The following is a 71,614-nucleotide window of genomic DNA, read 5'->3' as shown; positions in this document are numbered from 1 at the left end:
GATTCTATAAAGGTCATAAAATTAGGCATGATTTATTTAACAATCACCAGAATTTCTGGTCCCAACTGCGGTCGTAATTATCTATACTTTACTGAAAATTCTGTAGCAAGTAGCACAATCTATCAGATCAGCCGGTGAAAGTGCCACCTACCTATAATGGGGGTGTTTATTTCATCTATGGGCAATTCCGATGCACAAACTTTTATCAGCATTATTACAGCACTGTGCAATTTGTGTGCTAGCCAGACAATCCCCCCCCCACCCCCACATACCATTTGTGGTTCCTTGTTTGGGAGCCATGTCTAAAAAACACCGTGTGATTTGTGAAAAGCCATCCTCTATGTGGGTTTGCCAAGTAAATGTTTTTTTCAGGCATAAAATATTCCTTGTTTTTAATTGAGAAGGGGACTTCTGAATTATATAAGCAGCTTACCATGTCTGTGTAGATCTCAATAGCTCTAAGGAGACAATTAATGGCCTCTATTAAAAATCAAACAAACAAACAAAGTAAGCCATTTTAAATACAGTAACACAAAGAAACAAAGGCATTCATTCATCAACGCAGCTCCAGCTAAACCTCCCTGAAAGGAACAGAAGGCAGGAATATTTATAGCATATTTCTTTTCCTGGATGAGATCAGCAAGTACTTAAGGAAAAACCACCAGGTCCTTCTTGGAACCAGGACAGACTATCTCAAGAACGGATGGGACTTTTCTACATGGTTTGGCATTCTTCCAAAAGTGAGAATAGGGCAAACAAATGGGCACCATACTGGAGTTAGTTAGTGACAGACCTAACTGCCAAGGATAAGCAACCTTTGGAAGGGTTCCAATGCTGCCATCATGTGGCTGCTTGAAGAACTGCAACACTTAACAACTCTAAAAAGACCTCGACTTACAACAGTTCATTTAGTGACCGTTCAAAGTTACAACGGCACTGGAAAAAGCGACTTATGACCGTTTTTCACAGTTACAACCTCTGCAGCATCCCCACGATCATGGGATCAAAATTTAGATGCTTGGCAACTGACTCGTACTTATGACCGTTGCTGTCTCCCGGGGTCACGCGATCCCCTTTTGCGAACTTCTGACAAGCAAAGTCAATGGGGAAGCCAGATCCACTTAACAACCGGGTTACTAACTTATCAACGGCAGTGAATCCCTTAATATCTGCGGCAAGGAAGCGTGTAAAATGGGGCAAAACTCACTTAACAACAGAAATTTGGAGCTCAATTGTGGTTGTAAGTCAAAGACTATCAAACTTATCGTTATTTATTTCCAGGGTTAGCAGTGAAGCAAGGAGTCAGGCCCCACGTGAATTATACATATATTTCATTCCGTCATAGAGGAGCACCTTGTAACTGGGAAGAGGAAAAACAGCCTGGAAAAATAAAAGTGTTGCGCCTAGTGCTAAAAAATCAAAGCGAGCAGCACCACAGAAGGAATACTTCTAATAGACCCCCACTGCTCCTCTTGGGGAACACCGGGAGAGCTTCAAAAGACTTAATTTCCTGTTATAGAGACTGGCTGTCATGGTTCCGACCGATGAAACTCTTCAAAGAACTTCGAGGCATTGTTTACCTTAAAGAATCTTGATGGGAGTAGCATAGCTTCGGCACTAACATAGTTGAAGCCCAAAACTGGATTCCCCTCCCCTGAGCACATAGCATCAAAGCACAATTCCCTCCTTCAATTAACAGTCATAAATCACATTCCCCAATTAGTTTGAAATGCAGGCTTTCCTTCCTGTTCTGCTACCCGCCAATCCTTATCATCTCTTATTTCACACAGCTACTACAATATTGTTATGTCTAACTAACTCCCACCACATTCCACTTCCTCCCCCAGCATCATCTAATTCTAAGAATAAAGCATAAGAAAGAAAAAGGCTGCATCTTCATATGTTGTCAAAGCAAGAACATCCAATGTTAGCACCGTTGACATCGGAATAATAATAATAATAATAATAATAATAATAGTAGTAGTAGTAGTAGTAGTAGTAGTAGTAGTAGTAGTAATAATAATAATAATAATGATGATGATGTTGGAAGGGACCTTGGAGGTCATCTAGTCCAACCCCCTGCTGAGGCAGGAAACCCTATACCATTTTGGACAAATGGCTGTCCAGTCTCTTCTTAAAAACTTCCAGTGTTGGAGCATTCATCGCTTCTGGAGGCAGGTTGTTCCAGTCGCTAATTGTTCTAACTGTCAAGAAGTTTCTCCTTAGTTCTAGGTTGCTTCTCTCCTTGATGAGTTTCCATCCATTGCTTTTTGTCCTGCCTTCAGGCGGAGAATAGCTTGACTCCCTCTTCTTTGTGGCAGCCCCTGAGATATTGGAAGACTGCTATCATGTCCCCCCTGGTCCTTCTCTTCATTAAACTAGACAGACCCAATTCCAGCAACCGTTCCTTATATGTTTTAGCCTCCAGTCTCCTAATCCTCTTTGTTGCTCTTCTCTGTACTCTTTCTAGAGTCTCAACATTATTCCGAGTATTTTTTTTTATCAAGCTAGAAGCAGCAGCAGGTCTCCATGTCCGACCATCTCCTGCGCAAGAGGGAGATTTTTCAATGCCTCAAGGGAGTCCTCAAGCCCCTCCTGGCCTGTGCCTAACTTCAATGCACTGTTTTAACAAGAGAAAGAACTGACTGCTAAAGGCTTCCCGTAACCAGATTTCCCCTTCAAGATCAGAGCTCTGTCCCATCTCCAAGACAACACGACTCCCTCCGAATTTGTTTTTCTTTGGAACCCCTGTTCTGGGTGGACAAGGACCATCCCTCCAGGGGTACAGATTTGTAACCGACTGTTTGGCTCCAAAGCAGCAGAATGCTTTCCTTTTCCAAGCCCCAATCCCAGGAAAAGCCTTGCTTACTATTTAAAAAAAAAAAAAAAAAAAGGCAACCCAACAGCGTCAAGCATCACATTAAAATCCTTGGGGAAACTCGGTACACAGCCTGGATCATCTCTTATTTCATCTCCCTCTTAGGGCCGGTAATCAGCTTCCAAGTCTCCAAAAGATTAAACAAATCCCTGGCGAGGATTAGATGCGTTTTCTCCTCAAGTAACATTTTCATCTTTCTGAACTGTGGTTTGAGCTACCGAAGGCAGCGCTCTTGATTCGATTGCCCACCATTTTCTCGTCATCAAGTACGAGCAACAAGGGGCAAAAAGGATTCCTCCTCTTCCCAGAAATAAGACTCAAAAGGAAGAAGCCCGGCCTAGACAAATTGTGGGTCAGTTGGTAGATCTTGCCGGGTGTTGAACTCAAGAGAGACAAAGAAAAAATAAAAAAAGAGAGAGGTAAAATCTTCCTTATAATCCTCTCCTAATCACAAAGACCCTGGAGAGGAAGAGCAAATTCATAATGCAAAGCTCAGATTTACGCTAAGGTAGACAAAAAGCTGGCTTCTCGGCCACCCAAGCTTTCCTAAGCTTAACCAGTAAGGCATTAAAATGAAGTGTGCACTCATGGATTAGAACTAGGCCTTCTGCAACAAGCGGAGAGTGGTTAAACTGCAACACTGCACCCTAAAGGGCGATATCTCTGTGTATCCTGTTAGGAGGTGAGCTGGCGAGATTTTGCTCTTCGACATTCTAGCAACACGCAGCTTTATGGCCCGTTTAAAGGCAGAACAAGTTGGTTAAGCATTAAGAGGCAAACTGCAGTCCACTAATGACATTGGATTAATAAAGCAGATACTCAGAAGGAGAGAATATTTGTAACTTAGGGCTGAACTGTGGGGTCCTTGGTGCTCTCTGAGCTTGGTGGCTTTCTTGCAGATGTTTCATGACCCAAATAGGTAACGTCTTCAGTGATAGAAGGTTTGTGGGGAGGAGGAGGGGGAAGGGAAGAGGGAAGGGGAGGTGGAGGAGGATTATGGGGTCCTTGGTGCTCTCTGAGCTTGGTGGTTTTCTTGCAGACATTTCATGACCCAGCTAGGGAACATCATTAGTACTACGTGATTATGCTACTACTGATGATATTACCTATTTAGGTCATGAAATGTCTGCAACAAAAAAACAGGATGAGAGAGTACCAAGGATCCTGGATACTCAAAATCTTTTCAACCCTATGATGTATTTCAACAGAATCTCTAATTGCTCGTTTTCTCATTTGAGCTGAACCAGGAAACTATATTCACAGTCTCTCAAGAGAAGCCAGGGCCTTGAAGCTATTTCCATAGGCCAAGGAGATGACCAAAAAAGGAGAAGGTGCTGCATATCTGGACTGTAGGATCATGTGTGACTTGGCCCCTAAAGCAGTTGCTTAGTTCAGTTCCTCTCTTCCCCCCTCCTAGTCATGCTCAAAATGACCAAAAGCCTATGTTGACTTATTTTTTTTGGAATGAAATATATATATATATATTTGTTGACGCCTGAGGCATTGTTGGTTACACTGCATGATGGAAACTCGTATACTGTAGATTAAACCGGTTTGCATAGCTTTAGTGGAAATGCTGGGAGATATGAACGGATTGCCCCCAGGCCCCAAGGGGTAATCCTATCTCATTCTGCTAAGGCAGCACAAATAGCTCACCCCCTTTCATTTACCTTGAGGATCAGCCTTTTTGAAAGCATTGCCAGCATCCACAAAGCTCATAGCTGCGTCGTGCTTGTTCTGAAGCTGGAGATGGAGCTGAGCAGCCTGACAGAATGCATTGCCAGCAGCTAGGGGAGAAAGAAAAGAGTCACGGGGAATGAAAGGCTAGGGACTTTTTTTAAATAAGTAACTTAAAAGTTCAAAACCAGAACTAAATTCTAAAGAGTTTGTGGTTTATCCTCCTCTGCTAGAAACACAAGGGTAACAGAAGGGAAATGCCTGGAATGTACAATCTTAGTTATCGTTGCTATCAAATCTTGGGAGTCCACACCACTTGGTTGTAGAGTTCTTACTTAAAACAGCAGCACTTCTTTCAGTGTGGCTTTGGGCAGTGGCAATTCTGCAGCCAATGAGGTTAGTGTAAATATTAGTCATGGTTCCATGAAACTAGCCAGAACAGCACTTGCCCAGCCCTTCCTGGTTCCGTAAGATTGTTCAGGTGCTTCCAGCAACTCAGGCTGAGAACATGCCTCTTTATGAGGATGATGTGTGTGTGTTCTACCAGCAGACAAAGTGATGTATGTATATCTTAGCAAGCCAAATATACCACAGTGTGGGATATAGGATCAGGTAGGCTACATACCACTCCAGTTCTTGGCCATTTTGAACATATTAGCCGCTCTGGCATAGATATCGCATGCTTCTTCAATCCTGGAGGAACCACCTCTGTAGAGGAAAAGAACACGGTGCATCAGCAGAGAGCAGGTAGAATCATTTAGTTGCAAAAGAAGTGTAGGAAGGAGATGGCCAGGCTGAGCCTGAGGGAGTCATCAAACGCGTCATCAGTCAAGAGTCCTTTTGTGCCCACAAGAGACCCAGGTCCAGCTCACTTTGAATTCCATTGACTCTTATCTACCGCCAATTTGCTTGACCCATAAGTATCTCAAATTCTTGTAGAGAGCTTAAGCCTGCAATAAATCTCTATACTCATTTGAACTGCCTGAGTCTTCTGATTTCCCCGGGGCTTCTTAAGAAGCATATATATATATATATAAAATACTCTTTCTCCATACTGAATGTCTAGCAGTTGTAGCGTCTAATATGTTGGCAAACAAAAGAAAAAATATACATAGGTGTGTGTATTAACATCTAAATGTTTACACCATTTTGAATAAGAAGCTACTATTGGCCACCTCATTCTAACATTTAATTTGCATGCAATTAAATAACGGCATGGCCATAGGGGCCCCAAATACAGTTTGTGCATTTCACAACAAGAAACATGAATCAAAGGAAAGGCAAGTGTAGCTTTATTTCAATCCAGTTAGTAATGCGATGTATGAACAAGAAGATTGTTGTCTAAAGTACATGCCTTTATAAGACATTAAAATGATTAAATTAGATCTACATTTCACTTTCAGTTGATACTTAGAAAACACTAAAGCACAAACTTTTGGAAATAGCAAGAGTCTCCTTTTTTCCTCCTCTTAAAAATAAATGAGAGAACTATGTGCTAGTGAATTGTCAGTATTAAACAGACTCCAACATAAATAATATAAAGAATGGTGCTTTAGATTTATAGCATAATCAAGTCACACAACTTGTACTTTATTGGATTTTAATGTTTTAGTTTAACTAGCATCAGCTACTGAGACTTTTAAAGCATACAATTTAAGTGCCCACTACAGTTAAAACATATTGAACCAGACCTCAAGAAAAATAGTTGATTCATGTTTCCCCAAAACCACGCATCACATGTGCCACAAAACGTTGCACCTGGTTATGCCAGCTCTGCTCTAATACCACTAGTTTGTAAAAAGCTTAATTTTGTCCTGCGGTTCCAATATATTCCCTTCCAGAAAGCAATTTCCCTGCTCCATCACTGGAAACCTATAATTCATTTTCTTTGAATCACTTACAGATGGCAGTCAGGCTTTGCCAAGTGCCTGAATTTCAACAAAATAAAACCCAGGAAAAGAAAGTATTTTTAGTTAATGTTCTCTTGAAACATGAGAACCGAAGGGGCCAAACTAAAAGGCCAAGGAACATAGAAATAATATTCCAATGCTCGTATTTTGAGAGAGTAAATTTATTCAGTCAGTTCTGAAAAATGTACAGAATCCAATTTGGGAGATGTCCAAGCCATAGTGGTTGGAAAGCTTGCAGCCTCTAAGGAAAGTTGAGATATCAGTCATGGCTTAGCTCAGAGACATGAGTGATAAATTCCAGAAAACATTTTAGCTGTTGAACAAGATACATTACCGGCCTGGGAACAAGCCACAGGGTTGGATGCAAAGAGGCATTTCAAATACCAAAAACTCAGAAAAACTTGGACAATTCAATAGAGCTATCCAACATATAAGCTAAATGCTAGGAAGCCAAAATGTTTCCTCAGACTACAAGTAATTCTGCACAATAGTTTATTCTTCTAACTAAGGATCATTTCTTAAAGAAATAACCCAAAATACTGCTAGCCAAATAGTTAAGAAGATCTTCTCTTAACAAAGAGGAAAACATGCCATTTTCTTATCTTTTCCAAAGCCAAAGACATGTTTAACATGAAAGGGATTTATGTACTGCCTAATACTAGCCAGTTAGGGATAGGAAGGGACCTTGGAGGTCTTCTAGTCCAGCTCCCTGCTCAAGCAGGAGAATCTATACCATCTCAGACAAGTGACTGTCTAGCTTCTTTTAAAAAATTTCCAGTGATGCAGCACCCACAATTTCTGGGGGCAAGCTATTCCACTGGTTAATTGTTGTCACCCTCAGGAAGTTTCTCCTTAATTCCAGGTTGCTTCTCTCTTTGGTCAATTTCCAACCATTGTTTCTTGTCCTGCCCTCTGGTGCTTTGGTGAACAACATGATCCCCCTCTTCTTTGTGGCAGCCCTCAGATACTGGAATACGGCTATCATGTCTTTCCTATTTCTTCTTTTCTTTAGTGGCATGTAAACAAGATAAATGAGCATAACAAATATTTTTAATCCACATAATGCATCAGCTGCCCTCACGCGTCCAAAGCATTTAATCAAGCTTGTATTTTTAAGTCCTTTAAAATCAACACATTCCAGTTTACACAGTTGGCATTTGCTATACATGCTATGAAAAACTGTCTCTTAGGACCTTATTATTTTTGAAATGGACAGAAGGAATCTAGGGTAAGTTTGACTGGACCACAAACCTCGGCCAATTTAGCAGTCAGAGTTCTTATCCTAGGAATTGCATTTTGCTCTGAGGTAGATAATTTCAACGGCCTTCTTCACAATACTTCCATTAGTTTTTTCTGGGAGTAGAGCTTTGTGAATTTAAGTATTGTTCTATACAAATCCCACCCTGTTACTTCCAATATGTGACCCCCTAATTGCCTCTGCGCACATAACTATTCCCAGCAAACCTACTACAAAAACAGCTAGGTCACATCGTTATTGTTTGTAAAGGAAGAATCTGGAAAGCAAATATCTTCAAAAGCTGTCACAGTTTCTATACCTTCTTCCATCTAACACACACCATTAATGTGGGCAATAAAACATAAATTAATCTACAATTATTGACACCCAGGCTTTTATTCACAGCCTGTGGGAAAAAATAAACACCAATGTCCTGCTGCAGAAGTGTGTCCACCTCTCAAGTTCAAGACTTACATTATACAAAATACAAGGAATCATATTCTCTCTTTGCCCATCTCCCACTTGGCAACAGTTGGTTGCACTGCCTGTGGGAGGAAAGAGACATATAGGCTTACAAAATTGTTGATCAAACTATTGCTCTTCTACTCAAAGCACACTTTCAAAGGGAAAAAAACAACTTCTCCCGAACTAAAGATATTACTCAGGTGCATGAAGAAATAAACCTTAAGAAATTTGTTGGGAAATATTTTGTCCCACTTAACTGACCTACTTTTGGCATGGGGCAACTATTAACCTCAGTGACTTGGTTAAGACATCCAACATCTATTCAAAATTTGACTTCTGCTTTAGATCGCTCATTGTAAGAAGCTTCTTTCTATATGTGGTGCATTTCATTCTCCAGCTCTTTCTGAAATGCAATAGGACTTTTACGCTCTCTGTTTTGTATTTTGGGAATTAATTTTCTGTTCTGCTATGCTGCCCAGAGTCACCTTATTGGAGAAATGAGCAGCATATAAATTTAATAAATACAATGCAATATGCTTCACTCCCTTATAAATAATCCCTTGAATGCTTTGAAGAATGTTCTTCCATGAAGATAAGCTGGATGTACACAAGTCTTCTTGCGGGTGAACAATTTACTGTTTAATCTTCTACCTGCAAGCTCCTAACACTACAAGTAGTCCTTGACTTACAACCACTCATTCAGCAACCAATGCCAGTTATGACAATGCTGACTGAGTGGTAGTTACAAACTGGTCCTCAAAGTTCCAACCACTGCAGTGTACTCATAGTTACATTGGGCAAATGGTACACACTTATGGCAGTTGCAGCAACTCGTGATCACGGCATTGCCATTCACTACCTTTCCTTCACGGCTTCCCACAAGAAAAGTCAATGGGAAAGCCACCAGGGGAAGCTGCAAGTTGATCCTGTAAGTTGCTGCCACCATTTTTTTCTCTGGAGGAGTCCTATTATGAAGTATCACCTGCTTACATTCAGTAGTAAGTGCTTGTCTGCAGCACCCCCACTGGCCTGCTCACACTCCCTAGAGCCCACCAGCATTCCCTAGCATATGCATGCAGCCCTTGCCATCCCCGTGTTTCCTAGGGCCAACGGCACCCTCCACACTCCTTGCCTGGAGCTCCCATCTCTTCCCATTCAACGTCCTTGTCCGGGGCTCCGTCTCTTCTCATTTAACACGTCACTTTATATCCGCTTCATTTAGAACCAGAAATTTTGGTCCCAATTGCGATCATAACTTGGGGACTACTTGCAGAGCTTAGCAGAATTTTAATTTTAGGCAAATGAAAATTTATCAAGGCAGAACACTGAATGACAAAAGTACATTGTTATCCTCTAATATCATCATTCATATCTTTGTCATTCCACAAGAATACTTCAGCACAGGAAATCTATCCTGGTTACGACATCCTTCAATCCTGTTTTGTCAACCACTAAAATCTGCCCCTTTTTTTAATACTGGGCTTTAAGTAAAGAATAGCGCATTAAATCAGAATAGATTAGTTGTTCTATAGTGCTGTCTGCTTGAATTTTTAAACTATATTTCTAGTACCTTGATAAGTTTAAAAAATCCACTGGAAGTTTTTAAGAAGAAACCGGACAGCCATTTGTCCGAAATGGTATAGGGTTTCCTGCCTGAGCAGGAGGTTGGATTAGATGACCTCCGAGGTCCCTTCCAACTTTATCATCATCATCATCATCATTATTATTATTATTATTATTATTATTATTATTATTATTATTATTATTATTATTATTACTACTACTACTACTACTACTACTACTACTACTACTACTACTACTACTACTACTACTACTACTACTAAGATCCATAGTTTACAACATCTTTGAGTTCCTGGCAATGTTGCCCACACAGACCATTGTTGATTGGGTACTTTATCGTTCTTCAGCATCTTTTCTATGTCAATACAAGACCCCAAATGTGGACAATTATGCCAGCTCCTTCTAGCACTGATATTCTCTAGTTGAAATGTCTACAAGAAAACCACCAAGGTCAGTGAGAGCCCCAAGGACCCTACAGTTCAACCCTGAGCTACAAATATTCACTTCTATGTGGATAATTTATAATTGCTTCTTTGCCAGTTTGGGGCAGACCCTACTGAGATGCTTAGCCAAAACAGGCCTGGGTTTGTTTGTTTTTTGATGTGTAGGTGGAATGTCTTTGAGACGGGAAAAAGGGGCAATTGGGTCAAGCATTTTAAGAACAAGATTTCTCTTTAGGGGCAAGTTTTCCCCAAAAGTCGACAGGTCTATCCACGACTGTGGTTAAACTAGGATTTATTTATTTTCATATAATACATGTGTGAGAATCTATTGCCTCGGGCTGGGGTTGGACTAGAAGACCTCCGAGGTCCCTTCCAGCCCTGTCATTCCCCCCAAATCTGAAACTTCATGAAGGGGTGGATGAGCTGAAGAGTTTGGGGTACAGATAGTCCTCAACTTCCAACAGTTCACTTAGTGACCGTTCAAAGTTACAACAGCGCTGAAAAAAAAGTGACAGGACCACTGTGACACTTACGACCGTGGCAGTGTCCCCACGGTCCAAATTCGGAGACTTGGCAACTGGCCTGTATTGATGACGGTCGCAGGGTGTCCCAGGGTCACGTGATCCCCTTTGGCGACCTTCCAACCAGCCAAGTCAACGGGGAAGCCGGAGTCACTTTAACAACCGTGTTACTAACTTAACAACCACGGTGATTCACTTAACAACCGTGGCATAATAATAATAAACTTTATTACGGTCATAGACCAGCAATAGCCATCACTTTTTACAATATATTAAATAATAATAATAATAATAATAATAATAATAATAATAATAATAGTAATAATAGTAAAAATAGTACTAACATTAATAGTAAATAATAACATCCCTGTTAAGAAAATACATGTTCTCAAAATGTTAGGGTCACTCCCTAGTTTACGTGAGTGGATAGCCAATTAATGTGTGAGTAAATATAAGGTCGCAAAATGGGGCAAAGCTCCCTTAGCCAATGTCTCGCTTAGCGACATGAATTTCGGGGCTCCGTTGTGGTCGTAAGTCGAGGACTTACTAGAGTGGGCCTAAAAAAACCGTTTTCTGCCCTCGAAAAGCCCGCCGCGACCCCGCCGAAGGGAAGGAAGCGCCGCAAAGCAGCAAGGCCCGCAATCCGGAGGCGAGGCCCGCCTGACAGGTCGACGCCTCCGGGCCCTCACGGCGGGAGAAGCCGGCCCGCTTCGGCCCTCCTTCCCTCCGGGCTTTTCCCCTTTTGACAGACCGTCCTTTTCGGGTTCGGACCGCGGCGCGGGGCCTTACCCGAAGAGCCCCGAGAAGAAGCCATGGGAGCCGCGGACCTTCTTGTCCGCCTCGGCGAGCAGCTGCAGCGCCTCCTTCTCCTTGCCGCTGGTGTCCATCGCCATGGCCGGCGGAGAACGGGCCCGCGCCCCGCGAAGAAGCCGAAGCTGAGGGAGAAAGAAAAAAAAGGGCGGGCGGACGGTCGAGCGAGCGCAACTATCCCCTCACGGCGGTCGCTTTCCCTCACGGCTGAGGGGGAAAAAAGAAGAGACGTCGCCTGACGACCTCACGTCAGCACGCACAGCCAATGGGCGGTGTCGGCGTCGTCTGTAATTCCCGCCTCCCCCATCACGTGACCCTAGGCCGCGCCCTCTGGGCCACCGACGCACGCACGCCGCCGGGTTCTCTCTCACGTGACCCAGGCTGTGCTGACTCACCAGCATCACGTGAGGCCAGCGGCCGCCACCGCCGCCGCCAGGGAAGACCGCTTCGGTGGTACAGTCCAGGACGGGAGGGTGCTAAGGCCGAGTTGGGCTGTACCATTTTTATTTACGGGAGGGAGGGGTTGAAATCCGTTTTCCAGGCTACGGAAACGCTTCGCTGAAATGTGCGCTTCGGTTTGACGGTCCTCCAAATTGGCCACGGTCCTCAAGCCAGGTGGGCTGTGGATGATGGGAGTTGTAGGCCAGTTGTTGGGCTTTCCGTCTGCCTCCTTAGATCTCCCAGCCAGGAAGATCTCGGTTGCTTGGAAATAAGGGGAAAGAACACATTTTTTCTAGGCGACAAATTTGCAAAAGGTTTAAGACTGCAACAGTCTTGGCCTTTGTGGATTTGCTCCAGTAAAGAATTGTGCGGCCAATCCCAAGATCTTCTAGATCAGTGTTTCTCAACCTTGACAATTTTAAGGCATGTGGACTTCAACTCCCAGAATTCCACAGCCAGCATTGCTGGCTGTGGAATTCTGGGAGTTGAAGTCCACATGCCTTAAAATTGTCAAGCTTGAGAAACACTGTTCTGGATCCAGGCTCTCCAAACTTGGCAACTTGGAAGACTTGGGGGACTTCAACTCCCAGAATTCCTCAGCCAGCCATGCTGGCTGAGGAATTCTGGGAGTTGAAGTCCCCCAAGTCTTCCAAGTTGCCAAGTTTGCAGACCCATTATACATCTTGCAGAGGAAACCAGAATCGCAACTTCCATTTCCCGAGCTATTGAAGTCCCAGCATGCTGGTTGGGGAATTCTGGGAGTTGAAGTCCAAACATCTGAAAGTTATCAAGATGGAGAAACACAGATCTACCTCTGTCGCAACCTGACGGGCTGGACTTTCAGCCTAATCCTGCAAGGCTCTGCCCTAAAACAAGACTAGAACTCACACAGTCTCCCGCTTTCTAGCCCAGGGCTGCTTTTAGCCACTACACACAAGTGGTGCTCTAAAGACAAGAGCGGTGTGAAATAAATTGTTAAATCTGATTAAAAAGTGTCTTTCTCCATGCAATGCATGCTTGTTGCAAAACTTGGCCTCGCAAATTAATGCGGGAAGTCCTCAAACCTACAATGGTTCGTTTAGTGACAGTTCACAGTTACAACATCACTGAAAAAAGTGACTTAGGACCGTTTTTCAACACTTAGGATTGTTGCAGCATCTCCATGGTCACATGATCAAAATTCAGACGCTTGGCAATTGACTCATACTTATGACGGGTGAGTGTCCCGGGGTCACGTGATCCCTTTTTGCGACCTTCCAACAAGCAGAGTCAATGGGGAAGCCAGATTCACTTAACAACCGTGTTACTAATTTAACAACTGAAGTGATTCATTTAACAACTGTGGCAAGAAAAGGCTTAAAATGGGGCAAAATTCACTTAACACATTTCTCCACCTTAAAAGATGCTCAATCCCTTTGGGAATCAAAGGACATATTCAATGTCGAAGTCCCTTCCGAGTCTTGTTATAAGGTCACTGTTAATATCCGTTAGCTCAGCACTGGAAGAAGGAAGAAACACCATCCGAGGAAGAGATAATTAAGAAGATCTTGGACTGTGCTGAAATGGACAGACTCACGCTGAGAGAGAAAGAAGATACAGAATATTTTCAAGCATGGAATTTATTTTATCAATGGCTGGAAAAACAGTGCAGAGACTAAGAATATAATTTGTATTACTAAGGAAAACAAAACGTAACCCAGATGACACGATGTTTATCAAGCACTAATGAAATGTAATAACAGAAGACCTACATATATATATTTGTCAATGCCAATGGTGTTCAAGTGGTGCTCCAGTTGTTTTGGGATGGCACCCAAAGCGCCTATGACTATTGGTACCACCCTTGCTTGCTTTTGCCACAGTCTTTCTATTTCTATTTGTAGGTCTTTGTATTTTGTTATCTTCTCCAGTTCTTTCTCGTCTATCCTGCTCGTCTATCCAGGCACTGCCACATCCACTATCCAGACTTTTTTGTCTTTCTTATCGACAATTGTTAAGTCCGGGGTGTTATGTTGCAGGTGCTTGTCTGTTTGAATTCTGAAGTCCCAGAGCAGTTTAATTTTATCATTTTCTATGACTTTCCACCACCAACACAATAGCCAAAAAAAAACCTCATCTTTGCAGCCACCACACTCCATGCAGTGAAAGGGGCTTCTAATAACCCCGGCAAATAAGGGCAGGGGAATCCTTTGCTGCTTGCCAGGAGACGGAGGGCAAGCTTTCAAAATTAAAAGGCAGAAACAGTCTTAGCCTGGCTGTCTCGGGGTGAATCCCTCCTAATCCAAGGACGCTTTTAGCCCTGCTGGGAACTTTTTAGAGGAGCCCTAAAGGAATCACTTCCCGAAGAAAGGTTAGCCTGTAATCCCACTTGGCTGCACCAGGAGCTGTGAGACCGCAAAGAACTGCAAGCTGCACTCTGCTTATGATAACAAAGGAGTGAGTATCGGCACAGCTGTTTTCTCTGCGTACGGATGGCAGAAATCTGGGGGTGCCCCTCGGTTGCCTTTGCTTCTTGAAAACTTTTGCTTTTTGCCGCTCCAAAAGCTGCATTGGACGGGTTGGGGGGGGGGATTTTCCCACGGGAAGAAGGTGGGATGGGCAGAGTGGAATTCCAGCAGAAAATCCATCTGTCCCAAAGAAACCGTTGGCTTTCCTGGTTGATGGACGGATCCGGTGAGTGCGTCACCAAGGTCGTGTTGAGCCTTTGGTGGGAATGAAAACCTGATTCCCAGCCTCCCTCCAGATCCAAGTAGCTGTGTCTTAAAGCATCTCTTCCGTCATCGGACGAAATTGATAAACGGGGAAACCGCTGTCATTGGAGAAATCAATACGGGCAAAAGAATAGATTAAAATTAGCATCCTCCTTTTAAATCGCTGTTCCAAACAGGTATGCTGCAAGCACATACATGATATTAGTTTTTAGGTGGTTACAGCAGCATACGGAATTTTTTGAGGGAGAATAACACCGTCTAGTGTGCAACCGATACAGCATCATCGCTTTTTCTAACCTGGTGCATTCCAGCTGTGTTGGATTACAACTCTCATTCACTCCAACCAGCGTGGCCTTTTGAGAATTATGGGGGTTGGAATCTTTTTTTATCTTAAAAAAAAAAAAAAAAAACATCAGCTAGGCTGCTCTAGCAATATGGGGCTGCAAATTTTAATTGAATAAATAACGTATGGGTCTGAGATCACAAGAAACAAGGAACTGAATAAATTGTGTAATTAATTAACCATATTAAACATACAGTGCCTATTCGTTATAAGCCAATCATGCTAAATAGATTTTTTTTTAAAAAAAAAAGATAAAAGAAATCTGGAGTACTAGGATAAAGGGATTTCTAAATAATTTCGTCATATTAATAGTCTGGCTCAGAAAATTCGGGCACTTTGTTCGGAATTTACTTCTATGGCTTAAGGTCCCAATGGTGTAAATCCTTCATATATTTTTTTCATTTCATTCTCCTGCAAGGTGGATTATGTGGAGTTATTTGGCCCCGTAGTAGCTCTTGGTGAAGCAGAAGCCACTAGGTGGGAAAGTATGAAGATCAGCCCGCTTGTTGTTTCTAATGCTACTGTGCTATTTTTTTTTCCCCTCTTGATCCTCACTTTAAGACCAAAATGGAAGATGTGGGCTCCAAAAGGATCAGTGACTTCTTACAGAAATGCGTCAAACTAGAGGACAGCGAGGGGGGCCCTCCACCCAAGGAGATCTTGGACGTTCAAAGTCTCCCTCTAGTCATGCCATCCTATCCTCAGACAGTGCAAGGTACGGGAATCTCTCTCCTCCAGAGGTCTCTGCACCTAGAACAGTGTTTTCCAACCTTAGCAACTTTAAGGCAGGTGGACTTCAACTCCCAGAATTCCCTAGCCAGCAGAAAGCAACTCATGGGTGGCTCGCTTTAAGCAGATTTATTTATTTGTCTTATTTGTTTATTAGGTGTTTCTTCTGCCTTTACTACTTTATAAGTAAGTCAAGGTGGCAAGCATAAGTCCTTCCTCCTTCTGCTTTCCCCACAATTACTCTGTGAGGTGGGTTGGGCTGAGAGAGAGGGACTGGACCAAAGTCACCCAGCTGGCTTTCAGGCCCAAGGCAGGACTAGAACTCATTGTCTCCTGGTGATTGGCCCAAAGTCACCCAGCCAGCTTTCATGCCTAAGGCAGGACTAGAACTCACCGTCCCCTGGTGATTGGCCCAAAGTCCCCCAGCCGGCTTTCATGCCTAAGGCGGGACTAGAACTCNTGACAGACCGTCCTTTTCGGGTTCGGACCGCGGCGCGGGGCCTTACCCGAAGAGCCCCGAGAAGAAGCCATGGGAGCCGCGGACCTTCTTGTCCGCCTCGGCGAGCAGCTGCAGCGCCTCCTTCTCCTTGCCGCTGGTGTCCATCGCCATGGCCGGCGGAGAACGGGCCCGCGCCCCGCGAAGAAGCCGAAGCTGAGGGGGAATGAAAAAAAAAAGGGCGGGCGGGCGGACGGTCGAGCGAGCGAGCGAGCGCAACTATCCCCTCACGGCGGTCGCTTTCCCTCACGGCTGAGGGGGAAAAAAGAAGAGACGTCGCCTGACGCCCTCACGTCAGCACGCACAGCCAATGGACGGCGTCGGCGGCGTCTGTAATTCCCGCCTCCTCCGGCACGTGACCTAGACCGCGCCCTCTGGGCCACCGACGCACGCACGCACGCCGCCGGATTCTCTCTCACGTGACCCAGGCTGTGCTGACTCACCAGCATCACGTGAGGTCAGCGGCCGCCACCACCGCCGCCAGGGAAGACCGCTTCGGTGGTACAGTCCAGGACGGGAGGGTGCTAAGGCCGAGTTGGGCTGTACCATTTTTATTTACGGGAGGGAGGGGTTGAAATCCGTTTTCCAGGCTACGGAAACGCTTCGCTGAAATGTGCGCTTCGGTTTGACGGTCCTCCAAATTGGCCACGGTCCTCAAGCCAGGTGGGCTGTGGATGATGGGAGTTGTAGGCCAGTTGTTGGGCTTTCCGTCTGCCTCCTTAGATCTCCCAGCCAGGAAGATCTCGGTTGCTTGGAAATAAGGGGAAAGAACACATTTTTTCTAGGGGACACATTTGCATAAGGTTTAAGACTGCAACAGTCTTGGCCTTTGTGGATTTGCTCCAGTAAAGAATTGTGCGGCCCATCCCAAGATCTTCTAGATCCAGGCTCTCCAAACTTGCCAACTTGGAAGACTTTGGGGGACTTCAACTCCCCCAATCTTCCAAATTGCCAAGTTTGCAGACCCATTATACATCTTGCAGAGGAAACCAGAATCGCAACTTCCATTTCTCGAGCTATTGAAGTCCCAGCATGCTGGTTGGGGAATTCTGGGAGTTGAAGTCCAAACATCCAAAAGCTATCAAGACTGAGAAACACAGATCTACCTCTGTAGCATCCTGAACGGGCTGGACATTCTGCCTAATCCTGCAAGGCTCTGCCCTAAAACAAGACTAGAACTCACACAGTCTCCCGCTTTCTAGCCCAGGGCTGCTTTTAACCACTACACCCAGTGGCACTCTAAAGACAAGAGCGGTGTGAAATAAATTGTTAAATCTGATTAAAAAGTGTCTTTCTTCAGGCAATGCATGCTTGTTGCAAAACGTGGCTTTGCAAATGCATACAGGAAGTCCTCAAACTTACAATGGTTCGTTTAGTGACAGTTCACAGTTACGGCATCACTGAAAAAAGTGACGGGACCGTTTTCCCCACACTTACGACCGTTGCAGCATCCCCGTGGTCATGTGATCAAAATTTAGACACTTGGCGATTGACTCATACTTATGACGGGTGAGTGTCCCGGGGTCACGTGATCCCCTTTTGCGACCTTCCGACAAGCAGAGTCAATGGGGAAGCCAGATTCACTTAACAACCGTGTTACTAATTTAACAACTGAAGTGATTCATTTAACAACTGTGGCAAGAAAAGGCTTAAAATGGGGCAAAATTCACTTAACACATTTCTCCACCTTAAAAGATGCTCAATCCCTTTGGGAATCAAAGGACATATTCAATGTCGAAGTCCCTTCCGAGTCTTGTTATAAGGTCACTGTTAATATCCGTTACCTCAGCACTGGAAGAAGGAAGAAACACCATCAGAGGAAGAGATAATTAAGAAGATCTTGGACTGCGCTGAAATGGACAGATTCACGCTGAGAGAGAAAGAAGATACAGAATATTTTCAAGCATGGAATTTATTTTATCAATGGCTGGAAAAACAGTGCAGAGACTAGGAATATAATTTGTATTACTAAGGAAAACAAAATGTAACCCAGATGACACGATGTTTATCAAGCACTAATGAAATGTAATAACAGAAGACCTACATATATATATTTGTCAATGCCAATGGTGTTCAAGTGGTGCTCCAGTTGTTTTGGGGTTGCAGCCAAGGCGCCTATGACTATTGGTACTACCCTTGCTTGCTTTTGCCACAGTCTTTCTATTTCTATTTGTAGGTCTTTGCATTTTGTTATCTTCTCCAGTTCTTTCTCGTCTATTCTGCTGTCTCCAGGCACTGCCACGTCCACTATCCAGGCTTTTTTGTCTTTCTTATCGACAATTGTTAAGTCCGGGGTGTTATGTCGCAGGTGCTTGTCTGTTTGAATTCTGAAGTCCCAGAGCAGTTTAATTTTATCATTTTCTATGACTTTCCACCACCAACACAATACCCCCCCCAAAAAAGTCATCTTTGCAGCCACCACACTCCATGCAGTGAAAGGGGCTTCTAATAACCCCTGCAAATAAGGGCAGGGGAATCCTTTGCTGCTTGCCAGGAGAAGGGAGGGCAAGCTTTCAAAATTAAAAGGCAGAAACAGTCTTAGCCTGGCTGTCTCGGGGTGAATCCCTCCTAATCCAAGGACGCTTTTAGCCCTGCTGGGGACTTTTTAGAGGAGCCCTAAAGGAATCACTTCCCGAAGAAAGGTTAGCCTGTAATCCCACTTGGCTGCACCAGGAGCTGTGAGACCGCAAAGAACTGCAAGCTGCACTCTGCTTATGATAACAAAGGAGTGAGTATCGGCACAGCTGTTTTCTCTGCGTAAGGATGGCAGAAATCTGGGGGTGCCCCTCGGTTGCCTTTGCTTCTTGAAAACTTTTGCTTTTTGCCGCTCCAAAAGCTGCATTGGACGGGTTGGGGGGGGGGATTTTCCCACGGGAAGAAGGTGGGATGGGCAGAGTGGAATTCCAGCAGAAAATCCATCTGTCCCAAAGGAACCGTTGGCTTTCCTGGTTGACGGATCTGGTGAGTGTGTCACCAAGGTCGTGTTGAGCCTTTGGTGGGAATGAAAACCTGATTCCCAGCCTCCCTCCAGATCCAAGTAGCTGTGTCTTAAAGCATCTCTTCCGTCATCGGACGAAATTGATAAACGGGGAAACCGCTGTCATTGGAGAAATCAATACCGGCAAAAGAATAGATTAAAATTAGCATCCTCCTTTTAAATCGCTGTTCCAAACAGGTATGCTGCAAGCACATACATGATATTAGTTTTTAGGTGGTTACAGCAGCATACGGAATTTTTTGAGGGAGAATAACACCGTCTAGTGTGCAACCGATACAGCATCATCGCTTTTTCTAACCTGGTGCATTCCAGCTGTGTTGGATTACAACTCTCATTCACTCCAACCAGCGTGGCCTTTTGAGAATTATGGGGGTTGGAATCTTTTTTTATCTTAAAAAAAAAAAAAAAAAACATCAGCTAGGCTGCTCTAGCAATATGGGGCTGCAAACTTTAATTGAATAAATAGCGTATGGGTCTGAGATCACAAGAAACGAGCAACTGAATAAATTGTGTAATTAATTAACCATATTAAACATACAGTGCCTATTCGTTATAAGCCAATCGTGCTAAATATATTTTAAAAAAAAAAGACAAAAGAAATCTGGAGTACTAGGATAAAGGGATTTCTAAATAATTTCGTCATATTAATAGTCTGGCTCAGAAAATTCGGGCACTTTGTTCGGAATTTACTTCTATGGCTTAAGGTCCCAATCGTGTAAATCCTTCATATTTTTTTTCATTTCATTCTCCTGCAAGGTGGATTATGTGGAGTTATTTGGCCCCATAGTAGCTCTTGGTGAAGCAGAAGCCACTCGGTGGGAAAGTATGAAGATCAGCCCGCTTGTTGTTTCTAATGCTACTGTGCTATTTTTTTTTCCCCTCTCGATCCTCACTTTAAGACCAAAATGGAAGATGTGGGCTCCAAAAGGATCAGTGACTTCTTACAGAAATGCGTCAAACTAGAGGACAGCGAGGGGGGCCCTCCACCCAAGGAGATCTTGGACGTTCAAAGTCTCCCTCTAGTCATGCCATCCTATCCTCAGACAGTGCAAGGTACGGGAATCTCTCTCCTCCAGAGGTCTCTGCACCTAGAACAGTGTTTTCCAACCTTAGCAACTTTAAGGCAGGTGGACTTCAACTCCCAGAATTCCCTAGCCAGCAGAAAGCAACTCATGGGTGGCTCGCTTTAAGCAGATTTATTTATTTGTCTTATTTGTTTATTAGGTGTTTCTCCTGCCTTTACTACTTTATAAGTAAGTCAAGGTGGCAAGCATACGTCCTTCCTCCTTCTGCTTTCCCCACAATTACTCTGTGAGGTGGGTTGGGCTGAGAGAGAGGGACTGGACCAAAGTCACCCAGCTGGCTTTCAGGCCCAAGGCAGGACTAGAACTCACCGTCTCCTGGTGATTGGCCCAAAGTCACCCAGCCGGCTTTCATGCCTAAGGCGGGACTAGAACTCACTGTCCCCTGGTGATTGGCCCAAAGTCACCCAGCCGGCTTTCATGCCTAAGGCGGGACTAGAACTCACAGTCTCCTGGTGATTGGCCCAAAGTCANGGCTTTCATGCCTAAGGCGGGACTAGAACTCACCGTCCCCTGGTGATTGGCCCAAAGTCACCCAGCCGGCTTTCATGCCTAAGGCGGGACTAGAACTCACCCTCTCCTGGTGATTGGCCCAAAGTCAGCCAGCCGGCTTTCATGCCTAAGGCGGGACTAGAACTCACCGTCCCCTGGTGATTGGCCCAAAGTCACCCAGCCGGCTTTCATGCCTAAGGCGGGACTAGAACTCCCGGTCTCCTGGTGATTGGCCCAAAGTCACCCAGCCGGCTTTCATGCCTAAGTCGGGACTAGAACTCACCGTCCCCTGGTGATTGGCCAAAGTCACCCAGCTGGCTTTCATGCCTAAGGCGGGACTAGAACTCACCATCCCCTGGTGATTGGCCTCAAGTCACCCAGCCGGCTTTCATGCCTAAGGCGGGACTCACTGTCTATTGATTTCTAGGCCAGCACCTTAACCACTAAACCAACATCCTGCTAATTTGTAAGGGACAGAGTGATTATATCATAAAAACTAGGTATGCCCCTAAAATAAATGAGTTGTCACGAAGTCCAAGTAGCCTTATAATAACACTTTCCTGAAGGCGATGTCAGCCTTGGATGAATGGCGCCCCCTCCTAGCTCCCCCTTCCCCGTCCTTTGATATGTGGCCCATTCAACTGTGCTGCCATTAACCACAACGCTTGCGGTTACTGTCTCCTCTCCTGTTCCATTTCGACAGAGGAAATTTCCATGGTTTTCAATACTTGTGCAGTGCCAGCCAATCTGGGCCCCTGTACCAGGAGGCGGCGCGAGAAAGGCAGCGGCCACGACGGGACCAGCACGTCTCTCTACGTCGACCGGCGCAAGTCCAAAGTCTGGAACTATTACACCAAGCTGGGCGACGCCTACGTGGAATGCAACGTCTGCAAGAAGCAGCTGTCCTTCCACAACAGCACCACCACCATGCGCGAACATCTGGTGCGGAAGCACAGCATCCGTGACACCTTGCTCTCGCAGCTGAAGGACGACCAGGCGCCCGACCCGGACTACGCAGCTCAGGAGAACGCCATAAAAAGAGCTCGCCAGCTGACCCCGGAGAGCAACAATCCGTATCATACCGTGGCCTGCACGGAACCCAGGACGGATGTGATCCTGGAACTGGTGCTAGAAATGATCTTTCGGGACCTGCATCCGCTCTCCGTGGTGAAAGACAAAGGTTTTGGCCTTCTCATTGGCTACTTAGAACCTAGCTTTGTTCTGCCCTCCCCGGTGCAGCTCTCTAGCATGTTGTGGCATCGATACAATGTGGTCAAGCAACATCTGGAACACTACCTGCAGACAGCTCAGTCGATCGTCATCTGTGCCGAATTCTGGCTGTCTCACCCCAACCAGAGGTACCTGACGATGGTGACTAATTTTATCGACGGAGAATGGCGGCGGGCGAGATGCATCCTGGAGAGCCAGCAGGTCCACGAGAACAAAGCAGAGCGCAACCTGGGAGACAGGCTGTATGCAGTCCTCGCGGACTTCGGGCTGTCCAACAAATCAGTCTTCTGCATGATGCACGACAGCCTGCAGGATTTGGAGGCCAATTCGTCCCACCTGAAATGCATCTATGGTTGGACCAGCCTGTGCTGCGCAGCTCATCTGCTCCACCTCTGCGTCAAGGTGGGCCTTGAGGTAGAGCAGGTGCAGGAAGCGTTGGCGGCCGCTCGAAGCGTCGTCTGTTATTTCCAGCAAGATGCCAAAGCTACTTGCTCCCTCAACAGCAAACTGGAAGCTATCAACAAGACCAAGCTGAAACTGGTCATGGACACTGGGGCTCGGTGGATAACGACCATCGAGATGTGCGAATGCCTGCTGGATCTCAAGTGGGCCATCATGTCTGTGCTGGAGGAACATCCCAAGGGGCCTTCGGTGGTCCAGAATTTGGCCGATCACCAGTGGAAGCTCTTGCAGGACCTGGTGCCCGTGATGAGGACGCTTAAGATCGCCACGTCGTTCTTGCGAGAAGAGCAAAACTTCTCCATTGCCTCCCTGATGCCTTGCATCCATGGCATCATCACCGCCATCGGGCAACAGGCGGAAGGAGCCAGCGGCATCATCAAGACAGTGGTCCACAATATCAGAGGAGAGCTCACCCAGCGTTGGGGTATCTCGGATGAAGCCAAGTTGCTGGAGAGCCCGGCGGTCATCGCATCGTTTCTAGACCCTCGATTCAAGGAAATGAGGTTCCTCAGCCCGAGCCTGCGGAGCGAGCTGCACAAAAAAATCAAGGCCATGTTGTCCCAGTTCTTCAATCCTCAGACGCCGCTGACCACCCAGTTCTGGGTGCCCAATTCTGATTACAAAGCAGAGGTCAGTGAAGCAACCGGCCAGCTTGCTGCTCACAAGGAAAGAGGTTCGAGTGGACAATCTCAAAGTATGTATGATATCCTTCTGGGGAAAGACCCGACAGAGAGCATGCCCGAGATCCATCAGCAGCTGGAGAACTACATCGTGGAACCCCTTTGCAAGCGTAGCACTAACCCCTTGGATTGGTGGAAGAGCAACGAACACCGCTTCCCCTCGGTGGCCCGGTTAGCCCGGCAATATTTGGCTATACCGGCCACAGTTGTCCCACCGGATCAGGCCTTTGCCGCTAGCGAAAGTGCGCTGGAGCACCGGAGAGGTGTACTGGCTCCCGAAAACCTGGACCAAATTCTTTTCTTGCACCAGAATTTTGACTTTTTAGAATCGATGCGCAACGGGAACGAGAATCTGAGTAAGTCTGCGCACAGCCAGTATTGAAAAAAAAAAAACAGGCATGGGAAGGGCATAAGAAATCAGTCACACTGGCAGCAAGGTTTGAGCTCGTCCTTTAACTTAAAAACCAGTTTGCCTACCGCCTAAGCTTTACGTGGGTTTCTCCCTGTCGTGCAGATTGTCCTGTAAATAAGACTAGCTTTAAAAAAAAAAAAAAGATGAGACATACAGGTAGTCCTTGACATAGGACCATAATTGATTCCAAAATTTCTGTGGCTGACACATTTGTTAAGTGAGTTCTACCCCATTTTACGACGACTTTTCTTGCCACAGTTGTTAAGCGAATCATGTGGGGAGGCTGCAACGGCCGTACGTGTGGAAAGACGGTCATAAGTCGTTTTTTTCAGCGCCGTTGTAACTTTGAACGGTTACTAAATGAACTGTTGCAACTCGAGGACTACCCTGTACTTAAAACAGGTGGTAGAGCAAGGACATCCCTGTTCCTCTTCTAAAGAGATTCAGGTGTATTCTTGGAAGGCAGGTGGGTCTGGGAAGCCATGAAATTTAATTGGAGAACTAGATTCATGCCTCCACTATTTTGGAAAGAGGGTTAATAAGGACAAGTTGAAATAATTTCAGATGTCTTCCTTAAATTACTACCATATAGACCAGGGGTAGGCAACCTTGGCTCTTTTATGACTCGTGGACTTCAACTCCCAGAATTCCTGAGACAGCCGTGCTGAGGGGAAAGGGAGAGGTTTCCATGCTGAGCCATGCTGGCTCAGGAATTCTGGAAGTTGAAGTCCACCAGTCATAAAAGAGCCAAGGTTGCCTACCCCTGATATAGAGCAAGGAACTTCTAATAAAGGTACAAAAATAAAATATTGCAAATAGCAATTATGTGATTCCCCCCCCCCCAGGACACTGCAATGTCATAAATACATTGCCAATCGCCTGAATTTTGATCACATGACCGTGGAAGACGCTGTGACAGTCACTAAGTGTGAGGACCGTATAGAACCATTCTATAATTTATGCAAGGATGCTAGTTTTGATGGCATTCCAAACATTAACTAGAAGGCATGTAGGATGGGAACAGCTCAAGCCCACTCCTAACTGAGTTAAGAAGTAAGATTGTATGAGCACACGAGGAAAGCAAACCCATGGAAGCCGATGTCAGTGAAGATGTGTGTCAACCAGCTACGGTTTGGTGTCTTGAAAAAATAACCCTAGTTTATCAAACACCCCAAATGTATGCCTGCTTTTCAAAAGCGTTGTTTCGTTTCGATAAGACTGCCCTGGAGAGACGTAGGTTTCATTTTCATCAATGGGACACCTGCTGGCTATATTACAAGTCCATAATAATGGCCTCTGGCTTGGAAAAGTTTCATAGAGATAAAACTCGTAATGCTTATTTATTCTATTTTAATCCTATTTAGCAAGTAACTGGCTTCCAGAACGGGATGCAAATCTAGGAAAGCCCATTTGGCAAATATCTGCCATTCTGTTTATCTCCCGGTCATACCCAGCTCATTTACAGAGTTCTTCCGTTATCAATTAGGCCCACGTCACACGGCTATCTTAAAAGTGTGGAAAGTGTACTTGGGTCATCTGCAATGAGGGTAGATCAGACTTGTCAAACACAAGGCCCGGGGGCCGGATGCAGCCTACAAAGTGGTTTCATGTGGCCCGCAAAGCCATCCTGGAAACAGTGAGGGAACGGCCCCCACTGCCTTGGCCCTGGCCCACGCCGGCGGGAGCCAATGCACAATTTTGTGGTGGCCATCTATGCTGAAACGCATTCAGTCTTAGCTCCACAAGGCCGTCTGGAAACAGTGAGGAACCAGCCCCTGCCGTGTCGGCCCCGTCCCCTGGGTGCCTGCTGGGGAGGTGTCACCCTTTGTGAGGAATGAAGAAATGGACCGTGCCTTGGTGCTTGCCCCGGTCCCATCCCCTTCTGCCAGAGACCCTCAGATCTGTCCCACTCCTGCCCAGGCCCCCACAGGCACCCTTGACACGAACGGTGTACTGTAGAGCTGGCCATGCCCACCCAGTAAGCCACACCCACTCCATCCATGCCAACCCAGTAGGCCACACCCACCTTGGCCACCCCCCCCAAGGGCAACCGCAATGCTGATGTGGCCCTCAATGAAATTGAGTTTGACACCCCTGGGGTAGATGATGAATTCTAGTTTCAGGATCTCCAAGATGCCTTGAGGTTGTGTCCACAGTGAAGGCAAATGTGAACATAAAAACTGGCTATAACGTAAGGAGTTTCCTGAGGGCGGTGAGCCAACGTGTTTTAAATGAGCTTTATGGCTTTGGAGATGATGTAAACACAACGGCAGGCCATTTTTAAGAGTCAGGTTCTGCTCTCAGGCTTGCAACTCAAACTACGACAAGACTCATACAGAAAGGGAGGTAGACAGCAATAACGTATTGGAGTCTGAATAAAGAGTCAACTTTTAAATGGCCTTAGTATCCAATGTACTCATCCATTGACTGAAGATGTGTTTGTAATCCTCGTTTCCAACATCGACGGATGAAGTCAGGAATGGGCAAATTGGTTGTACAGAGGTACCTCGGTACTCAACTGCTCTGAAACTCATCGAATTTGGTATTCAACGCATTTTGGTGCAAAAACTTTGTCCCGGTACTCATCGTTTGTTTGGTACTCGATGCACAAGCTAGAACTTGTCGATGTTGGCTGCCTTATTCCTTTTGGGAAAAATTTGGCTTGGTACTCTTCGTTTTTGGTAATCATTGCACCCCCCCTCCCCCGGAACCAATTAACAATGAATACCGAGATACCACTGTATCTGGCACTGAGGGGTAAACCAGGATTGGCAACCCAACTAATTTAGATTCCATAGGTTGTTTCCCCCCTTCCTATATGAGCTTGTCACTTATGCAATATTGTGGTGCAATAAACTGAAACAAGGTTAACAAGGTTAGCACTGAGTCTGTTGGGGAGATGAATAGATTCAGGGGATAAAATAAAAGAAAATAACCCAGTTCATCTGTCTACTGTTGTTACTGGGCACTGCTGAGGTTTATGTAAAATTATTTTGAATATGTACACAAGATAGCAATCAGCGAATGGTCTCCAGCACGAAGTTAGTTAGCTGCATCAGAAGGGAAAAAGAAGATAGAAGGCAAAGGCTGCGTGGCTGGTTGCTTTTTATCCATATACAGAGAGTCCTCGACTTACGATCACAATTAAGACCAAATTGCTCATTGCTAAGCAAAGTTAAGTGAGTTTTGCCCCATTTTACAACCTTTTTTTTGCCACAGCTGTCACTGGAGCTGTTAAGCGAATTGCATGGTCGTTAAGCGAATCCAGCTTCCTCCATTGACCTTGCTTGTCAGAAACGAGCTGGGAAGGTCACAAATGGTGATCACATGACAGGGACAGCGCAACTGGCGTAGCTACCTGCCTGTTGCCAAGTGCCAAAATTTTTGATCGTGTGACTGTGAGGACGAGGATGCTGCAACAGTCCTGAAGTGTGAAAACTGGTCGTCGGTCCAGTTAACTTTTTTTAGATTAGATTTTATTAGATTTATACCCCGCCCTTCTCCTTCTCTCTTTGAACGGTCATTAAACGAATGTTGTAAGTCAAGGGCCACCTGTAATAATACCTTTTGATGCGTTAAAGAGCCAGGGAAATAGCCTCGAAGTGAAGCCTCAGAAACCATTCGGTAAACAGACAGAACCGCTTCTTAAAGGGAAGGGAGATGAGAAGGCCCCGGCTGACTCCTCTCTGATTCGATGGAAGGTAAAAAAGGAGGGAAGGTAAAACTTGGGAAGATGTGCAAAATTTTGTTACTGCCTGTTGGGAAACTGCCAGCCAGATTGGAAGGAGGAGTCAAACAAGGGCCTAGCTTGGAGTCCTTGCATAGCCACAAGTGTCATAGGCTTGACCTCCTCCCCAAATCCATAAAGCCTTACCTGGTTGTTCCCAGGGGATGCCAAGCAGTCTGGGAAGATTCTTGTAACGTAGGTGGTAGGCAATAAAGTTAGGGACTTCGGCTGTTCACGTGTGACTCCGGTTGTTTACACCTGACACTTCTTCAATACTTTTCTGCATTCCTATGGAAGGCTGTCTCCTGATCTGGTCTACCTGGAAGGGCTGACGGGTTCTTATCAAAACACAACAACGAAGTCCCCGTTCTCTTTGGATTTCAGCGCTATCGTTTGGATCAGAGCGAACCAAAGAATAAATCCAGAAAGCTCTGGCCGTTCTGGTTGCAAAACCCAATTTAATAACCAACACATACAAAATAAACAAGAACACAGATCACTTCGGTACTACAGAGTGAATCAAAACGCAGTTGTACAATATCAGTCACAGAAAAAAGATACGAAATACAATGGCAATTCTCACTGATTGGTCTACTTTATCCTCCTCCAAAAAAAAAAAATTAGTATTAACAGAACTCTACAAGACACAGCTGGGGAGGGATGGAGAGAGAGAGAGAGAGAGAGAGAGAAAGAGAGAGAAAATTAGAGTATCATAACATTTCAATTGAACAAGACATACAACTAAATACGATAGGCAGAGAATGTGATTTGTAAGTTAAATCAACTGTTAAGTTACCCGTTAAGGTTACACCTTCAAATCTGGAAGTTAATCCTCTGAATCAACCTGTTCTGTACTGAACACCATAACATCCTTCTAGTTGGGAGGATTACATTCCAGAAACCATCCTCGAAACAGCCTGATCAGGAGATCTTGCACAAACTTAAAAAAACATACTTCCAAGTCTTTGTATCTAAAATTGAATGCAGTCTTAATTCGTTAAGGCACGTATGATGGGTTAAGAGTTGTCCGGTGCGATATAATATTGAGTTTTTTGTTTAATTTGTACTGGCACAGAAGCGCCCCAAAATACCTACTACAAATGGCTAAAGCTGACATCAGAATAAGTTGATCTGTGAGATGCTGTATTATTATTATTTGTTTCTGTTGCAACAAAGATGGTTAATACTTCTTGGAACAGAGATACTAGGATGCTAAAATGTATTGCAACAAACTGCTGGCACCAACAGTAGTTCTACCATCTTAACTTTTCCCTTATTTCTTGTAAATTTTACGACTCTCACTGTCCATGGTGTCACAGTGAATCCCCTGCCTTCTACCTTATCAGCTTTTCCTAGAGTTAACGCGGAAGCTGAGGACATGATCGTGTCAAAATTATACAATGAATTTAACTACTTGTAATGAAGGGGGGGAGGGTTTCTTTTCTTAAGGGCCCCGCTGCGTCACCCCGGATGTCAACTCCTGGCCTTCAATACTGTAGTGAGGGATGGATGATCTTTTCCGATGTAAGCTGGCCTCTCCATTGTTAACTCAGACCCAGGGATGCCAAAGCTAGGAATCGTTATCTATTGGCAGCATTAAACATAATTTTTACAAGAAACCTGATTTTTTTTTCCTCTCCGTTTTCCTGGCATCCAGTAGTTTTAACAGCATCCTTACCCTGAAACTGCTCCTTCCCAGTTTACCACTGGAGGAAATCCATGCTCAAGGTTTTCTCTTCCTTCTTCGGTTCGTTTTTCAAGTGCTTGATGGGCCACTTAATCTTTATCATCGGTTCCATTTGCTCCTGAAGGCGATGGCGCTTCATGTGAGCGTTCCGACTTTTTATCTTGTCAAACACTCTAGAGGCAAAATAGAGACAGCACTCTTCAGTTGTACAGTTGTCTCTCTCACAGACAGACAGACAGACAGACAGACAGACAGACAGACAATTACCAGATACAGGGCACGTGTAACACCACTTCTGCGTGAGCTGCATTGCTTACTGGTGTGTTTCTGGGTGCAACTCAAGGCGCTGGTGGTTATCTTTAAAGCCCTGCATGGCTTGGGACTGGGGTACCAAAGGGATCACTTTTTCCCCCCCCCCAAGACCCTCTACCCATCCAACTAGATCGAGCAGAACAGACAGGTTGCAGATCCCGTCAGCCAAAGAATGTCGGCTGTCAGGAACTAGAAGCAGGGCCTTTTCTGCAGTGGCCCCTGCTCTATGGAACATCCCTCTCTTTGGAAATTAAGAACGGCTCCAACCCCGTTAGCCTTTTTTAAAGGTCCTAAAAACCTGTCTGTGTTCTCGAGTCTGGAGTGCTCGCTGTATTGTTAACTGGCCAAGTGTCTTGGCTGCTCTTTTTGGATATTTCGGATATTTTAATTTTTTTTATCGTTTTTTTTTTTTGAATTTGGTATTTCAAATGTAAAATGTGTTTTTTTTTTAATTATAACCTGACCAGAGTCATTGAAAAAGGCGGGAGGCAAAAATAAAATAAAATAAAATAAAATAAAATAAAATAAAATAAAATAAAATAAAATAAAATAAAATAAAATAAAATAAAATAATAAAATAAAATAAAATAAAATAAAATAAAATAAAATAAAATAATAAAATAAAATAAAATAATAAAATAAAATAAAATAAATAAAATAAAATAAAATAAATAAAATAAATAAAATAATAAAATAAAATAAAATTAAATTAAATTAAATTAAATAAAATAATAATAATAATAATAATAAAAATAAAAATAAAAATAATAATAATAATAATAATTAATAATAAAAGTAAAAATAATAATAATAATAATAATAATAATAATAATAATAATAATAATAATAATAATAATAATAATAATAAAAGTAAAAATAAAACAAAACAGGCTCTCTCTTGGCTCCAGCTTTTTCTGATGCTCGTGGACCAATGGCCATCAGATGAAGGCAAAACTTTCTCAGATGTCCCAGCAAATGACCGTAACGTGACAAACAGGGAAGCGGGGAGCGTTTTTAGAGATTAAGCATTATAACCAAACATGATGGCAAAACATCAAAAGGTTGAACAAGCTGCAGTACTACCTGGGACACTCTTTACAAGGGAATACACCCTGACTGCCTGTGCTTCTGGGTGTATCTAGAACGTCCTTCTGGCTGCTGGTTGGGCTGAAGGCCCCATGCGCTGCTTTTTTGTAACTCCTTGATTTCAGCTTATTCTCCTGTTCAGGCAGGTGGCAGTGCCTCTTCTTGGGGCTGCATACAATCTGCAAGTCATGGAACATCCGTGGGTTGCTTTAATTACTCGCAGCTCATTTGCTTTCCAATGATAAACGTTACTTGAGAAATGTTCAGATAGACCCTTTAATTAAAAGCACCATCGCCCCAAACTATTATTCAATAGATCCATACAATAACCCTAAAAAGCCATGTGAAAACCAGCAAGGAAGACCATTCTGGCCATCATTAGCTTATGACCTTAACGGAGCCTGGAATTATGGTCATTAAGTTGTGCCGGTTGTTAAAGGGGCCGTCATGGGCCTGACCCGACTTTATGACTTTTTGCGCGGTAGTCAGTAAGTGAATCTGCAGAATACCCTGGTTGTTAAGTGGACCCCATTGTCCACAATGTCTGTTTTTTGCCAAAAACCAAAAGTTAACGTTGGTTTCTGGCAAAAAAAAACAAAACAAAGTCATACATCTCAGTCACATGACTGAGATAATGCCAAACACCCAAAATGGAATCATGTGGCTGGGGGGCTCCCAGGCTGTTGGAACTTCTAATCTGGGTTGTAAGTACCATTTGGGAGAGGGGGTGTCTGTCATAACTGAACTGTCGCTAAGTAACCGGTCATAACTCGAGAACTACCTGTAAGGGAGAGGACCACAACATGACCCAAGCAAAGCTGAAACCATTACATCAAAGCCATAGCGAAAGACTGATCTTAAGATAAATTAATTTGAGAAGAGGACGCTAAGCAAGTCTCTTTGGGAAAATGGACTTCCTTTTCACCCCACTATGTTCTGGCAAAGCCAACCAAGTGTTCTGAAAGCACTTTCACACAAGAAGCGTGCCAAAAAACACAATATAGAGCCCGTGCAATAAAAACATTAATGCGATGCATCTATCAATCTCTGCAGACGTGAACGTAGTTGTCAGGAGCAAAACAGAGATTAAGCTGAATCACACGACTGGCTTAGTACTTAATAAAATAAACGGCAGACTGTGTGAATGGGGGATTTGGTCCACTGCTACCTGCTACAGTCCTGTTTTTATTCAGGACGGTTAACAGGTGCGAAGAACACAAAGCTTGTTTCCTGTCGATCCCAGGGAAAAAAGCGGAAGAATACAATCATCAAATCCTGTGCTTATCTGCCACACAGGTGCACCAGTATCAGAATCATTTGTACATCAACCAATCAATAAATCAGGTAAGGGCATTCTTACAATAGCCAGATGGGTTTTGCATTTCACAGTTTTGTTGATTGCGGGATCCAATCTGGGTCGGATTGTGCTTTGGGCTCTTGTGTGGGGTGTGAGGTATTTAATAGCCCAATGCGCGCACACTGCTAGAGAGAAGTTCCCCGAGGACGGCACCAGCACGAGTCCAAAAATTCGGAAGACGAGACCTCTGGTCCCGGTGACTGATCCAGATTGGATCCTGCAATATTATTATCCCGGGACATGTATATTCATCTTCAATTTTGTTTCATGTTTGGAATAGGGCTCTAGGACAGGGTTCGGATTCCCGAAAGCCTCCATTTTTATTTTAAGGATTAAAAAAAAAAAAATCAAGTCGCCAACTATTTTGGAAAACTGCAGTCTTCAAATGGGTACAGTAGAGTCACTTCCAATTTAGGAGGCGGTCACTGCGCTTAATAGTTATGAGCAGAGAGCCAGAAAAGCAACTGCCACAACTTTTAACCTGAAAGTCAACAAGCTGCAATGGTGTGGAAAGAACCACTTCTCAGATTGCAAAATACAAATACGGAAAAATGCCATGAATTTTTACAGACAAATATTTATTCCGACAGCTTCAGGAAAGGGAAAGAGAAACAGACCGGGGAAATCTCCTCCTGCATTGACCCTGAAAATTGGCTGCAGTTTTCTAAAGTAAGCAGCGGGTACAGCAAAAGGGGGGAGGGGGGAAATTGTAGCTTTTTAAAAATCCTAAATCTCAGCTGTCGTCCCCAACCAACTTTTCAAGCTTGTTCTACCTTTTCTTCATCCAATTCTAGCTCATCCTGCTCAGTCCTGGCTCTCTTTTCTCCCACTGGCGCTCGGTTGCAGTCGAATTTTAATATTTTTTTCCAACTATAGTAGTATTCGACACACTGAGAAACAGTCTTAGTCTGTATCTGTTGGAGGAGGAGAAGGAGGAAAGAAATAATTTCAATACGGGCAAAACAGGAGGAATCGTTTGAAACTGCTAAACCAAACAAGATGCAACTGCTGTCTTTCTCGGCACATTTTCCATCTTCAAAAAAGATCTGAGATCAGATTGCGATTCAGGCACAGACAGTCCTCAACTTACGACCAGAACTGAGCCCAAAATTTTCACTGCTAAGCAAGACAAGTTGTTTAGTGAATTTTGCCCCATTTTACGACCTATCTTGCCACAGTTGTTAAGTGAATTGTGGCAGTTGTTAAGTTAGTAACCCGGTTGTTAAGTGAATCCCCTTGACTTTGCTTGTCTGAAGGTCACAAAAAGGGATCACGGGACACAGCAACTGTCGTAAGTACGAGCCAGTTGCCAAGCGTCTGAGTTTTGATCATGTGACTGTAGGGAGGCTGCGATGGTCGTAAGTGTGAGAAACGGTCCTCAGTCATTTTTTTTTCCCCAGTGCCGTTACAACTCTGAATGTTTGCTGAACGAATAGTCGAGGTCTACTTGTGACAGAAAATAACCTCAACTACTCCAGTGTAAATGAGCACTGAGCTGTGCAGCCTTGGAACAATTAATGGGCTGTAAAGGGAAGGAAAAAAAGCTAGAATATTCCAAACAGAGGACATGTTTTTTCAAAGAGGAAATGAAAGCTGCCCTTTGTGAAAGGCTACCTTCTTCTGTATGAGGTAGAAGTCCTTCTTGTGCAAGGCAAAGGCTTTTTTGAACAACTGCTTCTCAGCAGGAGTCCACAGATGTGAACCTGGAATTCCAAGAAGAAAGAAATTAGCAATAGAGGCAATCCGTTTAACGGCCTGTCGCCCCTGTGAAATGAACCTCTTTTATTGCCTCCCTTTGGCTTATTTTTGCCAGGCAAACAGGAGCATCCTGAGGTAAATCACAGAGCACACAGGAGCATCCTGAGGTAAATCACAGAGCACACAGGAGCATCCTGAGGTAAATCACAGAGCACACAGGAGCATCCTGAGGTAAAACACAGAGCACACAGGGCACACGAGGGGGGGAAAAGAGAAATTCCCTCTCCATATCCACAGCAACCCAATCAACCACAATTGTGTGTTCTCGCACACTGCAGCTTCTAAATTTAAATATCTTAACACCATGGTTATATCCTGACCAAGTGAGGTCACCGTCGTTTACCTGAGTAATGGTAGTTAGCAAGAGGATGGCCAGGAGGCTTCTGTGGCCCTTGGAGTAGCATCATCTCCAGCGCTTCCTAGAATGGTTTTAGAGAAGACTCTCATGAACTCTTGTTGAATAGAAGCAGTCGGGGAAATCTTAGATCAGGAGTGGGGAACCTTGGCTCTTTTATGACTGGTGGACTTCAACTCCCAGAATTCCTGAGCCAGCATGGCTCCAGCATGGCAACCTCTCCCTTTCCCCTCAGCACGGCTGGCTCAGGAATTCTGGGAGTTGAAGTCCACGAGTCATAAAAGAGCCAAAGTTCCCCACCCTGTTTAGATGATATGGGCGTATGCACTATGCTAAGCTTTAATATGATTCATTTGCTTTTGGGTTATTACACGTGCCATCAACCACTATGTTTAATATACCACAATATGGCGCAGTATTCTGAATGCAGCTGGCTAAAACGGCCTGTTTAACAAACCAGGTTTCCTGCAATGTGTGCCCCCAACCAACGATTCCTAATCGCTCTCTGCAAGAAGCGGCCTTACCATTAGGTGACTCCCTAGAATTGTTCATTTGAAAGAGGAAATAGGGTTTTTCACATGTGGCAAAAAAAAGCCTCCATCTTACCAAAATGTTTCCTTGGGCTTCATGGAGACAATGTATGGCTAGTTCCAAATTGGTCCCTCCGCCTGGCATCGCACTGGAGCAGGCCAGCTTTAGCAGATCTGCCACTGCAAAAGGATTTGTTTTTAGAAGGATAATTTGTTTTAAGGAGACGTCAAGTTCTGCTCGATTGCAATTACAATAGCATGCAGATAGTCCTCAACTTACAACAGTTTCATTTGGTGACGGTTCAAAGTTACAACAGCCACTGAAAACGGTGACTTATGACCGCTTTTTCACACTTACGACCGTGGCAGCATTCCCAGGGTCAGGTGATCCAAATTCAGACGCTTGGCATCTGACTCCTATTTATATCCTGGAGTCATGCAATCCCCTTTTGCGACCTTCGGACAAGCAGAAGCCGGATTCACTTAACAACCGTGTTACTAACTTAACAATTGTAGTGATTCACTTAACAATTGTGGCAAGGAAGGCTGTAAAACGGGGCAAAACTCACTTAACAAATTTTTTCACTTAGCAATGGAAAAAACTGGGGCTCCATTGGGGTCGTAAGTTGAGGACTATCTGTAGAAGTAAAAGAAGAGTCTGCATGTGGGGTGGGAAGAGCCTCGAAAAGAGGCAAAACTGTTGTCGCACCTCTTTTTTGGGTTTCCTTATTCGTGACGATGTCTCCCCAGGGCTTCCAGACAAGTGAGGCTGGGTGCTCATAGTCCTCTAGATTTGATCTGTCTTGGAGATCCGGGATCTCCGCCTGGAACCGGCTCCCAATGTTAATGTGCCTGAAATGACAGAAAAGAGATGTAAAACCCAGAAGAATAGTTACGGCAGCCCAAATATCGTGCTTGCTACAGATCCTTAAAAAGGGGGAGAACGTAAGATGTTATTGTGTCCATTGATTAAGAACTGTCGTCATTTCACTTACGGTTCTATGTTAATTTTGGTAGTATCTTTCACAAGGGAGAATAGAAAGGCTCCATCCATTCCATCTAAAAATAAAAGCACAAGTTAAAAAGCAAAATCAACTTTTAGGAATCCTTTTGTCAGCTGCAACCTTGGCAGCAGGACGAAGGGTGGGACCCGTACGTTTTTTTCTATTTCTCACTGCTCGTTTACAGGTTCAATCACAAAACTTTCTCAAAATTATTTAAAAAAAAAACCAAAACCCCCAAAGGACAAAAACAAAAAAAGAGAGATAAAAATGCAGGTGTTCAGTGAGGCTAGACCATTTTCAATATTTATAAACTTTATCGGCCGCCCTACTTTACCACAGGGTAACTGTTATCAATAGCGATGATAAATAAAGTTTACAGAGATAGACAGAACTATACTCTTCTTGGGGGGAGAAATAAATGGAGAGAGAGAGAGAGAGAGAATGACAGAGAGAGAGACAGAGAGAGAGAGAGAGAGAGAGAGAGAGAGAATGACAGACAGACAGAGAATGACAGAGAGAGAATGACAGAGAGAGAGAGAGAGAATGATAGAGAATGGCAGAGAGAATGAGAGAGAGAGAGAATGACAGAGAATGACAGAGAATGACAGACAGACAGAGAGAAAGAGAATGACAGAGAATGGCAGAGAGAATGAGAATGACAGACAGACAGAATGACAGAGAGAGAATGACAGAGAATGACAGACAGACACAGAGAGAGAGAGAATGACAGAGAATGGCAGACAGAATGACAGAGAGAGAATGACAGAGAATGGTAGAGAGAATGAGAGAGAGAGAATGACAGACACAGAGAGAATGACAGAGAGAATGAGAGAATGACAGACAGACAGAGAGAGAGAGAATGACAGACAGAGAGAGAGGCAATACAAATAGTGCATTTATTGGGCAGTTTTATGCAAAGGAGGTGTCAGGAGGCTGAGGGCTGGGTAATTACCTAAAACAGAGGTGTACATCGAGGCAGGAGTGGGATTTGTAGAAGCAGAGCAGAGAGTGTTGAAGTAGAGCCCGGAGCCCTCCCGAATGGGGCTGAGCATTGGGGGTGGTGTGTACGGAGAGAACTGCATTAAGCCTTGAAGAAAATGGTCCATGAGGAAGACAGGTGAGCGAAGGTTACTCTGGTAGCATCCTCCGGGACCAGGCTGAATCTCACTCCCAGCAGGTGAAGGAGGCGGGATGAGCAGGGATTTGGGATGAGCCCTCTTCTTCTTCTTCTTGGGGGGCATGCCTTCCTGAAGATCTTTATCATCCTGGCTTTCCTTCTCGTTCACCTTACCCAAGAGAAAAGGAGCCCAGCTTAGATTGATTAGCTGGAAGAACAAAAAATCAAGGCGGCCTGCATGGTGGTGTATCCTTAAAAGGAGTACGGCATCTTTGTCCCAACTATTCAAGCTATCAACGACTACGAGAATCACGGTGTTTTGTAAGTGGGAATGCTACACGGCAGGGATCCCGCGACTATAGGATCCAGTCCAGCCTCGGCTTTGGTTTCTCTAGAATCAAGTGTACCCAGGTTGTCTCTTACACTGTCAAACAGCTTTGACTTAAGGAGTTCCTACTATTTCTTTTTTCTTTTTAACGACCCTGTAATCCCTCGCATTGGGGTGGAGTCAGGGCGACTGAATGGAGCTTAGCGTTTACTGGCTGGATGCCCTTCCTGATGCCTACGCGGAGTTCGCAGCAGGCATTTTCTCTTTGTGCCCAGAGAGAGAAATATCTGCCGTTACGTAGGATTGAACACGCAGCCTCCCGATTGTGAGGTCACCACGCCACGCTAAGAAGTTTCTCCAATGATTAGTCAAAATCATTTTCCTTACGTGTTTTATGCTAGTTCTAATGCTGCTCTCCCGAATAACAGAACATTTTATCAGGCTGTCAGCCGCCCTGAGTCCGTAAGGAGAAGGGCGGGGTAAAAATTTAATTAAATAAATAAATAAATAAATAAATAAATAAATAAGTCTGCTTCAGCTTTTATGATGTGTCTTAAAATTGTTTCATTTAATTGTATCCCACCTTAATTTTTACAAATAACTCATTCACTATATCCAACACACTGTCCTCTTCCTATTTTTCCCCACAACAAGCCTGTCAGGTGGATTGGGTTGAGTCACCCAGCTGGCTTTCACGCCTAAGGCAGGACTAGAACTCGCCGTCTCCTTGCGAGTCGCCCAAACTCACCCAACTGGCTTTCGGGGCTGAGGCAGGACTAGAACTCACCGTTTCCTGCTTTCTACCCCAGTGCCTTAATCCTTAGATCAAACTGGCAAATTATGTTTCTTTCTCAAACCTACACCTACACATACCCAAACCATCACACAATCCCGATAACCAAAGATTTTATTGACATTCGCCTACCAAAGCAAACGACAACCAAGATCTAGCCATAGCAGCCAATATATCGAGTTTGATATCGTATTAAATGTTCTCTCCCCCAGAGAATCCCAGGAATTGTAGCCTGTCAGAGCTATTCAGAAAATCCTTTATCTGTACTGCCTTGCCCATGCCCAGGGGGTTTCAGAATCTCAACAGTGAATAACCGTAGGGGGGGAGATCAATAGCCAAATAAAAAAGAATTACTGCTAGTCTAGTTTTCATTTTTTTAAAAAAATACTTTAAAGAAGGTTGGAAGCTGCAATCCTGAAGGGAAACTGAAAATGCCAACTCCGTTGGCGACGGGATTGTGACATCACTATACTGTTCTTCCAGCTACAGCATTTCTATCTATAAATGTTGACTTAAGGCAGGGGTGGGGGAACTATGGCCCCTTTATGACATGTGGACTTCAACTCCCAGAATTCCTGAGCCAGCATGGCTCAGCATGGAAACCTCTCCCTTTCTCCTCAGCTATGGCTGGCTCAGGAATTCTGGGAGTTGAAGTCCACGAGTCATAAAGGGACCACAGTTCCCCATCACTGACTTAGGACTTCACTTTCTCACCTAGCATTAATTAATAAGACCTAGTGCTGCCTAATCTAGAGAGCCTTGGAAAGGCACCATTTTGTAGTTTTACCTATTAAACGACTATAAAATGGAGGCTTCTACTCCTCCACTGTTATTTTACTCAGCAGCCGTCCTACCATATCTGCCGAGAAGGCGATGGTTCCAGTTTCCTTTAGGAAGGACAGAAGAGACACTGAGAAATCCCTGCGTAGGAATTGAAGAAGCCGAGATCCAACCGAAAGGAGAAGCGATGGCCTACGTGTGGCCAGCTTCCTTTAGGGTTTGACTTGTGACATAAACATGGCTGAGCTCAAATCAGGATGCTGGTGAGCTGCATCACAACTGGGTCATAGATTAGGTAGCTTGAGGCAAATCACTATGTCTCAATCGTTTCCCAGGCAAGCTCCATCTGCAGCGTGGGCACAGCCAGCCTTACAGGCATATATATCCCTTACAAGATAGCAATAGTATTTAACGTTTAGACTTCTATACCACCCCATAGTGCTTTACAGCACTCACTGAGCTTCATACGTTATCTTGCCCTGGTGGCGCAATGGTTAACTGAAGTACTGCAGGCAAACTCAGCCTGGAGTTCGATCCTGACAAAGGTCAAGATTGACTCAGCCTTTCATCCTTCCGAGGTTGGAAAAATGAGGACCCAGATTGTTGGGGGCCATATGCAAATAATGCTGACATTGTAAACCACCCAGAATAACAGAATTAACAGAATTGGAAGAGACCTTGGAGGTCTTCTATTCCAGCCCCTGCTCAAGCAGGAGACCTTATACTCTTTCAGACAAATGGCTGTCCAATCTTTTCTTAAAAGCCCCCAGAATTGGATCACCTACAACTTCTGGAGGCAGGTTGTTCCGCTGGTTAATTGTTCTCACTGTTAGGAAATTTCTCCTTAGTTCTAGGTTGCTTCTCTCCTTGATTAGTTGTCCTGCCTTCACAATAATGAACAGCAGGAGGGGCACTGCAGCGGCCATAACTGAAACTGGGTCTTCAGTATCTCTGTTGTAACTTTGAACGGCTGCTAAATTATCAGTCATAAGTTGAGAACTACCCATGTTACAAAGTAATAAGGCTATTGGCCTAGTTTAAGTCTGGAACTCTACTGCAGATATGTTTATGTCCCTGAAGACACAGCAAAGCCCAAATATTTCTAACAATTCCAGCACATTTGGGAGGTTTAACTCTTCGTTGCTTGTATCTTACGATTTATATTGTTTTATTTAGTATCCTAGTATGATTTATGTTGATTGCTTATTTAATACCCTATATCACTGAGTGTTGTATCTTATGATCTATGATGAATAAATTTTATGATTATAATCATGATTTAATAGCTTGTTGCTTGTATCAACACTGAGAGCTTCTGCACCGGAGACAAATTCGTTGTGTGTCCAATCACTCTTAGCCAATAAAGAATTGAATTGGAATTGGAATTGGAATTGAATTCTATTCTATTCTATTCTGTTCTGTTCTGTTCTTCAATCCACTATTCTATTCTATTCTATTCTTATTCTTATTCTATTCTTATTCTATTCCTGTACACCATGCAATCAGCTATAAGGTATGGAAAAACAATGCTCATAAAAAAGAGCCCATAATTCACAACTCTTTGTCTCATTTTATAGACTAAGCAACAAAATAAAACCATAAATTTCTAATTCTTCAAAACAGCTAATTCTGTACAGACTGCTGCACGACATGTCAAGTTCCATGAATTGCTGCATTAACCAGAACTTAAAAACAATTAATTTATCTTTGCAGCTTAAAATTAATAAAATACAAACCACCACCCACTTGCTGTTGGTGGGCAGCCATTATGGGCACAGAGACAGGCATGACTATAGGGGCCACAGCTCCCTCTTCTGAAGACCTGTTCATTTCGGGAGGGACAGCTCTGTCTGCAGCTGCCAGGAAGGGCCACTTCTGAAGCTGGAACTGCTCTGCCTCATAGGCCTTAAGGGAAATAGAAAAAAAAAAGAAATATATATTCTAGCAACAAGACTACAAGCGGCAATACAAATGCTGGTTAATTCTTTCAAACTGCGAGTGGTCCTCAACTTACGACTGTTAACGGAGCCTGCCCGTCATGGTCATAAATTGTGAGTTATAAATTTTATGACCTCATGGTGGTGGTCGTTAAATGAGTCACCATGGTCATTAAGCGACTCACTGCTAAGCAAACTCATTGTTTGTTATGGGGCATTTTTGCCCCCAAATCAGAAGTAAACGCCGGTTTTCGGAAAAAATGTCATAAATTGCAGACAGGTGACCGTGGGACTCTCTGCAAATGGCCATAAATGTTGGGGTGGTTGTTGCCTAGTGCCTGAAACACAATGGGGTAACTGGGGGGAGGGGCGTTGTAACTGGGTTGGAAGTACCTTTTGGGGGAACTTTGAACGGTCGCTAAACGACAGGTGGTACGTTGAGGGCTACCTGTAATTTTGTCCCAGATTCTGTATGGGTCTTTCCAAAGGACTTAATCTGGAAATAGATATTTCAAGATTTAAAAACCAGTGGAAAGAAATAATTTTTTTTGTTGCTTTTCTTTCTACAACCTGGTAATTCCTTAATTTGGGGTAGAATTCTGGGTGACCAAATGGGGCTGAGAGTTTACTAGCCGGATGCCCTTCCTGATGCCTACGTGGAAGTTCAGTTTGCAGCAAGTATTTTCTCTTTGTGCCCTAAGGGAGAAACATCTGCCGCTACTAGGATTGAACTGGCAGCCTTCCGAGTGGGAGGTGAGAGTCCTCCCCACAAGATCACCACGCTACCCTGGAAAGAACTACCAAATGAAACAAAAAAAACCAACCCAAAATGGTTCACATTCCCCCTTTCAAAGCTGTTATAGCTGTAATCCTAGATACATTTAACTGGAAGTTAAATTTCATTATATTCAATTCTAATCATACCTTCCCGGAAGCCAACCCTAAGTAATAACCATGCTGGGCTACGTTCAGATAAATAGCCAAAAGACTGGGTTGTGGATTAATAATTATTAGCATTTATATAGCAATTTCTCAACATTCAAAGCCTTTCACACACATGAGGTGCAATTATCTTATTGAAGATAGCTTCGTATCCCCACTGGCATGTTCAGCATCCTTTTTAATGCAGTAGGTTGTTTTTCTCTACACGGATTATTAGCTGCCTGGAGCTTTTACCGGTAAAAAAACAAACAAACAAAAAAGCTTGATAGCAAAGGAGTTCTACAGGGCAACAGTCTAGGAAAAAAGGACCAAAGGAGCACTCCGTCCTTAGCATGTCAAAAGATGACATTTTATCTCGCTGAAGGCATCCTGGCAATGTTTCGAGTTTTAAAAAATAGCTCTGCTCAGAAATAAGAAGTGTAGTACGCAAACGTCTTCCGGAAACGTTAAGGGAAGATCTGGTGATCAAAGGTAAGGAATGCAGTGAGCAGAATACCAATAACAGAGAACATTTGTAGCTCAAGGTTGAACAGTGGGGTCCTTGGTGGTTTTCTTGCAGATGTCTCATGACCCATCTAGGTAACATCATCAGTGCTAGAAGAGAGGGTGGTTTATGGAGTGGAGGAAGACTAGGGTCCTCGGTGCTCTCTGAGCTTGGTGGTTTTCTTGAAGACATTTCATGACCTAACTAGGTAACATAATCAGTGCTAATAGGGAGTGCGGTTTGTGGAGTGGAGGAGAAGGTGGGAAGAAGGAAGAAGGGGGAGGAGGATGAGGAGGATGTCAACGACTGTGGGGTCCTCTTTGAGCTTGGTGGGTTTCTTGCCGACGTTTCATGACCCAGCTAGGGAACATCATCAGTGTTAGACAGGAGTGGAGTTTATAAAGACAAAATCAGAAATGAGGTGAGAAGCCGCCTGGGAAAGGCAAGGGAAATCATCAAAACAATTAAAAAACAAAAATTAGAATATTTCGGACATGTGATGCGACACCCAGAAAAACACGGCATACTCCATTTAATCCTCCAGGGAAAGATTGAAGGCAAACGAGGTCCAGGCAGAAGAAGAACATCATGGCTTCAAAATCTAAGGGGCTGGTTTGGACAAAACTCAGCAGCACTTTTTTGTGCGGCTGCTGATAAAAACAGGATCGCCAACGTCCGATAACGGATATGGAGGAGGAGGAGGAGGAGGAGGAGGAGGAGGAAGAAGAAGAAGAAGAAGAAGAAGAAGAAGAAGAAGAAGAAGAAGAAGAAGAAGAAGAAGAAGAAGAAGAAGAAGAAGAAGAAGAAGAAGAAGAAGAAGAAGAACAAGAAGAAGAACAAGAAGAAGAAGAAGAAGAAGAAGAAACAACCCCATTCCTTTCTAGCACTGATGACACTCCCTAGCGGGGTCATGAAACATCTGCAGGAAAACCACCAAGTTCAGAGAGCACCAAGGGCCCCACAGAGAGCAGAATCGAGACGAAGACTGACCAAAACATTTGAGATTCATTCTCCGCTAGGACCTCCTCCTCTTTATGCGCGACTCCGGCATCGGCGGTAACAAACATTCATTTACCAAGGTGATTTTTTTTTTCCTTTTACCTGCTGCTTTTCCTTCCCTGACGGAGACTGCCACTGCTCACCATAGAAACACATATGACTGTTCAGGCCCCTTTCGGTATAAAACAGCTGATGGCAGGTTGCACAGCGAAAGCTGTTCCCTTTCTCATTCCTGTCTCCAAGATCTGCCTCAGTCTTACTACTGTTGGCAACAATCGATGTAAGTTTAAGGTGAGAAACGTAGTTTATTAGAAAGCTTGAATTTCTATGTTATGATTTGTACTCCAACCATGTTACAACCCTAACTAGGTTCTGGTACTTCAGAGATCCAGCCTGGGAGGGGGGTGGGGGGGAAAGTCCTTCCATGGATCATTTGCCACTGAACCGTTAACTGGGGAAGGAACCTCACTGGGGCATCATACATAAAGAAGGGCCGTCCAAGAGATAATAACCAGGAAGCAGAGAGCTGCAGAGGGCCAGCCCAGTCGGATTTAGCCTTTTCTTGGTGTGCCTTCTTACAAATCACTTTTGAAGTGCCATCTTTGGAAGTGCCGATCCTCTGCCTGCTTCCTGAGTACGGTATCTTCCCCATATATGTACTGAACTATAATCTGTTAAATGCTGGAGGCTTATTTACCTAACTCGGTTTTATTAGCGTGAGGAACAGAAACCTCATTATTTGCATAAGCTTTCCGCCTGGGCTTTCCCAAATTCTGCCTCTGACACACTAACATTAAGTATTATTATTAGTGGGCCAGCTTTTAGCTCTCTTCTGGCTTATTTTTCTGGATACCTTTGTCAGAAGTAATATCAAGGGACGTGGCCAGTACATCTGAAATTACTTGAACAAAAGCAGGAGTGTATCTCTGACTGTTTATCCAACTATGGTGAAGAATATTTGTTTTGTGACTATATTTGCAATTAAGTCTCTCCCCCCCTCTCTCTCTGTATGTATATATGTATGCGTATATATGTATATATGTTGATAGATGACAGATATAGCTATAGATATGTCTGTGTATGTGTGTGTATGTGTATATATATATATATATACACACACATTGGTTGGATGGGGGGGGATTGGTTGGATGGGGGGGGGGGGGATCGATTAGATGGAACGGTGGGACGATTGGGTAGGGCAGCGGATAGGGCAGGGGCAGGCACACGCTCCTGGACAGTCAGTAGTGACAATAAGGAGGAGGCAGTGACGTTGACGATTGAAGATCATGGCTGTGAGATCGCCAGACGCAGAAAGGGAGAGGGGGGAATGCCGGAGGGCGCGAGCCAAGATAGGATACCCCACGGGGCACCCAGGGATGGAGAGGGTGGTGGCCAAACCGATGAGCGGAAATGGGGTGGGGGTGATGAGAAACTCACCTCTATGGGATACCCCAGTGCAAGGAAAAAGAAAAAGGGGGTCGAATGTTCTGGAGGCATGGAACATAGACTCGTTCTTAGCAAGGTAGGGCATGAAGCTAACGTAGGAGCACGGAAGAAAAAAGGGGGGGGGGAGGAAAGTGAGTAACAAGGTGTATGAGGATAGGAGTAGCGAGGATAAACTGGCTAATGATACAGAAACTGCGACCGGAACATCGATTGGCCCCGTGGCGGCATCCAGGGGCCGGGCGCAAAAACAACTTGGTCATGTATAAATAAGCGCTCCCATCAACCTGGATTGATCCCTGATGATGCTGGCAGTGGCCGGCGAAAGCTAGGATTTTAACTTATTAAAACTTTTATAGTTTTTAAACCTTTCCTGGTGTTCACGCTTTTTATCTCTCGTCATGAGTGCACCCAGGAATCATCCTTCTATTTTTAGTACGGTTTTTAATATGTATGTATGTATGTATGTATGTATGTATGTATGTATGTGTGTGTACGTGTGTGTGTGTACGTGTGTGTATATACACATACACATGCACCCACACACAGACACGTACGCACACTAATATTTTTGGCAGGATTAAAGCATAATAAACCCCTTCTTACCATCCAGGGGAAAAGCATTCCTCTTTGACCGCATTCGTAAAGCTGTAGATATTTCCACCCTGTGTTTTTCAAAAAAAAGAAAGGAAGGAAGAAATTAAACGCATATACAAATAGGTTTCTTTCGTCTACAAATGAGGCCTATTATTCAGAAGCTTATTCTGATTTCTAAAAAAAGAAGCCTTTAAAAACTTGCCTGAATTCTGTTGAAAATCGTCAGCTTGGGCTTCCCTCTGGACCCGCTATCAAATGAGGTACTGGGCAAAGAAAAGGAAGCCATGGCGACTTGGCTGGGAGAAGCCATGGATGCGATGTCAAACTTGGGTTTCTCCTTCCGGCGGGGTCTACCGCTGCGAGAGTGTCCCTTGCTGCCCAACTCTTTAGGGCAGGCCTTGGTCTTCTCTCTCTTTCTTGGCAAAGGGGAGTCTTTTTCCAACTGCCTTGGCTTCCCATAAGTGTGGTTTCCTGGGGTGTTTTCATACGAGGCGGACTGACTAGGGCTGGGAAACTCTTTACACTCTAGACATCTTTTCAAAGGCCGGGGGTGCTTCGCGTGAGAAATGCCGCTCGCGGTTCCAGAGGGCGCGGCAGACGACGGAAAAGACGGCAGAGGCAGCTTTTCGAGATCCGATGGAAAGTCTGCTTGAAACGGAGTCAAAGGAGGCCCGTCGTTCCCCACCGGCTGCGCCGCCGGGCGACCCAAATCTTTCTGCTGCTGAAAGCCATGGGGAGCTGACTTGGCTCCCCCCGGGTCGACCCCCGCAGCTGCCAGCTTGGACGGAGCCAGCACCTTGGTGTGGGACACGATGTGTTGAGATTTGGTGATCCTCTGGAAAAGATGACTCTGGACTTGCACCTGGTCCTGGTTCAGACAGGATTCCTGGGGTTTCGCGAAGAGAGGCCGGAAGAGTGGCGCGGCCTCGCCCTTCTGGAGGAGGCTATGCTTTGGGACGTCCGAAAGTCTGGCCGCTGGACTAAAGGTCTCTTCAAAGCATCTGAGTTTGGCCTCTGCAGAAGCTTCCCCTTGGGTCTTCAAAGAAGCCGGGGGGAACGGTAAAACATCTGGACACTCGAAGCTGGGTCTCGCGGAGTCAAACGCGTGGGGTGGCCCCACCATCCCTTGAGAAGCCTCATGGCCAGCAGAAGGCAGTTGAGCCATGTAGAGACCATGTCCTTTGGTTTTGGGGCCAACTGGAGGCGCATTTCTGGCCCACGGGACGCTGCCGCTTGGCTGCGGAGTGGTGGTGGGGACCTTTTGGCCTCGGAGTAAGGGAAAACGAGGGACGCCGCTGTTGGACCAATATTCCAAAGCGCTGCTTTCTAAAGGGAGCTCGCGTTCCGAATGGGGAGGCCGGTCGGGGAAATTTGTACGGCTTTCCGAGGGCCCCAGTATCGATAAATTCCCGGTGTTGATGATCGTGTACATGCTGGAAGAAGGCACGTTCTTTTGGCAAGGGTAAATCTCCTTCATGGCTTTCTCGCCGGGGGTTTCTCTGACCGCTGCGGCGCTGGTGGGAAGGCACGAAATCTGGCCGTAGACCGAGCTGCAAGGTTGCAAGGGTCCTCGAGGGTCAGTTTCACTCTGTCCGACAGACGACAACGACGGGGTGGACGGCAGCTTTGGCCCCACCAGGCTACTGACAATACATCTCAGCAAGTCTCGGTTGGGCAGGATGGAATTGTTGGGCCCTGGCGAGTCTGGGTGAGCAGCCAAGCTTTCTGCGGCTCTCAAGCCGGTCTGTCCCATCTGGGCGAGCGAGTCGTGGGAAGGCGTCGTGCTCTCACAGGCTTCCTCGTCTTTCAACAGCCGCAGGCCGTGATGCATTTCGTAATGCCGGCGCAACGATCGATGGTCCGAGTAGCTCTTGTTGCAACCTTGTTCTATGCAAATGAAGGGCTTTGTTTTTTGGTGAGTCAGCATGTGGCCGCTCCTGATGGTTTTTTTAAAATATATATATAAAAAAAAGATTAAACCCATGAAACATGCAAAGAAGGTCTAGGCTTAACTCTCGTTGCTCTCCAATACTAAAATCGCTCCCATCATCGTACACTGAGACCGAGGATGATGCAAGAAAAGGGAGCATTATGGTGTAGCCCAGGGGTAGGCAACCTTGGCTCTTTTATGACTCGTGGACTTCAACTCCCAGAATTCCTGAGCCAGCCATGCTGAGGGGAAAGGGAATTCTGGGAGTTGAAGTCCACCCATCTCTGAGTGGCCAAGGTTGAGAAATACAGGCCTAGGCCAGGGGGTAGGCAACCTTGGGTCTTTTATGACTGGTGGACTTCAACTCCCAGAATTCCTGAGCCAGATTGGCTCAGCATGGAAACCTCTCCCTTTCCTCTCAGCATGGCTGGCTCAGGAATTCTGGGAGTTGAAGTCCACCAGTCATAAAAGACCCAAGGTTGCCTACCCCTGGTGTAGCCTCTCGTCCCGAATGCATCCACTGCATTGGCCAAAAGTACTTCTATGGCTACTGCTTCTTCAGTTGCTTTGACCATAGAAATGGGCAGAACGATAAGGAAGGCAAGGCTGAATGAGCAGTCCCTTCCCAATAATTTTGATTTATAGGGCGGACTACTCGCCCCTGTATTTTTTCAAAAAAGTTTAAATCAAATCAAAGTGACAGAGTCCACCACAGCCTTCTAAAACAATGAGCTTTTTTTTAATCCACAAGGACTTTTCTGTCTCTAAAGCAGAGGTGGGGGAACGATGGCCCCTCTATGACTTGTGGACTTCAACCCCCAGAATTCCTGCTGGCTCAGGAATTCTGGGAGTTGAAGTCCACAAGTCATGAAAGGGCCATCGTTCCCCACCCCTGTTCCAAAGGAAAGTCGTATTAAAAATTTGCTAGCAATTAAGCTTATTTATGGCTTGTCCCGTTGCCAGAACCCATCACTCAACTGCCTCCAAACAGTTAGAAGACACCTGGCCATTTTATGGTCCCCGGGCCGTATCCAGCCCTTTGGCGCTCCCTGTCCAGACTGCGTGGATTTCATTTATTTTTGAAGGTGCCTACTATTTTTCCCCCAATTTATATACGTGCTTGGGGTGCAGACTTGCACACTTTCACAGCCCTCTTGGGTCGGCCCTCCACGAGTCTCACTTTTTCAAATGGCCCCTTGGGAAAATTAATTGCCCCCGCCCCCGAATTAGAGGACTAATTTTTTTTCCCAGGCATTAGAAAATCTGTCTTCTGTTCTTCAGCTGCCCCTTCGTCCCTAGAATCCAGAGCAAGCTAGCGCTGTACGAAACGTGAAAACCTGGCACGCTAGAAAGTTCTACAGTAGCTCCGCTAAGCAGAGCGACTCCTAAACTGGCAGATTTTTGTCTTTTCCAGGACAGGAAAAACGGAATCGCCTCGGACTCTGGAGGGCCCCCTCGTCAGCCCCTGCGTGGCGCTGAGCGGATTTCGCCAGCGACGCTTATTATTTCTAGAGCGCTTCAGTCGTCGGGGTGGAAAAGATACCTACAAGTGATCCTGTCTCTTAAAGGCCTTGCCGCAGATCTTACAGACGTGCTTCCGTTCCTGGCTGTGGGTCACGTAGTGTTTGCTGAGGGAGCTGGTGCTGCTGAAAACCTTCCCACAGAGGCTGCAGTCCAAGAAAGCGGCTTGAAGCGCGTTCTGTTGGGGTCTTCCCTTTTTTCCGCTGCCAGCACCGGATCTGCCTCCTGGCTCCATTTCTTTTGGTGCTGAAGGGGCGGAAAGCCCCAATTCTAAATGAGGAATACCAACTTTTAGTTCACAGGCATGGTCTCGGATGTCCATTTAGGCCAGGGGTAGGCGACCTCGGCTCTTTTATGACTCATGGACTTCAACTCCCAGAATTCCTGAGTCAGGAATTCTGGGAGTTGAAGTCCATGAGACATAAAAGAGCCGAGGTTGCCTACCCCTGGTTTAGGCAGTCCCTGACTTACAACAGTCCGTTTAGTGACAGTTGGACGTTACAACGGCGCTGAAAAAAGGGACTTGGGACCGTTTTTCAGGCTGACGACCGTTGCGGCATCCCTGGGGTCACGTCATCAAAATTCAGAGGCTTGGCAACTGACTCAGCATGAGGAATTCTGGGAGTTGAAGTCCACAAGTCATAAAAGGGCCACGTTTGAAGACCCTTGATCTATACGATGCTGTCCTATCTTGGAGGAGTGTGGTAAAGATTAACCCAAAAAATAAAGGCTTCTGGCATCACAAAAGGATCCCAGAATGTTTCAGATACAACTTTTTGTATCCCGTGTGCCAGAGAAGAAGCAACCTCCGAGACATCAGGGACTGCAAAAATGGCAAGAGAAATTATGCTCATTCCAGGACTGATGACAGTCAAACGTACAAAACAATGTTTGTTTGACCACAAACTAAACCACGATTAACACGTTATACAGGTGGTGTTCATACGACGTGCTAAGCCAAAACAAAGAACCCACATTAGGCCTCACAGGATGGTTTCATGTTACATACGGCATGCCACGCCATACTGTGGTTTGTTTTTTTGCTTAGACCCGGCGGTTTCAAAACCACAGACGAAGGCTTAATATATACATGCAGAACTAAATTCTGGCAATGATTCATTTATTACACTTTGAGGCCTCTTAGTAGCCAGTTACTTCTGAAGCATAACATACAAAGAGTCATCAATGGCAAAAGTGCACATAATAAAACTGGATAAAAACCTACAGCGCTGTATTAAAGGGAAGGCGGCAGAATGACATGATATAAAAACAGCAGCAATATAAAGCAGTACCAATATGTAAAAACATTCAGAAGTTTTTAAAATATCGAGAATAAAATCTTCAATCAGATGCCAAAAAAGACTGTTATGAACATACCACAAGAGCTACTTGGAGGCAGGCAGTTTAAAAATTTGGTGCCGTCACATAAAAATTGCCTCTCCTTTTACCATTACTACTTTGTAGTCCTCAACCTATGACCAAAATTGAGCCCAACGTTTCTGTTGTTAAGTGAGACGTTTGTTAAGTGAGCTTTGCCCCCTTTTTACGACCTGTCATGCCACAGCTGTTAAGTGAATCACTGCCCTTGTTAAGTTAGTAACCCGGTTGTTAAGTGACTCTGGCTTCCCCCATTGACTTTGCTTGTCAAAAGGTCACAAAAGCGAATCGCGTGACCCCAGGACACTGCAACCGTCATAAATATGAGTCAGTTGCCAAGCATCTCCTTTTTGCATTAGCCTTATATATACAAAATACAGAATTAGTTAACAGTCTCCTGGCACAGCTATTTCTTTATACTTGGCTGAGAATTCTTGACAGTTGAAATCCCAACCCTTCTGGAAAACATCCACCTGAAGAACGCTACCTTAGCTGAAATAATATAAAGTTTAATAAAGCAAAAGACCTGAATCCACAGCTAAAATAAGTCAGTTATACATATGGCCACCTCCAGCTCTGCAATGGATTACTCACCCTGCAATAGCGGTTGTGAGTCTGTGTCACAATCATCAAGGAGTTTAGCAGAGTCACAGTCTCTTACTGAGTACAAAGACAAGGTGTCCAGGTTGTCTTCCAATGAATCGCTGTTTATGTTTGTCGTTGAAAGGCTGGGATCCACATCCAGATTGTTCAGTCCAGCATAAATCATGTCTCTCATATCTGGACAAAGATCATGGCTGAATGTATCGCTACAGTCCAAAGCCTGGTTCCCAGAAAATTCAGGAAGCTGAATTTCAGAATGGAGTGAGCTGTCATCACTGAGATGATACTGGTCCATATTTAATCTGTGTTTGAAGTTATTTCCTAAACGCACACACACAGACACACAAGAAGAAGTAATGGGGCTATCTCTTCAGTCAGCAATGTCTAAGGAATTCAATAACGGATAATGAAATTCTATTAAGCAGAGCTATTCAAAACGGTTTCTGCTGAGGAAAACCTAAAACTTCTGCGCAAGTATTTGATCCCTTTGTTTCTTAAGCCAAATCAGCTTTGTCCCTTTTACTGTAGCTCTTTTTGTTGCAGCTTTCCATGTTTGTTGTGATTTTATGAAGAGTATATACATTTTGGCATACTCTCTTATTTTTCATTATGATACTCTTCTTTTATTGCTTTGTGCAACACTCTGGGTACTTTTAGCAAAAGCAGTATATTAAAAGTATTGGTTTTTAATGCCTGTGTGCGATTATTTTGTCTCTAAAACAGTACTCTTAATTTAGCAACGGGGCATATATATTGCAAAATTACACATGAAGATTCATGTTTGCTGATTCAGTATTTTCCTTTTATAAATCCTTTAATTAAATATTTGCTTAGAGGTGCCATTCACCAGCAATAAAGCTAAAATCATCAGCACTTATTTTTGTCTTATATAATAGTGAAAACAAGCAGCAAAATTTCAGTATCAGTATTTTACCTTTTGGGAAAATCCTGGAAAAGGAGTGTCCTTAAAATAAAGAAAAATAAAGGGAATTTTAACTCACATTCACTCATAAGTACATTCAGTATTTAATCTGAAGTTCTGATCACTTTAGCTATATCCAAGCATATTGTATACTAGCATTTAAAAAAAACACCTGTTCATATAATGCATCATCTATAAAACACACTTCATTTTATTGTTATACAATCATTACCACTAGGAAAACTGGAATGGGATAATTCTAAACAACGGAGGAGGGAGGGAATGAGGAATTCATTAGATAGTCAAGATAATCAGTGAAAAAACGTTTATCTCATGTGAAATTTAGGGGTTTTTTAAATTTTGGGTAATTTATATGGCTGCCCATACAAATAATAGTCATAGCACTGATTATTTCAAGTAATGTTAATGCAAATAAACTTTTTTTTTTGCATTGTGGTTTTGGTATGCTAACAATGTCCTAAGTTAGTATACCATATATATGCCTGTGCAAATATAATCATTCATTTGCTGATGTGCAAGTTTGTTCAAAAACATCACTTAAACAGCAGGAAGATTAATCAACCAAAGTCTTTCAATTATCTGTCGTTCAAGATGCTCAATATTCACTTGCAGCATATTGATTTTTCAGGATAGTTTTTTTTTTAAAGTACTGCTGGTCTGAACTCCTGATAAAAATAAAGCAGATGTTTAAAGGAAATTATGCCATTTTGTGAGCTGTCCCCCCAAAAAAATCTGATTAAAGAAAAAAAAAAAAAGGAAAACTGCAGAATTTGATAAAAAGCGGGGCGGCAGAAAAGTGGTTTTAAAAGATGAGGCAACAGGATTTGAATTTCTCCCAGAGCTGTTTAGAAGGAAGACCAGCAGCCACCAACAGAAAAGATCTTCCATTTCATCCACATTCTATTTCTTGGCCATCAGATATTCCCCCCCTTTTTTTTCCCCCTCCAACTTTGCTCCTGGTTTGATTCAGAAAAATTTTAACCAACCAGGAATGCTGATATCAAGGGGGTCCTGCTAGGCTTTTAAAGAGCCCACAATTCAGATTGGGGTTCTAACTTTTCAGAAAGTTATTTTCTTATAGATATAGATATAAGATTTTCTTATATATATATATGGGATCTCCAAAAGGGTTTTCCTTTCCCTTCCAGGCCAACTCAAAGCACATTTTCACACCCTCACCAACCTGGCAATCTCACAACGCCAACCGGGTGGGGGGGATTTCCCACTCCCCCCCCCTCAGAGGCCCAAAGCCCCCCTTATCTGAATTGCAGGGGGAGGGGGGGCAGCAAAGCCCAGCCTGTGCAATGCCTGCAGGCCTTCTCCTCCTGCTGGGGGGAGCCTAGAAACAGACTTTTGCACCCAGCCCAGGAGAAACCCCCCTTCCTTCTTGGGGAGGGGGGGCGCGTGGGGGGGGCAGGCCTCTTACCACAGGCCCAAAGGGAGCCTCTTTGGTTTGCTTCTCGAGTGGGGACACCCCCCCCCAGGCTGGGCCCCTGACAGGAAGAAAAGGGGGGGGGAGGCTTGGAAGGACTACAAAGCCCCTTCCTCTTTCCTGCTGGGAAATGGGGACGTTGTTGCACGCACAGGCGGGGGGGAGAGGCAGAGAGGGCTGTTCCCACAAGGGGGGGGTTTCCCCTGAAGAGACGCGGGGAGGGGCGGGGCGGTTGCAGCTGCACCTGAAGGGGGAGGAGCCGAAGTTTGGAAACGGAGGGAGGGGGGAGGAGGGAGAGGATCCAAAGTGGGACCGCCCCTTTCTGAGGAGGCGGGGGCGAAAGGAGAGCGCGCGGGGCGGAGAGATCAAGGGCAAGCCGGGCGGAGCCGGCGAACCAAACCCAGCGACTGGCTTTACCCGTCGCCTCGCGCCGGCCCCTCCCTCTCTCTCTTTTTTTTTTCCTGACGTCATCGTTCTTCTCTTCGGCAGGCTGGGCAAGGGCGGCGCTCCGGCCCCGCCCCCTTCGCCCGCCCGCCCGCGGACGGCGACGCGCCGCCCACGCGCCGGGAAGGAAGGGAAGAGGGCGGGGCTGAAAGGGGCGGGGCTCTAGGGAGGAGCGACTTTTTTTTTGTCTTTTCCCCCCCCTCCCTCCTTCAACTCTTTTTTGGGCGGGAAAACCTGGGAAGAGGCGCCGCCATTTTGGGAGGAGGGATGGAGGGGGCGGGAAAGGCGCGAAAGCCGAAGCGAGGGGCTGCTTGAGGGGAGCCGGGCGTGAGGGGGGAGGGATAAAGAAAGGCACGGTGGGGAGGGTGTCTTCCCACGACGGTTCGGCGGGTGCGACCTTCATTCGTGAGGCGCCGAACCCTCCCTCAGTCCCAGAAGGCGAGGTTGCCGAATTAGTTAAAAATCAGGCCGGCTGAGAGTCCCTTTTTTTGATAGTTCTATATGGCACCCCGCAAGCAGCCCAAATAGGATTCGGGGTGATGGCCCAGCACACGTGTGAACGGGGCCTGTTTGGGTCTGGGTTTCCTTTGTGGTACGAACCCCAAGCGCCATTGAGGGGCGGGAGGGAGGATATTCTATTATGAACCCACTTATTTTAAAACTGTAACCTATAACTTACATATAATTGCTTAAATTCCTCAAACTTTACAAAATTAACTCCATTGTATGTGCACCTTAGTATTATTATGTGCTTCTGTATAATTTTATTACTGTTGTCCATGTGCTCTCTCTATGCCATATGCTAAATAAATGAGGGTTTTGTAGCTCTAGCTGAAAGCCGTCCCCATTTTGTGGTCATACTGACTGAATTTTAGGGATTGTGCCTTATTTATATCTTGCCTTTATTATTATTATTATTTATAACTCAAGGTAACACAGTACAGGTAGTCCTCAAATTACAATAATTCATTTAGTGACTGTTTGAAGTTACAGTGGCATTGGAAAAAAAAGTGACTTATGACTGGTTTTCACATTTATGACCGTCGCAGCATCCCCATGGTTATGTGATTAAAATTCAGACATTTGGCTACTGATTCATTTATGACGGTTGCAGCGTCATGTGATGATGCCCTTTTTGCCTCCTGATAAGCAAAGGCAATGAGGAAGCCAGATTCGCTAACAACTGTGTTACTAACCTAACAATTGCAATGATTCACTTAACAACTATGGCAAGAAAGGTCATAAAGTGGAGCAAAAGTCACTTAACAAATTTTTTGCTTAGCAACAAAAATTTTGGGCTCAATTGTGGTTGTAAGTTGACTACCTGTACTCCCTATTTTCCCCACAACCCTGTGAGATAGGTCAGGCTGAAGGAGAGGGACTGGCCCAAAGAACACACAATCTCCTGGCTTCTAGCCTGGCACCTTAACCTGGCACCAAACTAGCTTTTATTAGTAATACAAATTTCTGTGCCAAGATTCATTGAACTAAGGGAAATTTTTTATTATTTCATTTTTAAATGGTTTAAAAATCCTAGAGACAGAATACTAAAACACTTTTAAAATATTTCAGCAGTTAAAAGAAGAATCTATTCACCTTCCAAAGCTATAATAAAAAGAACCAGGAATTTAAAATTCTATGCTAAAGGGAATTGTTGCACTACCCTGGAATTGTAATTTTTTTAAAAATAGAATTGATGGGTACAGAAGATGCTCTAAAATGTATTGTGGCTGTATCAAGTATTTTATTAAAATCACTCCTTTTATCTTTCCTTCTAGGAGTAAGAACCTAATTCATTAGCCTGTGGTTGTTCCTTCATGCCATCTTAAATATGTTTCATGAAATCAACTTTGTTATATTTTCCCTCTTTCCCCATCTCCCTTCTGCTCCTTAACATTCCTGCCAGATAGAAAAAATCTGGGAATGTCAAAATCTTACCCAAATTTTTGCCCATGTTTGCTTGGTCCCTGTAAAGTATTGCTTGTGGCTTCCTTCTCAAACCAGTATAATTTCTATTTGATTTGCACTAAAAAGTTGGGAAGGTCTGAAAACACATCAAAGGTGTAATTAAACACCAATTAAAACACATATCAATAAAAACTATCCACAATAAGTCAAGATAGCAGAGACAATTGTACAACCTTCAACTTACAATTGGTTGCTTGGTGACCAAAATGAAGATGGACCTCCCAAAAGGGTTTTTCCCCCCTATCTGTACTAGTTTCCTGAAAGCGCAAGGTCTTTTTTTCCAGATCAAGTGTTGATCCATTGGTTGCAACAGGAATTGACCGACCCACCTCTTTGGGAGGAAAGCCTGAATCTGAAGCAAGGAGAGTCTCTTCTATTAGAAAGATCTGCAGACCCACAACATATGTAAGTAAAGATCATAATGTGTGAATGCACTCCTATTAACAGACTGAACAATACTGTGTGCAGTTAAAAAATGTTATAGTCTTCTTATGTCCGCCAGTGTGTTAGTCAATCAAAACTCGGGACAAGTTATATTAGGACTAGCTTAAAACAACTGAGAATGGCTGTATGGTAGTTCCAAACTCAAAAAAATGATGCTAGTGCTATTCCAGTTGTCAAGATACTGAATCTGGGGGTCCTTTTCTTAAGTCCCACAGCCCTCTGCTGTTCATGTACATGTTTTAATTTAAAAAAAAAAATCAAATTTGAAAATGCATTGCTGTATTACAACCAGCATCCTTGCCCAGTCCTATTGCAAAGCCCCAATTTCCTAAATCCCACAGGGTGGCCTTAAAACCACAACTTCTCTATACATGGACTAGATGGGAAAAAACAATTGCATTATATAAACAAGGGCATCATTAATGAAGCAGATATAATCTGGGAAATAGTTTGAGTTTATTGTGATCTTGCAAGTGAAGACTCAAGAATTTTCATTTTGAATGACAGTACTAATTTTTTTGAGAGTACCATTCCTTTAAGTCACAACGTTTAAAATTAGGTTGCAGCTTAATAGCATCTTCTACCATCTGTTTCTCCTACATTCTTCCAGTTTTAAGGTTCCCACCATATAAAAAAATGCTAGGTAAAACTATTTCCCAGGGAACGAGAGGAAGACTGGTACACACCAGCTTCCTTTCACAGATACAGAACTCTTGTCACCACACTACTCCTAGCTTTGGCGTTTTATACATTAAGCCTCCCCCTCCCTCTGTATATACAGTACAGAATTTTAAAGAAAATTCAAATCCAGCCAATTACAGAGTATAAACATTACGAAGTTCCACCCTCTTTTAATTACCAACGATAGTCAATCACATTTAACCTGTCTAATCAGGCTGACGAGTGCTGCCTTTAGCCCATCCCATGACTTTCTGATCCGCTTCACTTTTGGCCAATCGGGAGAGCGCTCTCTCCGGTGAAACCAGTTTTTAATTAGTACGCCAAGGACCCTTTCCTGAGTTGTGCTTTCAGCTGCCTGATAACAGTGCTTGTTTAATCCGATGCCTGTTTTGATTAAAGAGCATCTGCAGAGAGTGCGCCAAAAGTCATGTTTTACTTCGATGATTTCAGTTTGTTTTCAGAACAGTATAATGAGTGCTGTCTTCATTGCTTTTGCTTAAGTTGCTGGTTATAAAAGTGAGATACTACATTTTATTTTGTTTGGGTGCTAAGTTATAAAAACTAGGAAGTGTTTCCTTTACAGTAGATTCGTGCAGAAACTGACCTGGTAACAGCATTGTCAAATACTGTGAATCCACGATTCTACAAAATCAACTTTATGTTTGTGTGTCTTTCAGTAATAGGTAGTAGTGACATTTATAATAGGTTAGAAATGTTAAGCGTTGAGGCTGTAGTACTTATCTACATTGTTAAACAATAAACACAATTGGGTTGTTCTAAATAGCCAGACTCATGTCTTTGGAGCACTTGAACAATTTCCCCAAACTAATAACATTTCATTGAATTAGATTTTATTTATTTGTCAGATTTATTTTCTGGTCAACCCGTTTAGGATTAGGTGCTATACCTGCTGTCCTATACGTACATTTACATACACTTTACTTTACAACATAGTATTACTTTTTGTCCTCTGGAAAGATGCATTGGTTTTAGACTTTACCAAGCACAAAACTTATTAGAACTGATATTGTATTTGGATAAAACAATAAGTAGTAAATCAACAGACAGTAGGTTATGTAGGGTTTTTTAAGGCTATTTCCATTAATATATTAAGCCAAATACCATGCAGATGGACTCATACATCATGCTAAAACAAAATATAATTTGTTTGGTTTAATGTATTATGTGAATCCAGTCATTGTAGTTATGTTCAAACAAACTATTGTCTGGCACAATGTGTACACATCCATATTTGTTTATTGGGTGCTTCTAACCTGCAATCCAGTTCAGAATATCTTGTTTATTTCAGTGGAATTTACTCCCACACAAACATTTGTGATTGAATTTTTGTTGTTTAATGTGAAACCTACAGTTACATCCCTATTAGAAGAGCCCAAAACCAACTATTTAGCTAACTACTAGTGAGTACTATAAACTCAATTTGGTTCAGGGTTCAGTGAAGCCAAAATTAAGTTAATTGAATGAGCATATTATCCACAGGTAAACAAGTGAAGTTGAACACAACTAGTGTGTTTCCAGTAAACCATGCTTAATTACATCAATGTGTTCAGTTGGTGTGATGGAGGCTTAATTAACTGCATTTGGCCCAATCTGGGTTATAAGATCTAGATAAAGTGCTTTTGTCTGCTTCAAATCAGCAGCAAATAAAACCAGCACATACTTTAAAAAAAACCTCTGACATGCTTAGTAGAATAAAGCAGGTTTAGAGTTATGTTTGGGCCTACACGGTAGTTGGAAAGGAGACCACTAGGAAATATCCCAGGGCTGGAGATTAAACTAAAAAAAATCAAAAAGCATCCCTGAAGGTTTGGCAAACCATTTTTATAGATAGCACTGCCCAGAAAACTGCAGGGATGTGTCCCTTTAATGTCAAACTTGGAGCTTTCTATTCCCCCCCCCAGTGTTGATTTATGTAGGGCAACACAAATTGGGGGAAGTAAAACTCCCCCCACACAGGCTTGCCTCTTCCTCCGTTTTCGATTCCATGTGATCCTATGTATATTAATTTCTAAGCAGATCCTACAAAGTTCAAAATCTGATCCCTAATAGAAGCCCGCCTAGGCTTGATGGGTTAAAACAAGGGGTAGGCAGGCAACCTCGGCTCTTTTATGACTCGTGGACTTCAACTCCCAGAATTCCTGAGTCGGCTATGCCGACTCAGGAATTCTGGGAGTTGAAGTCCACGAGTCATAAAAGAGCCGAGGTTGCCTACCCCTGGCTTAAAACGAACGATGGTGTGTGAAGCATTCCGATCCGAGCTGGGTGAAGACTTTTCCCCCCCAGTCCTTGAGGGTTTTTCCTCCTCCTTCGCATCCATTTGTTCCAAGAGCTTTCTGGAAACGAGGGTTGCCGCCCTCCTTTCCGCCGCCCCGGAACGCTCCCGCGGGCGTCGTGCTCAGGGCGAGCGAAGCCCACCCTGCCTGCCGGGAAGGCGCAAGGTTGACAAGCGGACGCGCTCGCTCGCTCGCCCGGTGGCGCCTGTGCCTTTAATCCAGCCTTTCTTGACAAGCGGGCCGACGTCTCGGGTACAATGCTCCCTTCTGAGCGTGCGCGCGTGCGGCGACGGTATTTTGAAAGAGCCAGAGGGGTGGGGCAGCGCAAATGCAAATGAAGCAGAGGGGGAGGAGGGAGAGGGTGGTTATTTATTTATTTTTAATTAAAAAAAAGGTTTCGTTGAAAATGTAAAAATAAAACTGCCCCTCGGTATTTTTACCTTGTCCCCCCCGCTTTGGCTTTTTCTCCCCCTCCTCTTTTTTTTTTTCTTCTAAATTTTTCAGAGGAAACCTTCGTCCGTTGCAATCAGGCATTGAGCTGACCCTCTATGAGTCTGTGCCTGCTAGGGTCCTGCCTCCGGAGCCCGTGCGGGGATGTCTCGGAGACCCCGCGCTGACTGCTGCTCAAACATCACGGTGAGTTTGTTACAATGTAGCAATTTCTCTTTAAATCTCTTAACTCTCTCTACCTGCAACTCAGGGCTGTGACAGGGCGAAAAAAAACTGGGGGGAAGGGGAACCGTGTCCCCCCTCCTTGGGTTGTAGCACTGATCTCTCTCCACTGCTCCCCCAATTCAGTTCTTCCCCCCCAAACAGCCTTCTATTCCTGCGTCTGCAGAGCACGTCTACAGAATACAATGTAGCTTTATAAAATGATATACAATCTTCTGATCGTTGTAGCGGGGGGGGGGGACAACGCTGGGAGATTCTTTCCCCACCCCCATCTCTTCGCATATCTCTACAGGCTTCTAGAATAGATTTTTCCCTCTCCAGCAGAAGGGGTGGGGGCTTTGGGGAGCGGGGGTAAAGAGAGGAGGTTATCATTCGCAGGGCTGGGTGATTATATGTAGCTTTTTTGTTTTTCCGGTTGTAAAGGCATCGTCTTATTTCATTTTCCCCCCCCCACCCCCACGCCATCTCCAAAGTAAAAGCAAAGGAGAGCCCCAGCCGATCTCCCGTGATTTCTGAAAGGCTGGATGGGGGAGTTGCAAAGCAAAAAACATATTTTCTTTGATGTCTTACTTAAAAAGGGAATTCAGATGTTTACACTGCTTACTTCTAAAGGTATTTCCACATAGTAAAAATTCATTTATTTTGATAATGTAAAAATGTGTTTTTGAGCTCAGTAAAACAAGGAAGAACTGCCAGATGAGGTTATCCTCTATTAACCTCCTCCATCTCCCTTTATAAAAATCTCTACTTATGATTCCGGCCTTGTCCCTGCAAACCACTCCATGTCTATTTTGTGCTGATTTGGCTGAAGAAAAACAGCAATACTACACAATTAAAATAAGTCGTTTTTAATTTTTCCCCCCCAAATTACTTCATTTCAAATGGAATGTTATCACCCCCCTTTTATATTCCTATCCTTAAGTCTCATGGCTTTCTGTGGAATAAAAACACATTTCTTGCTTTTAAGGTATTATTTTAATTTGGTACATTAACCATGGTCATTGGCCCCAGTTTTTCTGCAATTTGGTTTTTTTTTTTTTGCGTGTTTTGTACCTGTTTATACATTGCTGATACACACAGACTAATTATCTGGCCTAGCTTCTTGTGTATGCTTAAGTTAGTAGTTCAGTTTGGTTTAAACTCTGATAGTTTATCTGAACACTTGCATGCCTCAAAGTTCATAGTAATAAACATTACAATATGCAAGAGGTCATTTTGTGAAGGTTTTGCAAAGTCCAAAAAAACATCCATTTTCATCCTTACTAAGATTATGTCAGTATTTTTTAAATGATGGACGTATTAAGTGGGCATCTCTGAGGTAAACCTTAGTAGTCTCGGAAATAGTTTTCAAAACCTATAGTAAAATGGAAAGTTTAATAATAAGTGTTTGGGGATCTTTGAAAGCAGAGATGAGGTCCTTTCTGCCACTTTGTTCCTTGTATCAGGAAAGTTGAAACTGGCTTTTAACAATTATTATGGAATGTTTCCCAAGCTATGTTGATTTGGAAGTACAGTGGAACTCTATTTACAATATTATTTTTAAGTCATTAATCTAGAATAGGAAAACATGTTGTTTGCATTGATTAAGTAATTCACTAGAAAGGCTAAAGAGCATCTACATACTGCTACTTTATCCCATCATGTGCACATACCTCATTAAGCAGGGACAGAGGCTTAGCTGAAGCCATATGTGTTATGCCAACTTAGAGCTATTTTCAATTTGCAAAAACCAGATTTTGAAATTACTATAAACCTTGGTTTCAAATGTCCATTTCCACAAACAGTGGAAACTGAGCTAGCTGAAAGATAATTAACCACAATTAGTAGCATAATTTCACACTGGTTAAACAGAGGCAGATATGACTTACCCATAGTATGGACTAGTATTGGGACTATAGATTATAGTTAAAGGGTTATTGTATCACTAGGAAATTGAATGTAGAAACAGCTGTAGCTATTATTTTGTGTTTTTTAACTCCTTGCAGACCCATAGGGTTCTTTTTAGGTAGCAAAAACTTTCTTCCATCACCTCAGATATAACTATTCTGATTTTGTGAGCCATTACTACTATGTAGTTATTTGCAGAAAAAAAAGGCAGAAGTGGGGGAAAAGGCCTGCCACCAGAAAATTGTTGAGATATTAACTAAAAAGAAGAGAATTGACGAATGATTTCTACCTGTGGTTTGGGTGAATTTATTGGCATATGACAACTGACTTGCTTTAAACACAGATAATGTTCAACTATTGTGTCATGAAAAGTGATCAATTACTGTACTAAGTTAACATATGCTAAACTATCATTTGTTAAGTATGATTTTATCTGCCTGGGTTTACTCAGGAAAAGATAAATTTACAAATCACAATTCATATATTTGTATAGCATGCTAAGCAAAAATCAAACAGACTGCATTAAAATTTAGCATACAATAGATGAATCCAATCAATTGTGAATAGTTTAGTAAATAATGGCTTAATAAACCACTGATAAACTTTATGTGTGATATAGTCTAACATGTACAACATGTTAAAACATAGTCTGTTTGGTTTTGATTTATTGTATCTGAGTCCAGCAAATTGTAGTTTCTACATCAAACCATGAAAATGCTGGCTTAGAAAACTATGTAATTCCACTTATAGAAAATATCCATTCATAATATTAAGCTATAGTTTAATTGAAGTTTGAAAAAAATCATAGTTATGCCTATGGAACAAACTTAGGAGCACTACATTATAGCTTTTTGTGTACTCCTATAACCTGATTCACACTTAAGCACATTCTTAATAGGCTGGGTTGAACTAGCTATGGTGTTTTGGATATATTTAACTTTTTTGAGTGCGTTTATATCATACTATGCCAAAAACAACCTGTATTATGGTTTAGCATTTTGTGTGAAGTGGGCCAGTAAAAATATGGATTCTATTTCAGTTACATTCATTATCACTTAGTATTATATTTCTAAATATTTACTTAAGTGCTTGGCCAACCTACTTTTCACACTCATTGGTTATAAATGTGCACAAATTATGCTACTTAAACTCTGAACTTACATTTTCAAACAGTTCCTTTACAAATTGCCAAGACAGGCTTCAGAGAAAGTTTTTCAATATCAAAACTCAAATAATATACAACTAGTACTCTAAAGCAATTTTGCTACATAGCTCTTACTATATTGTTGTTAAAGCCTTAAATGTAGTAATTATGGAAAAAAATTGAACAACTAAGACTTCTTAGTGCCCTAGTTTTTGTTGATGTTGTAGAAACATGGTTTATGTTTTTCATGAGTTGCCATCGTTTATGTTTGTGCCAAATTACCTATGCCAATTGGTATAGATCCACCATAATCAAGTGGGAGCTTGTGTTTTGTATCTTTTAATTATTTCTCCCCAAAGTAGTAAATGTATATTTTATACTTGACAGCCAAGAATGTTTAGGGAGAAGTTAAGGTAATTGAAAATATTAAAATTTGGAATTCTTGCTTTTTTGTTGAAAGGAAGTTATCACATATTCTAAATGTAAAATCCATCTTTGTCCTTTTTAATGCAAATGCGAGAAGTAAAAACTTATAAAATATAGAAGCTAAATCTAGAATATATCCTATTTGCATTTTAGAATGTGTGAGGTGTTTTAAGAAATTAAGAGCACACACCCCTTGGTTTTTAGAACCAATCTGCCTTTCTATGTATCTTCTCTCTCTTCTGATGACTTTCTAAGATTGTGCCCAGAAAAAATCTGGGAAGTTACTCAGTTAACATTTATGCGTACAGGGAAGAGCAGTATTTAATATTAACAAAATGTTAATGTCACATATTTGAAAACGTTAATCTGAATGAGGAAGAACAAACTGAAATTTGAACTAAAACAGATGTTATTAAGGATCAGATGATTTAGAAATCAGGGGTTCATGCTGTTTTGCAGGATGAGCACTACGTAGAAAAATCAGTATTATTGGGGAGGAGAGTCGTGAAATTGGATTTGCTACTGAAATGTTACCTTGGGACTCGGGAGTGCCTTTTTTGAGCTTGAGTGATATGTTAAATGTGCTTGATCACAGGAAAGCCAGAGTAACACATGCCAGTTATATCCAGAATGGATTACCGTAGTACAGTGGTGGCGAACCTATGGCACGCGTGCCAGAGGCGGCACTCAGAGCCCTCTTTATTGGCACGCACACCACCGTTGCCAGCAGCAGGTGCATCAGGCCACCACTGCCACCCGGAGCAGGAGCCCCGCCCAGCACAAAGGAGGCGAAGCGGCCGACTAGCAAGCTCGAGTAGAGGTGGTAGAGCAGAGGTCACCAACCATTGTTGATTGGTGGACTGGAAGAAAAGGGAGGGGGAAGCATTTTACATGCATGCATGCGTGCACAGGGCCGCAAGCACGCACATGCTGCAAATGGGGCGGGGCTGGTGCCTGCGTGATACTAGCCCTGCCCCATTCTTGCGTGGTGCAGCGCCTTGTATCTGCACCCCACAGCACGGCCGTTTTTGCGCCTTGCAGCACGGTGGCCCATTTTTATGCCCCCAGTGTTTGCGTGCCAGAGGTGGCACTCAGAGGCACCTCCCTGCCCCCCTCCCCATGAAGGCACCACAATGCTGATACGGCCCTGGCACTTTGCAATAAATAAGTGGGTTTTGGGTTGCAGTTTGGGCACTCGGTCTCTAAAAGGTTCGCCATCACTGCCGTGGTACATTCTGCATGAGGCTGCCCTTGAACAGAAACCTCAGGTAGTCCGAAATGCTAGAGGAGAGGGTCTTGATTGGTGGTTTTGGAGTAGGTGACATTGATTTGCAAGAATGACGGTGGCTTTCTCGTTGTTTCTTGAAAAGTTTAAAGGGCCCATTTAGAGCCTATAATGATTTGCTTTCAGAATGACAGAACAATCATCTTGCCCTATGTGAACTGTTTGCTTCTTCAGACAGTTATGAGGAACCTGTTGGTTGCACTGATTGGGACTTCTGGAAGGCTACAAATTCCTCATCTCTGCCTTAAAAGCTGTTAAGGGAGGTGTTTCAGATTCTGACAGAGTACTGTCCAGTGGTTCATGGAGTTATATCTTTTTGTGGCAATATCTAGATCAGTGATGGCAAATCTTTTAGAAACTGAGTGCCCAAAAACTAGCCCCACCCCCATGCCACCCTCCTGCCCCGCCCCCGCTCTGCCCCCCATCCCCCGCCCCCCCTGCCCACAGGACCACTCACCGCCTCCAGGGCCCGTCGCAGATAGCCCAGCAACACTATGGTGGTCACGCCCTCTGCCCGCGCCCTGCAGCATCAACTGCATGATGGGGTGTGAGGGCAGAGTCTTGTCTACGCTGCCTGGCTGCCATGTCCTTGGCTGCGCTGCTCCGTGTGGGCCACACTCGAGGCTGACTCTCCTTTGGGGGGGCTGCTGGAAAGGAGGGGGTCGCGGGGGGAGGCAAGGCTGGGGCAATGGCATGTGTGCCCACAGAGAGGGCTCCAAGTGCTGCCTCTGGCATCCGTGCCATAGGTTCGCCACCACTGATTTCTAGATTATGGAATATCATGCCTCTAAAGATTCCTTTTATCCCCTTAAAGAGTAGTGCACTTAAAGACATTTTGTTCAAACAAGGCTTCAGCGTATTAAAGTTATTAGAGGTTAACAAAGCTTTTGAACACAATCTACGTAAGATCTTTTATCTGTTGCGTAGGTTTCCATTTTTAATGTGTTCTTTATTCATATATTTATTAATGTTTTATGTAGCCGTAATTATAAATAAATAAAAGTATCTCTTAATCCAAGGGGAAAATCTCTTCCAGGCATTAAAATATGTTAACGTTATGAAGTTTCAGACGACAAATCACAAATGTTCATGGTCTTACAGACTGAAGACTGCTCATTCCTTCTCTCTATTCCATAGGAACATTGGTTTGTCTGTACTAAGTCCATTGCTTCTGAAAATTTCTTATACGTGGACAGAATCAGATATGCCTAGCTAGTTCTTGGGTCATTTCTCTTGCTAGTGAGATAGCTTATTTAACGTCATAATATGTGAATGTCAAGTCAAACAAAAAACCTGTTTTTGTTTGACCTGAGTTCAGTGTTCCCACTTTGCTCTTTAGCATATCTTTTTTCACAAAAGATATATAGACTACTTGAATCAGCATTTGAATTGTGTTTCCAGGTGATATAAAGGCTTTATTTAGCTCGAAACCCCCACTTTTAATTATTATAGGAATCAATTGATGTATAACTTTGTTCAAAAGCATATAAAAAGTGATTTAATTCACCCAAAAACCCAAACCCCCACAAACATTCCAGTTTGGAATTCCATTTGTAAACAGCTGTAAAACCTCTGATAAAAAATGTAAAATGCTGCCATGCAATAATAGTGATCATGTTTGTACTTTGTAGTAATTTAAATTCTGGCTGATCGGATTTGCTTGGCTCTCTTGCCCATGAAAGAACTAACAAAACCCAGAAACTCCTGTGATTTGTGTTTACCATGAAGCATGAATTGAAACCTTCTAGCTCAGTGATGGCGAACCTTTTAGAGACCAAGTGCCCAAAAACTGCCCCCCCACTCCCGTCCCCGCTCTGACCTGCCCACTGGGCCACCCACCACCTCCACGGCCTGCCACAGATCACCTAGGCAGCTCAGCAGCGCCATGGCAGCCATGCCCTCTGCCCGTGCTCGGCAGCATCATCTGCGCGCAAAGGGGCGCAAGGGCGGAGTCTTGTCCCTGCTGCCCGGCTACCATGTCCTTGGCTGCGCTGCTTCGCATGGGCTGCGCCCAGGGGCAACTCTCCTCCAGGGGAGCTGCTGGTGAGGAGGGGGCTGTGGGAGGAGGCAGGCTGGGGAGACGGTCCATGTACCCACAGAGAGGGCTCCGAGTACCGCCTGTGGCACCCGTACCATAGGTTTGCCACCACTGTTCTAGCTTGTCTCTGCCAAGCAAGCCAGGAAGCCGTAGCTTTCAACCAGTTTGAGGGAACAGACCAAACTTTTTGGTCCCCGTTTTCTGGTAAATTATGAAAGATCCGCTGGGAGAAGGATTTAAACAGGAGCAATCGCAGTATGCAGCAATGGACAAATTAATTCGTAGTAAGCCAGAATTTTGAAGATTTCTGTTTTACTGCAACATAGGTATAACTATCTTCTGGAACAGTAGAAATTGTGCGTAAAGAGAGGTTTCAATTATTCCAATCGCTCAAATATTACTCTTTGTTTTAATAAGTGTTATAAAATAATGGTTTTAATTTATTTTGTATTAAATCAATAAAAGTCTTGGTTATTTGATAGTTTTGATTTTTTTAAAAAAAATGAGTAAAATTTGAGCAATTGGAATAATTGTACCTAACATAATTTAATTTTAAATTTTTTTTTCATATGACTTATACCTAGGAGTTTGGGCTTTCTAGTGCCAAGGTTCTTCCACTTTTGGTCCTGGTTGGGGTGGCACTGCTCCAGACAGATCCGTATGCCATCTAAGGTTCCTCTTAGACTCTTGACTCCTGCTGGAAGAACAGGTGGCAGCTCTGGCTAAGAAGCTTTGCCACACCATTGAGTTATGCACCACTTGCACCCATATCTGGACTGGGGGCCTCTGCTCGTTGTCACTCATGCCCTCATAAGTGATAGATCTCTGGTCTGCTGTAGTGTGTTCTAGTGGGACTCCCCTTGAAGGGCATTCGGAAGATTCAACTGGTACAGAATGCAGTTGCACAGATAATAAATGATATTGGGTACTTGGTCTATGTAACACCACTGCTTCATGAGCTGCATTAATTGCTGGTGTGTTTCTGGATGCAACTAAAAGTTGCTGGTTGTCACCTTCAAAATCCTTCATGGCTTGAGATTGGCTTACCTGAGAGACTGTCTTCTCCCAGTTGTCTCTACCTGTCCAATCCAGTCCATCAGGATGGGCATGCTCCACGTCCTATCAGCCAAGGAACATCAGCTGTCAGGGACTAGGACACATGCCTTTTCTGCCATAGTACTTGCCCTCTGGAATATTCTTCCTTCAAAGATCAGGATGACGTTTGCTGGATTATGTAAATTTGTTTTGAAAATTTCCTGATTGCAAGTGTGTGGATATATATAATAAATATTATACACAGCAAGACACAGAGAGACAAAATTAGGTAACCAAGGTTATTCAGTATTTATTACAGAGCAATCCCTAAACTAAAATGAAAACTGCTTGAATATTCATGAATTGTGACCAATGCAAAATAAAAAAGCATTTTTTTCTGAAAGCTAGCTCTTGTCCATATCTGGTAGAAATTTGATTTTATTTTCTATCCTATGTTTCTTCCACTTTGGAGAAGGTAATGTAATTGCAATTCAAAGATCCAAAGTCTTTAAACAACATGATCTCTTCTAGACATCAGAAAATACAGTTAAGACCATATATAACTTCCTATGGGGCAATTTTACACATCAATATTGCAATCAAAACTCTGACTGTGAAGAATCAAGTCAGAATAATATTGTGGTCCCCCACACCTTTTCCATTGAGAGAGATGTTAGAAGTTGGAAAGGAGATTTTTACCAAGTATAGCCTACTTTATACTTCAAGACACTTTTTATATGCAGTTATTTAAACTGAATTTTTCAGCTACTAAATTCTATGAATTAACTTCAGTAGAAGAATCATCACAGTTGTTCCTGGACCAGATCTGGTATCAAGAATCACTACCACCTGTCAATTCAGAGACTAAGAAAAATGAGTAGTCTTTCTGTCAATTCTAATGAATGGCATGTGCTTGGGAAATATATTCAAAATCTCTAGTTGATATTGGGAGAAATCATAGATAATCTAATACTCTGTCTTTAATTTGTTCATTTTGAACTCACTTCAAGTTTAAAACTCAAGTTTTGCAAGATTTTTTGGTAACATTGATACCGCGGTTTTCTGTTGTTTTTTCTAGTAGCAATATAAAAGGATGAGCATTTTTTTTTCTTTTCTGGCAAAACTCCTCTTTAGGTATATAACATTATATAATGAGATATTCTTGCCAGTTGATTTCATGCTGTAGAATTGTTTGTATATAATAAATGGACCGGGTTTAAATCCATCCTTGCAATAATTTATTTACAAATGCAATCACTATCTCTGTTGTTGGGAATCCTCATAAGCCTTCACTTATTTCTGTTAGGTTTCCCCTTCCAATTTTCTTATTTAGTAATCCCTAATGTACAATAGTCCTTCCCATTTTGAGTTTACAAGAAAAAAACTGTTCATTATATTGTTGTTGTTAATTGCGAAGTCGTGTCCGACCCATCGCGACCCCATGGACAACGTTCCTCCAGGTCTTCCTGTCCTCTACCATCTTCTGGAGTCCATTTAAGTTCACGCCTCCTGCTTCAGTGACTCCATCCAGCCACCTCCTTCTCTGTCGTCCCCTTCTTCTCTTGCCCTCCATCTTTCCCAGCATTAGGCTCTTCTCCAGTGAGTCCTTCCTTCTCATTAGGTGGCCAAAGTACTTGAGTTTCAATTTCAGGATCTGGCCTTCTAAAGAGCAGTCAGGGTTGATCTCCTCTAGGACTGACCGGTTGGATCGCCTTGCAGTCCAGGGGACTCACAGGAGTCTTCTCCAGCACCATAGTTCAAAGGCCTCCATTCTTTGGCGCTCAGCCTTTCTTATGGTCCAACTTTCACAGCCATACATTGCAACCATGGCCTTGACTATACGCACTTTTGTTGGCAGGGTGATGTCTCTGCTTTTTAGTATGCTGTCTAGATTTGCCATAGCTTTCAAATTTATTATAGACACCCACTTCAACAGATAATGTATGATTAATCATGGTGTTCTTATTCCAATTTTCTGAATTTGAATAACACTCAGATATAAGCACTACGTAACTAAGTACACAGGTTGAATCACAAACTATATGTTTAAAACTTATTGATTTATTTGTGGTTCAGTGTATCATGCAAATACTGCCACCGTGGCCAAAAGGGGGAAAATATTTAACAATATACTCATTAGTGTTACATTGATTTTCAGCTATCTAGATTTCAGATTTTTCTACATTTAACCATGGAAATTCAGTCTATTTATAGTCTGCCTAGAAGCAGATCTAGAGAGGCATTTAAAGCTTACCAATAGCCTATCTGCCACTGCAAGGTGAGGATAAGTTCTAGAACCTGATTCAAACTTATTTGATGATACGGCAACTTCTTGACTGTTACCGATCAAGAATCCTTTTATATGGTTTTGGAAAATGTATATGGTTTTGGAAAATTTCAGTTTTACACAGATCATTCTTTAAAAGTTACAGAGGTTACCAAAACTAAGCTGATAATTACATGAGTTGGGTAAACCACTATAAAAACTGTCTTCAGGGGACCAAGGCTGGATTGTAAAACAAATGTATGTTTTGAATGCTTCAGTGTCTGAACGATGTTATTTTTGACTTGAGAGGAAATCTGCACTATAGTTCTCTGGGTAGTTGGTTCAGAAGGACTTTAAATTTAATTCAAATTTGTTTAAACTGGAGTACGTGTACTATAATCCTTGTTCAAATAAAGGCAAGATTAAATTGGCTGTTAGGAAGAATAATGCTAGCAAATAAACATTCTTTGGTTGTTTTGAGTTGAAGTCACTGAAATGCCTTTGGTCAATTTCTGTACTCTGAACCAATAATATGGTGTTCAGATAAACGATAAAGAAGTTAATTGACTTTTGGCTCATGCAGTCTGACCTGCAGGACTCTTATTACACTGCAGGCTCAAATGCAGAAGTAGCTCCAAAAGAAAACTGCTGCTTTTGAAATATTCCTTCCTCCTTCTCTGCTACTCATATTGACAAATTTTGAATCTTAGGGTGTTTTATATGTGTGTTCAGAGATAAATAGCTGAAAAAAGTTACTCTCAGGTATTAGGGTAATTGGGAAAAGATAAATGCATATCTTTAATGTAGTTAATTGGGAGACTTAATAAACTTGTTATATTTGGGATTGCTTTCTCCTGGGGATCTTCATAACTGTAATGCAATGAATCCTACTGGGATCGCTTTGTAATCCATATACTGCAGTTCAGTCCCTCAAGATTCATAACAATCGTTAGTTTCTCAAAAGAAAATTTGGTACTTAAAAACAAGGGGACCTGGTAGATACTTTATTTCTATAGTAAACATTCACTGGATAGGTCATCAGATTTCTTAATCTCTCTCTGTCTCTACCACCATTTGTTGTTCCTTTATTCTTTAAGCAACATTTTATGTCACTTACCTCATCTTTTAGCTATCTACATTGATATAGTTACTTTTTAAACAGCTGTATTTTGCTTTCCCTTTTTCTTTTTGCAACTGGACTTCACTACTAGCCCTTTCTTGATATTTCTTTCAGAATCAGGAGAATGCAGACCCATTTAGCATTTTTGTTTTGGGGATGGGTGCATACAGCTGTTTTCTATACATATCCCAATTTGCAGTATACCACTCCACGGTGCTTTACAGCCCTCTCTAAGCGGTTTACAGAATCAGCATCTTGCCTCTGAACAATCTGGATCCTCATTTTATGGCCCTCGGAATGTTGGAAGGCTGAGTCAGTCTTGAACCTTGAACCCCTGGCAGTCAGCAGAATTAGCCTGCAATACTGCATTCTAACTACTCCATTAAGCATATATAATCTTAATTACTTGTTATTCTATTATACAGTGGTTATGCCTTTTAAAAACAGTTGTGTGTAACATCAGCCAAATGGTCAATTTCTCTCCCCTTTCCCCCCCCCCCTGGCAGTTTAGCTGCTTTTTCTTGGTAGGATTTTCAGACTCCTGTGTGTCTTATAAACAAGGAACTGAACCCCGAAGGGAAGCAAAACAGCTTTTATTGAGAAAACCAGTAGAGAAAGGGTTAAACATAGACCGATTCTGTCTTCTAAGTTATCTCATCCAGAATGTATTTGCAGTGGAGATGAACTAACTTTTTATGCAATTTTAAAGTATTCTGTAGCTGATTCTGGGAAACATGGAATTTTAGGTAATAACCAGATCAGAATATCAATGACAAGAGGCAGTAGTATAGTTTTTATTTGTGCATTCTTATTTGCATCTGTTCAAAAGTAAAATTCATTGAATTTAGTGGTGCTTCTTCTCAGAAAAGAATTGCCATCCTAACTTTAGATCTGCATCTCTTAATAGCTATTTCCACTTTCATCTCAACCTGAATCATGGAGTCCAGACACAAATTCAGTTGCCTCTGAAAAGCATTCCTTAACATCTCATTAAACATATCCTAAGTATAATGATTAGTATTTTGTGGCACGGCCTTTTTGCCTGTTTATTTTTGTTCTCTCTCTAGGGGAAAGAAACTTTAAAAATGTTTAAAGTTTATACCTCCGTGCTTTTCTCATTGTATTAAAAGACAGGTAAGTGGAATCAACTAAATTATTGTTGAGGGTTGCACATCTTCCGCTCTCTGCCAGCGCTTTTATTTGTCCTAATAAAAGTGGCCGCCTACTTCACTGCACTAAGGATAGAAATGACAAATTAACAGATCTATTG

At 43.5% G+C, this 71,614-nt stretch overlaps 3 protein-coding genes across 3 annotated transcripts in view; 1 reads left to right on the top strand and 2 right to left on the bottom strand.

Annotated features, from left to right (window-relative positions):
- NAPA (NSF attachment protein alpha) overlaps nucleotides 1-11,700 on the bottom strand; it is a 22,393-nt gene extending 10,693 nt beyond the window's left edge. Inside the window, exons 1-4 of the mRNA XM_015823071.1 lie at nucleotides 11,502-11,700; nucleotides 5,181-5,263; nucleotides 4,549-4,665; nucleotides 434-480 (exon numbers count right to left, since the gene is read on the bottom strand). Coding sequence (XP_015678557.1) covers nucleotides 434-480; nucleotides 4,549-4,665; nucleotides 5,181-5,263; nucleotides 11,502-11,605 — 351 coding nt within the window. The 5' untranslated portion in view covers nucleotides 11,606-11,700. The remainder of the gene's footprint in view (nucleotides 1-433; nucleotides 481-4,548; nucleotides 4,666-5,180; nucleotides 5,264-11,501) is intronic.
- Nucleotides 11,701-20,145: 8,445 nt separating this feature from the next.
- LOC107293874 (zinc finger BED domain-containing protein 1-like) lies at nucleotides 20,146-23,568 on the top strand. Its single transcript, XM_015823065.1, has 2 exons — nucleotides 20,146-20,293; nucleotides 21,518-23,568. Exons 1-2 carry the CDS (start codon nucleotides 20,146-20,148, stop codon nucleotides 23,566-23,568), a joined length of 2,199 nt encoding a protein of 732 aa, XP_015678551.1.
- Nucleotides 23,569-29,025: 5,457 nt separating this feature from the next.
- On the bottom strand, nucleotides 29,026-50,560 carry ZNF541 (zinc finger protein 541). The gene is made up of 14 exons (XM_015823064.1): nucleotides 50,257-50,560; nucleotides 48,312-48,555; nucleotides 45,037-46,771; nucleotides 44,844-44,902; nucleotides 42,897-43,056; nucleotides 36,367-36,700; nucleotides 35,406-35,469; nucleotides 35,120-35,262; nucleotides 34,487-34,590; nucleotides 33,869-33,944; nucleotides 33,382-33,470; nucleotides 32,541-32,681; nucleotides 30,408-30,589; nucleotides 29,026-29,185 (listed from the first exon to the last, which is right to left on the bottom strand). The coding sequence occupies exons 1-14, from the start codon at nucleotides 50,558-50,560 to the stop codon at nucleotides 29,026-29,028; spliced, it is 3,795 nt and encodes a 1,264-aa protein (XP_015678550.1).
- Between the last annotated feature and the right edge of the window lie 21,054 nt (nucleotides 50,561-71,614).

This window comes from Protobothrops mucrosquamatus, unplaced genomic scaffold, assembly GCF_001527695.2.
Source record: "Protobothrops mucrosquamatus isolate PMUCROS unplaced genomic scaffold, P.Mucros_1.0 scaffold1757, whole genome shotgun sequence".
Classification (NCBI taxonomy): Eukaryota; Metazoa; Chordata; class Lepidosauria; order Squamata; family Viperidae; genus Protobothrops; species Protobothrops mucrosquamatus.
This window is presented reverse-complemented; position numbering and strand designations above follow the sequence as displayed.

Coding starts and splice junctions, on each gene's coding strand:
- LOC107293874 (XM_015823065.1), top strand. CDS start 20,146: ATGGAAGATGTGGGCTCCAAAAGGATCAGTGACTTCTTACAGAAATGC. Junction 20,294..21,517: donor CTATCCTCAGACAGTGCAAG/GTACGGGAATCT, acceptor CCATTTCGACAG/AGGAAATTTCCATGGTTTTC.
- ZNF541 (XM_015823064.1), bottom strand. CDS start 50,560: ATGGACCAGTATCATCTCAGTGATGACAGCTCACTCCATTCTGAAATT. Junction 35,263..35,405: donor ACCAAAATTAACATAGAACC/GTAAGTGAAATG, acceptor CTGTCATTTCAG/GCACATTAACATTGGGAGCC. Junction 33,471..33,868: donor TGCTAACTACCATTACTCAG/GTAAACGACGGT, acceptor TTGGAATTCCAG/GTTCACATCTGTGGACTCCT.